Raw genomic sequence first — 72089 nt, forward strand, 5'->3', positions numbered from 1 at the left:
TTTGACTGACCCATGCCCAGCTCGCCCTACCTCCTGGACCACCACCGGTGCGGCAGTCGCCATGGCCGCGCCACCTAGCCGCGGCTGCCGCACCTCAATTCTCTTTTTTTTGATATTTAATTTAAAACAAAACACTTTTATTAAAATTAAAATTAATGTGGTCCACCCAATTTTAAAATTAAATCATATTCAATTTTAAAATTAGGGTTCTTCATGAATTTAATCCCAATTCAATTTAACTTTTAAATTAAATAGGTTGATCATGAAAAATTCATAATTTATCATGAAATCAATTAGATTAAATTATTTAAACTTAAAATTTCGAATTAAATCAAAATACAAAAACACAAATTTCAGAAATTAGGGTTAATGATTTCGAAAATTTCGAAATTATTAAGGGGGGGGGGGGGGGTTCGAATTTTCGAATATTTTAGGGCTATTTTCGGATCATATGGGGCTAATATGGAGCAAATTAAACAACTTTAATGATTCTATGTTGTTAAATCATATTTATTATAATAATTGACCTATAATTAAATTATTCTCCCTCCTAATTGAATTAAAATTGTGGATCAACAAAGGTTTAATACTCAATATATGTAATTGCAAGAGGCTAACTGATACCACTGTAGGGGATTATAGGTACTACGCAGCGGAAATAATTATGAATCATATTCATATAGCACCTAACCAAGGATCTTATGCATAACACATAAAGAGTAAGAATTATACCTTTGAAGCGTGATTCCACTAGGAATCGAGCAAGAACAAGGGAGACAAAGAACCTCAAACGTGATTCCTATACTTGGTCCACAGGCACAGGTTAAGACCTCCACTAATGCTAGTTAGTCGCGATCGAACTCTTCAATTGACCTTCTACGGAGAGGTATGAGCAACGAACTAGTCACAAACCACCACGAACCACCGTGAACACCACCAGGGGTGGTCGGCCGCAAGTCCAAGGGGGGAGAGGGGTGCCGTGAGAGAGAGAGAGGGAGGTGAGGGTATTGGGATTTGGTTGCCTTGATTCACAATTCACTATAAGTTGATTGTGACTCTATTTATATTACAACCCTAGGCATAGATCTTATTTATAGATCATATCCATAAATAAGAGTCCATGACCAAGCCCAATTCCTAATCCCAATCAAACTACACTAGCCTAATCCTATTCATGATCAGTTAAATACTCATAAGGCCCAATAATGGGCCTCTTACTTGCTTAACCCAATACCTTTGTGTGTGACCTCATAGGATCCATTCTAGCGGGCTTTGGGATATTTTACTATCCCAAAGATCATCTCTCATACTCTAGCAACAGATGATGACGCCCCAAGAGAACGAACTTATTATCTCCATAATAGTGATCCTTGATATATCTAGTAATTGCACTTATCGAAGACATAACTCCTTCACCTTCCACCTTTCAAAGATGCATGACCTCTATTTTCTCTGAGATGCCTGAAAAAGAAATTGAAGTTTTCATGATTAATTTTTATGATTGGTGGGTCTTCTTTTGACACTTGTCTTTTTAACCTTGAAAAAGTTTTGAAAAGGTGTCAAGAGACGATTTTGGTCTTGAATTGGGAAAAATGCCACTTCATGGTCGAGGAGGGCATTGTCCTCGACCATAAGGTTTCAAAAAATGGCATTGAGGTTGATTTGGCAAAAGTTTCGGTGATTGAAAAGTTGCCCCCTCCTACTTCCATCACGGGGATACGAGCTTTTCTTGGGCATGCCAGTTTTTACCGGAGGTTTATCAAAGATTTTTCATCAATCGCCAAACCTTTGACCGATTTACTCAAAAAGGATGTTGTTTTTAGCTTCAATGAGGCTTTCCTTGAGGCATTTCGTAAGCTCAAGGAAGCTCCCATTTCTTCTCCCGTTGTGCAAGCTTCGGATTCGAGCTTGCCTTTTGAGCTAATGTGCGATGCTAGTGACTTTGCAGTAGGTAAAGTTCTTGGTCAAAAGAAATAAGGAAAATCATGTGTCATCTACTATGCCAGTAGGACTCTCGATGAGGCTCAAAACAATTATACAACAACGAAGAAAGAGATGCTAGCGGTAGTGTTTGCATTTGATAAGTTTCGGTCCTATCTTATATGCTCAAAAGTTATTGTGTACACGGATCACATCGCGGTGCGATATCTCATGACCAAGAAAGAAGCAAAGCCTCGCTTAATCCGTTGGGTTCTCTCTCTCCAAGACTTTCACATGGAAATAAGGGACAAAAAGGGAGCGTAGAACTATGTAGCAGATCATTTGTCTAGGTTACCTTTCGAGAACAAGGAGGATGTACCGATTAATGATGAGATAGGATTCAAGACTCTCATGGCTATGGTGTCAACTTCTACCCCTTGGTATGTGGATATAGCCAACTATCTTGCTTGTGGAGTCGTTCCCCTGGAGTTTTCTTCTCAACAAAAGAAAAGGTTTTTGAAGGAAGTGAGGAGGTACTTTTGGAATGACCAATACCTATTAAAGCAATGTGGAGATGGCCTTTTTCGAAAGTGTATTCCAGATCATGAAATTGAAGGAGTTCTTAAGCATTTCCACTCACTACCATATGGAGGACATGGTGGTGTTGACAAAACAGTGGCAAAAATCTCTCAATCTTTATTGTGGTGGCCGATAATGCATAGAGACGCCCACAAATTTGTTGAGCAATGTGGTAGATGTCAAAGGAGCGGAGGCATTACCAAGAGGGACGAAATGCCCCAACAAAGTATTTTAGAAGTTGAACCCTTAGAAGTTAGGGGGGTGGATTATGTGACGAAATGGATTGAAGCCATACCCTCACCTATCAATGATCACAAGGTTGTGCTTAAGCTTCTAAAGAAGATCATTTTTCCTAGGTTTGGGGTTCCAAGGGTGCTAATTAGTGATGAAGGCTCCCATTTCAACAAAAAGCAATTTGAAGCTCTTCTCAAGAGGTATGGAATTTATTCACAAGGTTGGATTACCTTACCACTCTCAAACACAAGGACAAGTGGAGGTCTCGAACCGTGAAATCAAAAATCTTCTTGAAAGGATGGTGAACAAATCAAGGAAATTGGTCTCTCAAACTTGATGACACACTATTGGCTCATAGGACGGCGTATAAGGCTCCAATCGGCACGACCTCCTATAGGTTGGTCTATAGAAAGGCTTGTCACTTGCCGGTTTAGTTAGAATATAAGGCTTGGTGGGCCATCAAAGAGCTTAATATGGATTTATCGTTGGCCGGTGAGAAGAGATTGCTTAAGCTCAATAAACTTGAAGAGCTTAGATATGATGCTTATGAGAGATCAAGGTTATATAAGGAGAAGACCAAAAAGTGGCATGACCAACATATTCGAAATAAGAGCTTTAAGGTTGGAGACAAGGTTTTGCTTTTCAACTCAAGGCTTCGTTTGTTTTTGGGTAAACTCAAATCAAAGTTTTCGGTTCCTTTTGTGATATCAAAGACTACTCCGTATGGCTCCGTTGAGTTAGATGCGGATGGTAACAAGTTTATGGTTAATGGTCATCGTTTAAAGAATTACTTTTGCAATGAAGAAGTTGGTGTCATAAAATGTATAATGCTTGACCCTTTGGATCCCAAGCCTCCCACTTGAAGAATTTTCCTCATGGTCAAGCTAGTGACCTCATAAAGAAGCACTTGTCGGGAGGCAACCCGAGTTTCTAACTCTTTTCTATATTTTTTTATACATTCCGATTTCACTTTGTTTTTTGAATTTGAATTTTATTTTTTCCTTTTTGGTTGATAGGTGTTTGGATGATGAAGGAGTAAAGGTTTATCTATATCGAAGATGAGAGGAGGAAGAAATTGAAGTTTGCTCTGCGCGACCCTGTGCGCGAATCCTATGCGGGCGCGCAATGTAAAGTGTGCGGGTGCGCAGCCTTGTCAGAACCCGCACACTTTTATTCGAAATTGGAGATTTGAGACAGAAGGTTTGCGTGACCTAGTGTGCGACCTCTGTGTGGGCGCGCAGGGAAGGGTGTGCGGGCGCGCAAGTATTGTCCGAACCCGCACACTTTTTCTCAAAATCGGAGATTTGAGGCAGTGAGTCTGCGCGACCCCTGTGCGGGCGCGCAGAGCTGGGAAAATTGGGTTTTAACCTCTTCTTCCCCATTTTGCCCTTATATTTTCGCAAGCCATATTTCATGCTCTTTTCTCTCTCCTCGCAAACTCAAACCCTAACCCTTCAATTTCACCCATTTCTCAAAAATTGCATTGATTTTCCTTCAAATCCGTCAAAAATTTTCACTCTACTCACAAATTTACCCACTTTCTCTCTCCAAAATACCCAAAAATCCTCCATTTTTATGGTGTACAAGCTTAGTTGAAGGTGGTGTTCTTAGGAGTTCTTAGTGGTGTTCAAGCTTTTACTAAGTGGTATAACTTTAAATTTTGCTATATTATTGCTTAGTTTCACTTGTTTATGCAAAATTTTTAGTTATTAAGCATGGTTTAGCTTGAGTGAGTTTCATGTGATTTTAATTTTCTTTGCTAAGTGTTTGTTGGTTGTTAGTGTGATATTTAGTGATTTTGGGACATTGTTGTTAACATTATGGATTTGGAAGCTATTTTCATGGAATTAAGTTGACCAATTTTGTGTTAGTATTGATGATAATGCAACTATTTTCATGAAAATTGCTTATTATCATAATGTATTATGTTTGAGTGCTTTGTTGTTGATTCTAGTTGTTTTTGGAGCTATATTTGTGTGGTTAGTTTTTGGTACTAACCCTTTTCAGATTGTTAAGTCTTGGGTTGTTGTTGTTGTGTTTCAATTATTAGTTGAGTTCAAAGAGAGTTCTCTTTTGGTTTTGTTGTTTGTATTGCTTGAGGCCACAATAAACAAAAGGAAGAGTAGAAAAGAGCCCCGATTAATGGTTAAGGAACCGAGTACTCAAACTCAAGCTCAAGGAACAAATGTTCCCCCTCGATTGAAATTCTTGAACAAGGTCCGTGCTACTTTCTTTAATGACCTTCAAGGACGAAAGCTAAATCCCACGAGACACTATGATCAACGCTCCATGAGAGCTTTGGGGATTGACGATGACATAAGGTCGCTCCTTGACAACTTAGGGATGAATAAGTTCATCAAGCAGCAATTTCGAACATATAAAGAGCCCACCTTCAAATTCTTGGCCTCATTTGAAAAAGAGCCTTATGGGAACAACGATTCCAAATTTCCTTCCAACTATTCAACAACCAGTACACTATGACTCTTAATGATCTTAATACAATGTTGGATTTGAACCCCGAGGCGAACCTCCTTGCCCCTTCATTGAGTCTATTCCCAGAGTATGATGCATTTCGATGGTGGCAAACGATTACCGATTTTAAAGGGTTCAACACTAGATATTCGGTGGCCAACCAAATTATCCACCCTGTTCTCCGTATCGTTCACCGCATTCTGGGGTATGCGGTGTTTAGCAAGCAAGACTTGAGTAAGCTCTCGCATGAAGAGCTCTTTACTTTGTGGTTGCTACTAGGGAGGAGTTGAGAGGGCGGCTCAACATGGGGTACTGGTTCGTCATGTGCTGCGAGACAATCAAGTCGGGTCACAAGACGGCTCAACTATGAATGCTTCTTCCCCTCATGCCCTCAAATTGGGGCCGACAAGGATTTATTCATTGACATACAACAAATGAGAAGGTCGGGGTTCCTCCAAGGAACTTCAGATGCCATTAATTTTCATGCTTGGATTTTTCAGCGCGAGCACCATTGTATCTTGCCTTACCCCAGCCGTACATCCTTGGAGATGAACGCTAGGAATGTATGGAAAATTTCGCGAGACAATGGTGTGTTACCCACTGCTTTGGGTGGCGCAAGGAATATGGTAGTCGAACACCACCACCAACAACAACAACAACAAAAACAACAACAACAACAACAACAACAACAACAACAATATCAGCAACAACAACAACAACAACAAATGATGAGTAGCCTTGAACAACATCAAGGCATGAGTATCCTTGAACAACAAATGATGAGCATGGAACTTGGCATGCAAAGCCTAATGGAGAACCAGCAGGGTATGTTTATGCAAACCCAAGCTCTCTATGGTGCGGCCGTGGACAGAGATGAGGTCACGCCCTCGGTTAATTTCCCTTATTGGCCACCCCAACAAGGCCCGGTCCCTCAGTGGCAGGGATCGCAACCTACTTGGACCTATTGGCAAAGGCCCTCCTCCCAAGATGTTTCCCGGGTAGACTACCCGACAAAAACTGGGTACGATTATCGTGCCCCGGGGGGAGCGATTTTAGGGGTGACCCCAACTATCCATATGTCGACCCTACCCACCCTTCCCCTCTTCAACTTCCCACCCCTTTCGACCCGTTGCCCCAATGGCAACAAGACCTCTTTCGAGGTCACTATGGTTGGCCTCCGGGTTTCACTGGTGGTTAGGACCCACACGGCATCCCTCCAGACGGTTTCTCTTACGACATCGAGGATGATGGAGATGATGACGAAGCCGGCCCTAGTGGCCACTAGCCCCCCTTGTTCTTTATTTCTCCCCTTTGCCCCCTCCCAATGTTTTAATTTTGCGCACCGCAGACGGTGCATTGTTTTAGTGTGGGGCTGTGTGTAAGAAGCAAAGGGATGTTTTTTGGATAAAGTGGGGGAAGGCTTATCATCATGATAGTGTGAGGGGGAATTCATTGTAGGTGGTAGAGCTTACATGGTTCGGTTGGCTTTATCATGTTTTGATGTTGATTTATCTTTTTGATTGTGATTATGATGTCTTTGGGTGATTTTGATGAGCTGTTCCTAATGAATTTTCAAGTGTTTGTGTAGGTGATGGCGTTCCCATGAAGAAAAATCCAAACTCCCGATAATCCAAATTTCCCTTAATACATTTTTTTTAGATTGTTTTATTTTATTTCCATTTCTTCATTTTGTTTAAAGTTTTAGTTTCCTTCTTTGATTTTTAACTTTTTTATTTATTTTTGTTTTATCCCAGTCGTTCTTTCGTTTCGGCTCACTTTTCAAGCTTGGAAATGGAGATGATGGAAGTTAAGGGGCAAATCGAGCCCCCTCGGTGAGGTTGCATAATTTATCTTGTCTTCATTTCAAGTGGCGTTTGGTGAGACCTTTCCTCTCTTTTATTTTCTTTTTCTTTGGGTGTTTAGCTTAGGTTTAGCTTAGGAAGAAGTTGAATGGTTCCAGGATGTTTGCTTTTGGTTCGATGGAACCTGGGATCGTTGATGTTGTTATCGAACGATCACTTGTATGACGATCGAGATTTAATTGGATTATATGCCTCGTATGTGAACCTTTTTGATTTCTTCCTCTTTTTTCTATTTTGTTTCCCCCTTTTTGTGTTACAAGCATAATTATGACAATTTGAAATGATTTTTGATTTGTAATTTGCTCACTCTTTTGGATTGGTTTGCCTCTCTTGACGATGTGTCTTTGAATGCTTATCGTCCTAGTTGTTGAGGGTTTACACGGTTTGAGAATGCTTTGGGTTGAATTAGACACATTGTAAGCTAAGGTAGCCCGGTTTTGAACTTTTGAGGACGTTTGAACCCCTAGTTCACGGGAAAGTGGTAAGATGGTGTTGCTCTCTATGGTGGATAGGATTCCCTTGGTTGGTATTTTCTATATTTCTTATCCCGTGTTAGCGTCATTTGTTCTAGACATCATCATTCTTGTGAGTGGCATTTAGGATCCTTAACTATGCATATCTTAATCTTGGTGTTGGCGTCTAGCTCCCAAGATCGTGACTATATAACTCTACAGGAGGAAGATGGCATTTCTTCTCATTTTTTTTGTTTTATTTGTGTTTTATTACAAATTTGGTTTTCATTTTTACATTCACCCACTTGCCAACCAATTTTAGCCTTATTTCCCCTTTCTTGACTTAGCCATATTACAAACATATCAGCCTACGTTCTACCAACCCTTGTAGTTAGTGAAGCATTGGTTTGTGAGGTTCGAGTTTTATAATGTTGAAATTGAGCAAGAAAGTTGTGTAATTTGGGTGAAGTAAGGTTTTGAAAGATTATTCATGAAAAGAGTATGCAAAAAGGTTTGGAAAGAAAGTTGAAACTCTTGAAAACCCAAAAAAAAAAAAAAAAATTTGAAAATATGAAAAGGATTGAAGTAATGTGGTGTGGTTTGTTTTGAAAGGTTGTAAGTTTTAGAATAGGTTCAATTCTTAGGATGTTCTTGAGATATGGCCACTCTCATGCTTCACATAGGAATTGCCAGCAAAATTTTCAAATTGTTTCCCAACCTTAACCCCTAGCCATGTCATTACAACCCTACTTAAGACCCTTGGATTTTAGAGGGGCGTGGTCAAAGAACGTGGAGGGATATAGATTTCAACCCTATGGAGAGAGTATGCATAGTTGAGATGTTGGGATGACCTTATGATTCCACATAAAAATTTCTTTTTCCGGTTTCATCGAGGAATCATGAGGAGCTAGCTAGGGGATGAATTGAAGCTAGTGGAGAGAACGCGGACCGTCTTGGTTGGGGCTAGGGCGGAGAATGTAATCATTAGTTCTCTATGCTTAGCTTAGGTTTGTCTTTTTCAACCTTGAGCATCTTGGAACGTGTTTTCCCTCTTTGATTTGAGAAAGATAAGTATTCTTTGGTGCATGTATTTGCGTGTGAGTCCAAATGGAGAATTTCATTACCTTGAGGCTTGATTGGTTTTGCTAAAACCTTGTCATGTTATGTTTGTTATGTTTGTCTTTTTGTTCCAGTTTTCCTTGCTTGAGGACAAGCAAGTGGCAAGTGTGGGGGATTTTGATGAGTGGCATTTATGCCACTCTTTTATCCTTTTTCTCTAAGGATTCTCCCCTCATTTCCTTTTTCTCTAAGGATTTTCCCCTCATTTGAACTTGTTTGGCCCTTTTTCTAAGCATTTTTACCTAGTTTTGTATCCTCCTTTCGTTTCTCCTTTATCTTCCCTTTTCGTAGTCTTCTCGCCTTCTCTTTATTTTGATCTCTATGCTTTTGTTTTGTAGGTATTTTGTGCCGAAAGAAAGAGGATTTCAAGGTGCCAAGCAAACTGTTCTACGCGGGATGTTGTGCGGCTATTGCACGGGCGCGCACCCTTGCTTTTGCGGCGCGCAACCCTGTCAGAACCCGCGCAACCAGGATGATGAAACAGAGCCAAACTAGAGAGTTTGCGCGACCTATTGTGCGGCCTCTGCGCGGGCACGCAAGTTTACTGTGCGGGCGCGCTTGATATCCCCGTACCCTCAAAGTTGCGGCCGCGCACTATGCTTAAAGGGCGCACACTTCTACTGCACGGGCGCGCATATTTCGTGTGCGGGCGGGCACTGCTAGGTTTCTGATTTCTTTGCGCCTTGTTGCCCAAGTTTCTTTCTTTTTGGGGAGCCACATATATATAGACGGGACTCTTTGTAATAAAGGACACTTAGTACTAATTGCATATAATATTAACCTAATCTAGAGAAAGAAAGTAGATTGTTATTCAAGCATCCTTTATTATACTCAACTTTGCTCAAGTTTTAATCTTCAATCAATCAAGAAAGAATCCAAGTTTTCAAATTTCATTAATCCTTTCTTTAGTAATCTCTTCTCCTTTCCTTTAGTATTATTTATTTGTTTTATTGTTGCGTATTCTTGTTAATCTTATTAGTTCATCTAGTTGTTATTGATTTCATTGATTTTAATCATGTTTTGTTTTGAGTTTCTTGAGTTTATTTCTAGTTTTAATATTATGTTTAATATCCCTTCTCTAGGCTAAAATTTTAGCTAGGGGAAGGGGGTGGAAGATATGAGTTGATATTGGATGAATGATGGTGGTTGGATTGAACTTATGCCATAAATTGATGAAAGACATGATTTTTAATAGCTTAAGATTATTGTTGCACTCTATTTGATGTTTTCTAGTTTAAATGCATGAAAGTGATTTGAACTAGATTAAGATCATCTCTATTTTAATGATTGCATGAGAATGAGTTATTAAAGTGGAGTTTTTATGGATTGTGCTTCTTTATTCTCTTGATTTGATTGTAACTAATAGGATGCATGAGAATGATCCTTATTAGTGTAGACCTCTTTCATTGATTTGCCTAGACTATTGCATGAGAATGAATTGTTTAGGTAGAATCTTGTGTTCTTTGGCATGTGTTTCATGATAATCACCATTATTCCCCTCTTTCTACTCATATTGGACACCCCCGTATCCCTAGCGTCATTTTCCCTTGATTTTAATCATCATTTTCTTGCTTATTTGTATTTTTGGTGTTCTTACTCAACAAAACCAACAAAAACAATCCCCTTTTTACTCTTGCATTAGTGATTATTGATGTTGAGTTAGTGTGCTTCCCTAGTGGTTCGACCCTTTACTCGCCACTAACTAGTTTAGTGTAGGTTTAGGTATTATAAATGATTTAATTTCATTAGGGTAGTAGCTTAACGACCTGTCTAACCCTTGATAACTTAGCCCAAACCCTAACTCTAATATAACTATGCTAGCCCAATCCAATAATTCATGATTAGTTACTTGCTCATGAGGCCCATAAATGGTCCTCTAACTTGCTTAACCCAATACCCTTGTGTGTGACCTCATAGGATCCATTCTAGTGGGCTTTGCACAATTTAACTAGCCCAAAGATCATTGATCATAGTCTAGCAACAGATAATGACGACCCAAAAGAAAGAACTTATTATCTCCATAATTGTGATCCTTGATATATCTAGTATTGCACTTATCGAAGACAGAACTCCTTCAATCTCCCACTTATCTGAGATAAGTTCACAATTTTCAAATTCCTTAAGTCAATGTGTGTCGATTTGATAATATGATTGCATCTCATGTCGTGATCATATTAATCTACAAATCTTTTCTTGAAAAATTGTATTAGAATTACAAAACAAATGATTACTATGAAATCCAGTTGAGCACGGCCATGCATTTTCTGAATTCTACCTCTTCAAGGGGAAAAGGCACATTCCTAACTAAATAGGTAGACTCAATCCAATCTTGTGGCAACCAAGGCTCCCACTCAAATCATGAGGTAACCAGGAATCACCCTTTATGATCTATAGTTACGGGAAGACTTTTGAATGTACAATGTTACATCAATCATTGAATGAAATCAATGTTTCACTCATGTCAAAGGAATCCACTAATATATCCGAAAGCTCTATACTTGAGCTTCAAAGTAGACTTATAGTTCGATCATGCATCAGTCATGCATATCCATGTGATAGAACGAGCTTCACTACGCTCCTATAGCCCATAAAATTGCGCTATCCAATCAATCTTACATGCTAGTTCAATTTAAGAAATCATTTATGTCAACTTTAATGATTCCAAACTAGGAACTTGAATAATACATGGATTTTGCTCACCCGTGGGGTTTCATTCATCAAGTCATCAACCTAATGAGCCCATCAATCTATAATTATTTTGGACATTTTATTTAATATCAAAAAATTATAATTAAATAAGATTGAAACACTGTTTCAATTAATAAACATAATTATGCAAGTTGATGTATTACTTATTTAATATGCTTTCTCAAAACACATACAACTTAAATTACATAACTTGGTTCAATCCAAGAACCTTAATATGATTCTCATACCTTGGTTATGGAAGGGGTTTAGTAAGTAGAGTTTATGAGACATTTTCATAAACATGAATTTTGCAACTTCTAAATTTTATAATAATATTCATATCCATACACTAAGAATTCTTCATCGTCCTTTGCAAGGAACTTAGAAATTTCTAATTTGTATTCCTACGTTACATTGGATTTCGATTTGAAATCTATCATCACTTGACATTAAAACACGTGAATCAAATAGACGATTATAGTCCAGGATATGCATGATGCATCCTTTGCAAACTGTATAAGGAGCATCACTCAAAATATTAATTTCTTCAACCTTTCTTAACGCATTGAATCTTTAATCAATGTGTCATGTTACATGGTATTGAAACTTCTTTCAATATAATGTTGAACCTCATAAGAATCTTATCAATATAAGTTTCTTAACTAAGCATAAACATACTTCAAAACCTATCTCTATAGATCTTGAATCCCAACTATACTCATCTTCCTCTTCCAGGTTTTCATGCAAAATACATTACCCACCACTTGACTCTTTAAGCAAAGAATAATGGCTCCTTATACTAGACCAAGAAGACTATATAGCTCCTACTAAACATCTTGTATAAACAAGACCTTTTCTTCATTTTATGAGAACATCAAAAAATTTGATTAACTCACAAAATTAAGAACATTAACTCCATGATGCTAACTTCAATCCATTAAAGGTTTTTTTTTTTTTTTTTTAATATGCATCCTTAGGATTATTGGATTTTCAAAATCATTCTGATTGTATAATATACAAATCTTCTTTCATGAACCATTTCAAGAAGAGCTTTGAAATCCATTTACCAAATCTCATAAGGTAGAAATCACTAAAATACCTTTAATAGATCTTTGCAACATGACTAATGTAAAGGTTTCATCGTAGTCATAGGCATACTACGAATTAGTTGAATCCTTTAACAAGTCTTTGCTTAGTTAGAAAACATTTTTCTTTCTTGTCTATTTTGCTTATAATGGGTCTCACCCAATTAGGCAAATTAATCAAGTGTCATACAATTGCTTACAGACTAAGAATTATTTCAGATTTCCTGGTTTTTAAACCATTTGGAGTTAACACTTGTCAAATCATCTTTATTACTTGCATAATCATCATGTTCCAAAAAAAAATTATTTTAGAATTCTTTGTCAATATAGTATCATATTTCTTTGGCTAAGTTTTACATATGCTAGTCATCATTGTGGGTTTTTATGCAATAATTGAAACTTAAACAACAACTTTGTTTAGTTTCAATGAGAAATGATAACAAAGGATGTGCACTTGGAATGTACTACCTTTGACACATGGTTATTATTCCCATTTCACTTAATGAGACCACGCGTTTTCATTTGTAACATGAGGTGAGTTATGCTCATATTGTTGCTTTGATTCGATTAATTCTCAAATTTCTTCTAGATTTTCGAAATCACTTTTCTTGAACTCTTTCAAGGCTCTCAAACTTTTTGAGATTCTTATAATCCCACTTGCCTTTTTAAGAGGCATATTTATCATAGGGTGAACCAATCATGGTTTGAACCACGTTTGTTTGTTGCTTTTCTCAAACTCTTTTGAGATTTATACTACCCCCACTTGACCTTTTGGAACAATTTCAATAAGGGAACCTGCTTGAACAACAAATATTTTGTGCTAAGTATGATTTGTGTAGTAGTACCCCGTGCTCTGTATAGGATTTGATCTTGCATTAAATGATTTAATACAACTTTTATTCCTTTCTTTTTAGAAAGACTTTATAAGAACTGTTCTTGTCCATATCACATATGGAGTCTTTTCTAAATTTTATTTGACATATATAGTTTGTTTAGTTTTTTTTAACTTATCTTAAAAGTATATCTCTTGAACAATGGTTGGAAGATAGGTAATTTTCATCCATTATAAAAATATCTCATATAGATTGATAGCTCCCTTTATAAACACTTCACAAGGTTTTCTTTGGGAGTTTGTCGTAAAACGATTTCACAACTCTTTGATGTTCATCAAGGTCTTGGCTTAATTCTCACTATTACGATCATATCGCAATATTTTGAATGTGTTTCCAAGTAAATGTCTTGACTTAAACTTTCATCATTAAAATCTTATTGCAGTGTATTTATTATCTTGTCAAGTTGATTCTGAACTTCATACTAGATGTATTGAACTTTTCAAAACTTTCACAGTTATGCTTCAACTAAGCACAAGTGATCATATCACAAATGAAGTTTCATTGTCCGTCTCTATCCTTTAAACCTTTGGTTTTCTTACATCAATATTTATTTGACCTTGAGTTTGCATCATGATTTCCCTAAATGATGACTTTATCAAAATCAAATTAGAATGATAATTACATATATCAATGGATTCATAACCTAATGATATTGAAAGTCCATCCCTTTGGATCTTCCGCATGCAATGTCCATTTTTCATTCAAATTAATTAACTGATTATAGACAATTTAAATATATAAATGGTTTTATAATTTCTATCATATAGAATTTTAAACCTATTTAGCAATTCAAAACATATTATGACTCAATGAAGCATTGAATAACATTTAGTCCATGTTTTTTAATCTTCAATGCTTAGTCATTACTAACATTGAAGGGTATGTTTTGATATTGACAAGAATGAATAACATTTATTTAATTCTAGTCAATAACGAGGTAAGGTGAAATATATGTTATACTTGTAAAGTTACAACTTTTGCTTCTAAACTTGTATATTCTACTTGTGAAGTAGCAACATTTGCTTCAAAACTTGTAGATTTATTTCTCTCTTTACCGTAACTTCTTCCTTTACTTCAACCACATTTTGTAATGAGTGAACTAAACAAGACATCGTATGTCTAAGAAGTAGCAATATGCTAAATTAATTTCTATAATATACTTCTTAAATTGGAACATTTCCATTATTTTACCTTCCAACTATATGAGTTTGACGCAGGTGCGTGGAACTTAGTGGAAGAACTAGGAGACTTGCCACATGTCGTGACACAAAGTTGGGCTTATCTCCTTAGAGGTCACCTTTCAGGACTAACCATCATCGTACTTGAAGACAAGAAGAATTGAAGAGGTTCGGCCGAACCTAGGAAGTCTGACCGAACAATTTTGTTAGTTTCAAACCAGGTTTTGTCAGTTTTGCAACAGTGGTCGAACTCCAAAGGTTCGACAGAACCAGGAGCAAGATAGTTTGACGGAACCATCACTAAGTTCGGCCAAAGCTACCCCCAAGTTCAACCGAACTTACCCTGAGTCCCGCCGAACCTTTTCCGGTTTTTTCTGTCAGTTTGTGCGAACTATTTAAGTTGTTTTAAGCCGATTTTGCATTTTAATTAATGTTGAACTTTGCTTGATTTTGTAATCAAAGAGACTTTTTCTCTTTACCATAATCTTTGTGATTATTTTGCTTTCTTTGTGATTTCTACCTTGTAATCTTTGTGGTCACACCTTAATCCTAGCTTTACTTGGTGTTGGCTTTGATTAAGACCCCTATTTTCATTATCTTGGTGATTTTGAGATAGGTTTGCCTTATTTTGTTGGTTTGAACTTGTTGTTACTTGATTTCTCCTCCCTTTTTCTTGGGTTTATTTGGTTATTTCATATCATTTGGTATCAAGAGCCTAGGTTATTATCCTAGAATGATCCTACCTTTTGAATTTCTCTTTCCCCCTCTCAAAAGATCTCATCTTTTCCTACAAAATTTGAAATTTTCTCTCAATGATACCAGCTTTCTATCTAGAAACATGGGTGATAGGTACTATTATGAAGATGATGAAAGTTACAATGAACACTCTAGATTGGATGCTCTAGAAAGGAAGTTTGATAGAATTCTTGAGGTGTGTGAGAAAAGAAGAAGTTATAGAAGATGACCTTGAAGAAGAAGAAGCCCAAGTAGAGAAGATGATTCTCACTCTCTTCACTGGAGAAGAGAACACCGCCAACGACACCATGAGGATAATCGTGACCGAGATATCAAGTTGGAATTTCTGGACTTTGAAGGTAATCTTGATCCGAATGAATTTCATGATTGGTTTAGAAGTATGGAGAATGTGTTTGAATATAAAGGTTAAAATGATGAAAAACGTTTCATATTGGCCATCCTTAAACTCAAATTACATGCTTCTTTGTGGTATGAGAACTTAAATAATCGTAGGAGGAAAGATGGAATATAAAAAATCACTTCTTAGGTTAAATTTAAAAAACATATGAACAAGGCCTTTGTGCCTAAAGATTATTTGCAAGATGCTTATCTTAAATTGAACTCTCTTAAGCAAGGAACTATATCGGTAGAGAAGTATACTAGGGAGTTTGAGAAACTTTCTATCATGAGTTGAATTGAAGAAGCACCGAAGCATAAGATTTCTAGGTATATTGTTGTTTTCAAAAGAAAGCTTGGGCAAAGGTTGATGTGCATACCCATGGAAGTTTTGATCAAGTGGTGCAAAAGGCTTTAAAGTTTGAGAAGTATGACAAGGTGAGTAGTGCTAGTGGGAATACTAAGCCTACCTTCAAGAGTTCTTTTGCTCCAAAGGCTAAGACAAGGAAGCCCATTGCCAAGGATGACAAAGGAAAGGCTCCCATGCACTCTTCTAGCAAAGATGATCACAACAAGATGAGCAATCGAAATACTTGCTACAAGTATAGAGGTTATGGACATTTTGCTAATGAGTGTCCAAATAGTAGAGCTATGATGATTCGTGAAATGGATGATGATGAGTACGATGATGAGAAGAGGGATTTTGGAGACCCTATATATGATGAAGAGGTTGAGATTTAGTTGAAGCCGATGAGGGTCAAATCCTTGTTATGAGGAGGGCACTTCACTCCATTTCTACCCCTTCGGCAGAAGAGCAAAACTTTATCTTTTAAAATAAAAGATCATATTTTCAAAATATTTTAACTTATCCAAAATAAAACTGATTTTATCCCAAAACAATTCACAATTATCTTGAAATAATTTTTAAAATAAGATAATAAATTTTTTTTTTTGAAAAACCCGTTGTTTAGGGTAATTTTACCCTGCCACGTGGCCCAATCAGAAGGTGACACGTGTCAGCCCCAGATTGGTCTAAAATGGACCAATCCCTGCTCGACACGTGTCATTCCCGAAATCAAGGGAAAAGGCGGCCTTCAGGCCCAAATCCCGAGAATGCCGCCAAACGGCGCAGCCCACCTATGATTAGGGTTCAGTAACCTAATCAGGAGCACAATTCCCAAAGACCCTATAAATAGGGAGATGTCCCTCATTTTGAGTGGACGTTTTTTGATAATTTATTGCACACTTACTCTTTGATAGAGACATCCTTAGCTTGGAATCCGAGCAGATCCCTACCTAAATTTCCGCACCTTTTTTCTCCCTTCAAGTTTCTAACTTGTGCGTCGGAGGCGGAGCACCACCCAACTGGTGTCTTCGTTTGTTTTGCAGGTACAGCTCACCCCGGATCAGCCTTCGTGTTGTAACTCTCCCGAGGGACAAAAACACCCAAAACATTTGGCGCCGTCTGTGGGGAGAGTACCTCGAAGATGGTTCGAGAGTTTGTACCCCCTAACTGTCTGGGCGAAGACCCAGAAGTCTTTACAGACCATGAGGAGGATGAGGATCCTCAGGTCGAAACCTCCACAGCCGAAGACAGCTCTCTCAGAGTCAAGCGAATCCGGCCCAGAGATACTCTGGAGCGGGGCGCCTCCCAGGCGGGTCCGAGCAGACCCATTGGGCAGCCGGAAGGGGCAACCCAAACGGCAGCTGGATCAGCCCCTGTCACCTGAGACGAACTCATGAGGTTCATGACGAGTTTCAAGGGTGAAATTATAGAGCTGATCACCAAAAGCATGGCTGGCCCAAGTAAAGGTCAGTCGGCGAAGAAGACTCCTCCAGAGAAGGGGAAGTCAGTCAGAAACCAGCAGCCCACTCCCCATCCAAAGGACAAGGTAGCCGGGACCATTGATTGGTCAAAAATTCTCCTTCCTAGGGGGAACACCAATAACACTCGCCGGCCTCAGCAGCTGGTGAGAAGTAAAAAATCAACTCTTGATGCCCGGGAGATTATTAACCGGAAGAGAAACCAATCGCTGTCTGAGTCGGCTTCAACGTCAAACTTTCCAGACAGCTTCAACAACACCTCTGCCGGGAATGCATCTTCCTTGCATGAGAGCCAAACAGGCGGTAATACCGTCCATTCTGTCCCTCACATGATTGGAGTTGTACCGTATGTGCCTACCCAGGCTTATGGACAATATCCTCCTCACTTTATGCAGTCGGCCTTCTTTGGAGGTTAGGCGGCATACCCAAATGTCCAGCCATTGGACTGGCAACTCCGTCTACTGCGCCTGGGTGAACAGCCTTCTGCGTTCACCCGGGAGATAACCGAGGCGGCACAGCCGGCCAAGGTTAAGAATGTGTTAGTTGGTACCTATGATGGTACCACCAACCCGCAAGACCACCTTATGGCTTACACCAACCTCATGTATCTGCAGGGGGTGGATGATGCCACTTGGTGTCGGTGCTTCCTGGCTACATTGAAGGGCATTGCCCAACAATGGTTTGGCAATTTGCCGACCGGGTCCATCGATAGCTTCAGAAAGCTCGCCTTCCTGTTTGCTTCTAACTTCCCTCAATCAACATCCCTGCTAAGAAAACAAGTCTTGATTTGAGCATTGTTAAGCAGGGAGAGAGAGAAGGGCTACGCTCATATGTCAGGCGGTTCAACCTGATCAGAATTCAGATTTAGGGGCTATCTGATGAGGTAGCTTTTACATACTTTTTCAAAGGTCTGAGAGACGGGTCGACCTTTAAGTTCGACCTAATCAGAAAAGGGGCTTTCACCCTGAAGGCGGCCCTGAGGGAGGCGGAAAGCTGCATTCAAGCTACCAATCTCTGCTCGCCTGGTAGCCAGTCGGACTCCAAGAAGTCTGACAAACAGAAAGTCAGCCGGTCAGCTCAGCCGGCCAAAAACAAAGAAGAGAGAAAGAAAAGAAAAGAAGTCTGGGCGGTTGCTGACTCTGACCAGCCGTCCCAGAAGAAAAAGGAAGAATTTAAACCGTACGTCCCCAAGTACGAGTTTAATAAATACTGCAACTCCATCCTCATGGAGGTAAAGGACCGGCTGTCCATTAAGAAGCCGAATCCTATGAAGAGTTCTGTCCAGACACGGAACAAGAATAAATTATGTCAGTTCCATGAGGAGGTCGGCCATGACACCAACGACTGCTTCAGTCTTCAGCGTGCGTTGGATCGTCTGGCTAACAAAGGGCTGTTGAAGTCCTACATTTCTAATTCCCCAGCTGGGGCAAAAAAGAAAAACAAGGGTCAGTCCTCCAAGACTACCCCCAGCCTGCTAGTAGTTCGGATACCGACAAGGAGCCGGTCTACACTATAACAGGCGGGTTCTCGTGTGGTGGCCCTACCATCCGGGGAACCAAGAGCCATCTTCGTAAGATGGAAAAAGATGATGATGAGCAGGCATCTGCCAGCTCTTCCTTCCCAGACGTCTTGAGCACTGAGAAGGATAGGGGCAGCGTCCGCCGCCCTCATGATGACCCGGTGGTCATTGAATGTAAGGTTGCCAACAAGTTGGTTGGACGAATCCTTATAGACACCGGTAGCTCATCAGACATCATCAGCCTCCGCTGCCTGCAAAAGCTGAAATACAATGTCAGCAGCATGCATCCGGTCACCCACCCCTTGGTTGGTTTTAGGGGTCGGATGGTCTACCTAGCCGGAAGGATTGACTTACCCATCCGGCTGGGAGAGAAGGGCTAGGGACGAAATATTGTCGTCAGATTCTTGGTTGTTTAGGAGTTGACCGCCTATAACATCATTCTTGGCAGGCCAACCCTCAACGTAGCCAAGGCAGTAATCATCCCGTCCCTCATGCTCATCAAGTATGAGAGGGATGACAGCTCTATTGGATCCTTGAATGGGGATCAGAAGACGGCCCGAGAGTGCTATCTCATAGCCGTCCGAGATACCGTGGCCCTAGGCAGTCAGGAACCAATAGACCTTGACAACGTCAAGGATGCCGACCCAGCTCCTGCCCCATCAGCAGCCGGAAAGAAAAGAAAGGCTCCTCTGCTGGTCGAGGTGAAAAAAGAGAAAAAATAGCAATCACTGACCAGTGAACGGTCAGATGAGCTCCGTCCCCAACCAGATGGCGAAAGCATTGATCTCATTCTGGATGACAACCGCCCAGAACGTACTGTTAAGGTTGGGACGGTAGCTCATGCTACCTTGGGTGCAAGCTTGTACCTTCTGCTGAAGGAATTCAAAGACATTTTTGACTTTGAAGTGGAGTAGATGCCAGGCGTCAGCCCGGATCTTGCTGTCCACATACTTGCCGTGGACCCCAAAAAGAAGCCCATCCGGCAAAAGAAAAGAAATCACGGCAAGGAAAGAAGTCAGGCGGCAGCTGCCGAAGTCAAAAAGCTGCTAGATGCTAGGTTCATTCGGCCTTGTAATTTTCCCGACTGGGTGGCCAATGTGGTCCTTGTTAAGAAACCGAATGGGACCTGGCGCATGTGTGTTGATTACATAGACCTCAACAAGGCGTGTCCAAAGGACAGTTACCCGCTTCCAAAGATCGACAGTCTGGTCGATTCTATAGCCGGTCACGCCTTGATGAGCTTTATGGATGCCTACTCCGGCTTCCATCAGATACCCCTGTGGAAGAAAGATCAAGAGAAGACGGCCTTTGTCACTGATCAGGGGTTATTCTGTTATACTGTGATGTCGTTTGGCTTGAAAAATGCGCCTTCCACTTTCCAACGGATGATTAATACGGTCTTCATTAATCAGATTGGGAGGAATGTGGAGGCGTACATTGATGACATGATAGTCAAACCCAAGCTACAGACGGATCACCTGGCTGATCTCCGAGAAACATTCACCACCCTCAGGCGGCATAAGGTTATGTTAAATCCTAAGAAATGCGTCTTTGGTGTTGAGTCTGGGAAGTTTCTCGGATTCCTGATTGATCAAAGGGGGATAGAGGCTAACCCCGAAAAGATACAGGCGGTGATTGACATGAAGTCACCCCGTTCGGTCAAGGAAGTTCAGAGACTGACCGATTGTCTGGCCGCCCTGGGGAGGTTCCTCAGCCGGTCAGGCGACAAATGCCTCTACTTCTTCCAAGCAATCAGGAAGAAGACCAGATTTGAATGGGGGGATGATGCTGAGGCGGCATTCCAGAGGTTGAAAGAGCATTTACATTCTCTACCTAGGTTGGTCAGTCCTTTGCCTAGGGAGACGTTGTACATGTATTTAGCCATCTCAGACCATGCTCTCAGTGTCGTTCTCCTTGCTGAGCGAGACGGCGTGCAGCTCCCGGTTTACTTCATTAGCCATGTTCTTAAAAATGTTGAACTCCGGTACCCCATGGTTGAAAAATTTGGCCTTGCTTTGTATATGGCATTAAAAAAATTGAAGCCTTACTTTTTGGCACATCTGGTGGTGATCTACACGGACCAGCCACTCAAGAGGCCAATGTCTACCTTGGACTCATCCGGGAGAATGTTAAAATGGGCTATTGAAATGCAGAGCCTTGAAATCACTTACGAACCAAGAAAGGCAGTGAAAGGTCAGGCGTTTGCCGACTTCATTGTTGAAATAACTCGTCTGGTGGCTCCGGATAACCTTGACCAGGTTTGGAAAGTGTACGTAGACGGGAGCTCCACAAAGAACGGCTGTGGTGCAGGCGTAATTTATGAGTCTCCTGATGGAGACAGATTTGAGTATGCACTACGCTTCAAGTTTCAGGCCTCTAACAATGAGGCGGAATATGAAGCCCTGTTAGCCCGCATACGGATGTGTAAGGCGGCAAGGGCCATGAAAATTGACGCCTACTCTGATTCTCAATTGGTAGTTAGCTAATATGAGGGAAGTTATGAGGCTACCCATCCGGCTATGATTAAATATCTTCAGGCAGTCAAAGAAGAGACCAAGGCACTTGAGGAATTCCGGCTGAATCAGGTGCCTAGGTCGGAAAACAACCAGGCGGATGCATTGTCAAAGCTGGCATCCTCCGCCTGCCATGATACGCCTCGGTCAGTCTTCTGGGAAGTTCTTGAAAAGAGGAGCATCTATGAGGATCACGTTGGAATTCTGGACTACCAGGACGGATGGTATCCGGGCCTATCTCTCAGACGGCACACTTCCTGATTCGCCACATGAAGCAGCCGTCCTTAAAAAGCGAGCTGCAAGATTCGAGTTGAAAAATGGAGAACTCTTCAAGGCGGGGTTTTTGAAGCCTTTGTTGAAGTGTGTCACCCCTGAAAAGGGGAGAGAAGTTCTTGAAGACTTGCACTCGGGATTCTGCGCCTCTCACATAGGCGGCAGATCCCTAGCCGTCAGAGCCAGACGGCATTACTTTTGGCCCACTCTTGAGGCAGATGCCAAGGAGTTGGTGAAGAAATGTGACAAGTGCCAAAAATTTGGAAAACTCATTCACCGTCCGGTTACTGATCTGACGGCCATCCACAACCCAATCCCGTTTGCAAAATGGGGCATGGACATTCTAGGTCCTTACACGCCTGCTCTAAGCAGAAAGCGCTACATCTTGGTGGCTGTGAATTACTTCACCAAGTGGGTGGAGGCTGAGGCGGTTAAAAACATCAAGACCTCAGACGTAATTTCCTTCATCTGGAAGAATGTTATCACCCGGTACGGGGTACCCATGTCTATGGTGTTTGATAATCGTCCTCAGTTTAAGACGCCTCAGCTAAAAACTTGGTTGGGAGATCAGGGGATCTCAAGCTATTTTGCATCTGTTGGCCGGCCCCAAGCAAACGGCCAAGTTGAAGCCTTCAACAAACTCATCTCAGACGACATTAAAAAGAAAATAGAAAAATCCGGTGGCTTATGGGCAGAAGATTTAATCCATGTCCTATGGGCCATCCGGACAACGGCGAAATGGGCAACCGGTGAAACCCCATTTCTCATGGTTTACGGTGCTGAAGCCGTCTTGCCCATAGAACATTACGAGCCGACTCTCAGAGTCATGCTATATGATGAAGAGGCAAACTGGGAAGCAATGCGCCTGGCATTGGATTCACTCCCGGAGCGCAGGGGCAATGCCGCCTTGTGTCATGAGATTTACCGTCTGAGAATGACGAGAGCCTACAACAAAAAAGTACACAAGCGTCCTTTGAAAGTTGACGACTTGGTGTTACGAAAAATGGAGGAAACCGGTAGGGCCAATGAGCTGGGAAAGCTAACCCCAAATTGGGAAGGCCCCTACCAGATCTATGAGGAAGTAAGGGACGGCACCTACCGCCTGGAAACTCTAGAAGGCAGGCGCATGCCTAGAACTTGGAATGTAGACAATCTAAAAAAGTACTACTTCTGAGAATGTAACTTTTAGTAAACAATGAGTCAATTAATGAAGATCCAGTCTTTGTTTGCAAAATTGAGTTATCGTTTGATTATCCATCCGGGTAATATCCAGGCGGATTCCCCATCTACCTAACTAAGTTCGATACTTAGTGAAGGTTACATTTGTTTATCCGCCTGGGTAATACTCGGATCCCTTTGTTTGTTTAGGTTTGATACTTTGTTTATTAAACCGCCTGATTATCAGCCTGGGTAATACCCAGACTGATCCGTTTAACTAAAAAACTAAGTTCGATACTTGGTGTAAATTCGACACTGATTAAGAAACTAAGCACAAAAACGTTTAGTGGCTACACAACCGGTCTCAAACAAGACCAGAGGCTAAAATGGCCGGATGGTTGCTCATTCTATAAAATGGCCTGTCCCAATATGGACAAAGGCGTCCGGCGACACCCCTCCGGGTGCAATCGTTGCAGAGAACAAACTATTTGTTTGTTCTACGTATCCATGCAGACGACAAAAATTGAACGACCAAATTGGTCAACTCATTGCCGTCTGACCAAAATAACCTACGAAGAACGAATAAGTTCCTAGATACTGGATGCCCATAGGCATCAGTCGGTCACCGGCTGAAGTTCTCACTTAGGTTATTTACTCCAAAAATTGCACCTCACCCCAATTGGGGCAAGAGTTCAATGGCTATGAAATCTCTACCAAGACGGACATACGCCGTCTGTGTAGTGACCGAATCTCCTGTTGGTGTACGGCTGTGCACTTGGTTTAGGGCAATCACTACTATGATTGATTGACTTACAAACATATCATGCTCTTTGCAGCATCAGACGTTTTCAATCAACCAGCTCCAATTGAAACCAATCACACAACCGTCCAGGGGCAAGGACAGTCGGACTACTGACTAGTTAGGCAAGAAATCGCCGCATGCTTTTGATAAGTTAGGCAAAAATTAAAATTTGCAAAAAACAAAAATTTAAATGCAAAATGATCAAAACCGACTTAGTCGGTGCAATTCATGAAAGTCCATCCAATCAAACGGTTGTAATGGATCAAAAGTTAACCGGGCCCCGTCCGGGAGAAAGAAATTGTTAATTAACCCGACCCCATAGCCGGTAAAAACACAAATACTCGGCACGCAGGCCGGAAAAAGCAAGTTTTGGCATATAGCCGCTAAATAAAAAGAAAATTAAAAAAGCAAAGACTGGCATACTGCCGCTGAGGGGTCACTTCTGGCCTGCAGACGGAGCCTCCTTGTTCTCCCCCTTCTCCTCATCATCTGAGGGATTTTGGTGCGCTTCACCGGGACCAGGAAGCTCAGGCGCGGTCGGCTCATTGTTGCTGAGCCAGGCTTTAAAGGAGGCAGGCTCTGGCTCGCCTTGCTCTCTCAAGTACACCACGTACTCGGCATAGCTGTGTGCCATTGCCCAGATGCCATAATCAGCGTCTAGGTACAAGGCAGCCCAAGCAATCTTCATAGTGTGTCGTTGTCAGCATCACTCTCAGCAACAAGGCGGTTTTGCTCCGCCTCTAGGGTTGCTGCAAAGATTTTTTGAGCTTGAGCAGCATCCTTCTCCAGCCTCTCAACCTTGGTTTTCAGTTTGCCAAGGTCCGCCTGGGCCTTCTTGAGCGCCTCATCAGCCTGTTTGGCGCTCTCATCTTCCTTCTTCTGGGCCTCCTCCGCCCCCTTCTTGGCCGTCTCAGCATCCGTTGCCCGCTGGTCGGCCGCCTTCAGATCTAGCTCCAGCTGCTGGATTTTAGACGCCTGTGTCATAATTATTGCTTTAGTTTCAAGTTCATTTACGATAGTCGAGTGGAAAGCAATATTATCAGCGTCTATGGCGGACTTCTTGGCCCTTTTTACCTCTTCCCGTTTGCGGGAATAAAGACGTTTGAGCCCGTCTACCCGCAGCATGGCCAGCAAAAAAGCAGGCGGTATAAGAATTCCAGCATGGCCTTGGCATGCTTCTGGACGTCTGGCCAGCGGGGAGATTGATCTGCACCACAATCAATACGTGATGAGTACGAAACTAAGGCAGCACCTATTTGTTGCCGACCGTCTGAGGATGATGTCTGTTGGGAGTGGGATTTCACCCGTAAAGGCCGCCCCAGCTCAAGTAGGGATTCAAAAGGGTTCTTACCTTCAGAGCCGGCCAAGCAGGAACCGCTTGCAGGCGTGGTGAACCCCGCGGCTGCTGATAAAGGATTGGCAAGATCAAGGCACATGCTGCCGCCTACCTTCTCGAGTCGCCCCGATACCCGTATCGTCTTAGCCCCGGCTGAGGCGCCGGGAGTTGACGCAGAGGCGGAATTTTTTATTTTATTGAGAACGGCTTGGGCCTCCTCTCTAGCCCGTTTCAGATTCTTCTCTCCCCTGCGAAAATACCTTGGCCCTGAGCTAGGCCGCAGCTTTCTCCGCAAGATCTTTGCGGATGGTCGCAGAAGACCGCTTGGGAGTTTTCTCCAACTGCAACATGTTTAGTGCTTCTTCTGCAAAAAGAGAGAAATTGGTCAATATCATAAATCAATTTCGATAGAAAAATACTACAGACGGTATAAACTCAGGCGCATACGTTTGGTAAACATGTGCCCTAGCCCGCAGGCGGCCAGGAAACATTCATCCCTGAACCAAGCGCTCTTGGGAATCCAATTCTTAGGGACTTTTATTGTTTCCCTGGTTGCAGAGTTGCGTCTGTAAGGCCGAAAAAGAGCGCACTTCCTGCCCAACAAGTCAGGCTTCTTATTGTACAGACGGAATTCATAATTTTCCCGTCTGGTTGGGGCTGACATCAGGTAGAACCTGTGCTTCCAGCCATTAACTTTTGAGACCTTGTCCAAGGTCATCATGTATTGCGGCTGTGTGGTTAGAGTATACCACGCCCTCCAGCCGCCCGGGCTTCTGCTGAGGTAATGCATGCTTGCAAAAGCCTCCCAGCCGGGGTTAAGCCCTTGGAACTCGCAGGCGGCAACTTACCCCAGAATGTTGGTCCAGGAGTTGGGGGTAATTTGCCCGACCCCAAGGCCGTAGCCTCTCAAAATTGCCTTCACCGCCTGGTGAAGAGGGAAGCGAAGGCCGGCTTTGAACGCCGCCTCATAACAGCCAAAATAGTTGTTGGCGTTCTCTTGATCATCCGCCCAGGCGATGGTGCCCAGCTCAGGCGGCACCCGGATCTTATACCAGTCTCCTAACGGGTGCATTTTCTTAAAATTCTCTAAGTTCTCCCCCATCTGGATTCGGTCCTTGGAGGAGACGTGGATGCTTAAGGGATCGTCCTTCTCACTCCACTTTTTCCTTTCTTCCTCCTCGCTATCCGGAAAAGGGGGCAAGTCATCGCTGCTCTCGGAGGTAGAGGCGGAGCTGTCACTCTCTGTCTCCCCTTCGCTTTGGTCCATGGGGCAGAGGCAGCCTCGTCGCCGCCTTGGTCACACTATTCCAAAAAAGAGTCCGCAGGGGTTGAAGGGGCGCGCGGAGGGGATCTCTCCAGAGCCGTCTGGTTTCCCTGACCAGACGTTTCTCCCTCAGGCGTTTGGCCGCCTGAGCCTTCGCTCTTGTCCGTGGCCGTCTGCATTGTCCGAGCCATGGTGTCCTGCACAGACACATAACTAGTCGGAATCCATGGCAAATGGTGGTCCCAACACCCCGAGCCGGCACTCCCAGTCCTAGACTCAGCCGACCCTGGTGACCGGCTGGACTCTAACCTAGGTTGTGCCGTGTGTGTTGCTGATGCATCCATTTATTGCAAGAAATATGTACAAGCGGTGAAAAAAGAAAAGAGATGAGAGAGACAGAGACGGTACCTTTTGATTTGGTGTCTGAACGTAGACAGGACCGGCTGTATTGCTGAAGAACAAACTTTCTTGCTCGTGTCTGCCTCAAACAAGTGACTTCTGCTCTCTCAGAGTTTTTCTCTCTAGGAAATTTTTGTAAACGTACAAAATTATGAGGGTAAAACGGCTATATATAGAGGGTAAATTTGGGGGCATTTCCGTAATTTACCCGGAAGGTGAACGGTTACTCTGTAACGGTAAAATTACCGCCAACCGGAGCGTGACATGTGCCACAGATGCCACGTGGCGTGCCACGTCACATCTGTGAGGGGCAAATGTTAAGGGTAATTTTACCCTGCCACGTGGCCCAATCAGAAGGTGACACGTGTCAGCCCCAGATTGGTCTAAAATGGACCAATCCCTGCTCGACACGTGTCATTCCCGAAATCAAGGGAAAAGGCGGCCTTCAGGCCCAAATCCCGAGAATGCCGCCAAACGGCGCATCCCACCAATGATTAGGGTTCAGTAACCTAATCAGGAGCACAATTCCCAAAGACCCTATAAATAGGGAGATGTCCCTCATTTTGAGGGGACGTTTTTTGATAATTTATTGCACACTTACTCTTTGATAGAGACATCCTGAGCTTGGAATCCGAGCAGATCCCTACCTAAATTTCCGCACCTTTTTTTCTCCCTTCAAGTTTCTAACTTGTGCGTCGGAGGTGGAGCACCACCCAACTGGTGTCTCCGTTTGTTTTGCAGGTACAGCTCACCCCGGATCAGTCTTCGTGTTGTAACTCTCCCGAGGGACAAAAACACCCAAAACACCCGTGACTGCACGGTTGCTGGCCACTGTGGTTAGCTAGCCGGGGCTAGCCACGGTTGCTGGCTGCTTTGCAACAGCCACTGCCGTAAGGCAGCAACAACCAGCAGCAGAGGCAGCCACGGCAGCAGCGTGCAACGCTTGCACAGCTGCTGCCTCAGCCACCAAGACCGCCGCCCTCCCCTTCCCCTCCCTCTTGGAACCTGGTCGGCAGCCAACCACAGTGGCCAACAACCACATTCAATCTTAAAATTAGGGTTCTTCATAAAATTCGAATTTAATTAAAATAACATTTATCATAATTAAATTAAATTAGTCCAAAAGATAAAAATTAAATCACATTCAATCTTAAAATTAGGGTTCTTCATAAAATTAATCCCAATTTAATTCTAACTTTTAAAAATAAATTGATGATCATACACAAAACACTTTTATGCACAAATCAATCCGATTAAAATTATGAATCATAAAATAAATCGAATTAAATCAAAATCAAGCACAAAATTCATATTTTAGGGCTAGGATTTTCGAAAAATTCGAAATTTAGGGTGAGGGGGTTCGAAAATTTCGAACCTATTAGGGCTAAAATTCGGTCTCTTCATGGCTATTTTGAGCATAATTAAATCACATTTAATCGATTCCAAAAGTTTAATCACATTAAATAAAATAATTGAACCATAATTAAATTAATTTCTCCCTCTTAATTGATTATAAAATTAACGTGGATATCAAATAATCGTATTATTATGATCTAGCGCGCTCATGCAAGAGGCTAACTGATACCACTGTAGGAGTTTATAGGTACTACACAGCAGAAAAACATGAATCGTATTCAATCAAGTACCAATCCCAAGATCACATGCATAACACACAAGACACATAATCATACCTTTGACGCGTGAATTCACGAAGCTATTCGACAGGAAAATCAGGCAGAGAATAGAGCCCCAAGCGTTTCTCCTCTACTTAGTCCACGAGATTCGAACGAGCCGTCCACCAATACTAGATTGGTCGAGTGATTGAGGAGAACCGCGATCACCACCTTTACGGACAACCAACCACCGCACGAACCACCACCACCATGAGACACCACAGACGCCAATGGAGGAGGAGAGAGCCGTGTGAGAGAAAGGACTTTGAGAGGGTTGGGTTTCGTGTTTGCTAATTAGGGTTTGATCACACAGGTCAGTTAATTGCTTACTTACTGCAAACCTAGGCACCTAGTCTATTTATAATCTCATTATAATTAGACTAGGGCACGAAGCCCAAAACTCCCTTGTCCACTCCATATGGCCGGCCACCTAGAGCGATGAGGCCCATGATGGGCCTCGTCCTCTAATGCTCTATCTAGCCCCTTTGTGTGACCTTATAGGATCCGTCCAATTGGGCTTTGGGCTATTTTACTAGTCCAAAGATCGTTAGTACCTCTAGCGCAAAACGACGACCCAAATGTACGAACTTAATTATCTCCATAATTTGATCCAATTATATATCTAGTAATTGCACACGACGAAGACATAACTCCTTCATACTTATCATTTATTTTGAAGTTGTATGCATAGAGCACATGGTCATTCACTAGTGCCATTTTATCTGGAGATTGAGAGGACTATTTCTTGATTAAGAGTTGCTATGTTGGGGTTTGGTATGTCCAACTTACCGCGGAAACAACCCTGTCCTAAAGAACCACTCGCAATTAATAAAACCATAAAGCATAACAAATAAACATAAAAGGATAAAATCGGAATTTACCTTTAACGCGTGATTCGCCCTCAAAGTCGGACTCTTACTTGAAAGCTTTAAGCTCCGAAAATACACGAGCCTCCAACGAAAGTCCACCCGCAAAAACTTCTAGCACTTTTAGGTCCGTTACCTCGAGGTTAGAGAGGTCCGACCAAAACCCGAATATTATGTGAGTTTAAGAGTTTTTGCTAATGCAATGCTCTATTGAACTCCTACTCAAGATGGGTATTTATAGGCAAGAGGGAGAGTGGGAATTTCTATCCCATCAATGTGGGAGTCATGAAATTCCACAATTTATTTTAAAGCTAAATCAAAATAAATAAGCAAACTAATAATAAATCTACAAGTGTCACTAGTATATGTAAAGGGAAGTGAGGACCACTTGGAGAGTAGGGGACCATACTTGCTCCCCACTCCATTCTCTCCTTGTGACACATGTCCCTCACCTTTTTCCCCTCCCTTTATTTTCTTCCCCTATTGCACTCGGCCCACCACCCGCACCAAGGTGATGGGGCTACTGCTGCTCGCAGCTAGCAACCCGCGCACGCTGGTCAGGCTGTTGCTGCTTGCGGCTAGCAAGCCACGCACACCTTGTGCGGGCTGCTGTTGCACTTGCGGCCGTGGCTGCCTAGCGTTGGTGCGCTAGCATTCCCCAGCCACGCTTTGGCTTGTTGCGCATGCTAGCTGATTAGGGGATTTTTATCCACCAATCACCGTCTGACAAGTGGACCAACCAGGTTCCGCCACGTGTCCTTCACGTAGGCCAATAGGAGCCTGCCACGTGTCAATCACAGATACGTCCTCTACGGACCAATTGAGACACGCCACGTGTCCACCCATGCCAAATGGGAAAACCGGCCAACAAGGCCCAATCCTGTTTAGAGGCCCGGTCAGCCCTAGGTTTACCCTAAACCTAGAGAGTGGCACGCTTCTCAAGACTATAAATACTTAATTAATCCTCATTAAAGGGGATGAAGCAATTAATGACTCTCACCTAGAGAAGTCTAAACACATTGATCACTCCTCCCCTAGAGGAACCAGATCTTCCCCCTTTAATTTCCGCACTTATTACTCCTTAATCAAGTACTAACTTGACCGTTGGAGGCGGAGCTCCCAGGAGTCTCCGTTATTTTGCAGGTACAGGCGTCCGGTTCCAGTCTCGGAATTGTAACTCTCCCGCAGGACATCAGAAAACCCCGAAACATTTGGCGCCGTCTGTGGGGAGAGTACTTCAGAGATGGCATCCAAGTCTGTACCGACTCCTGAAGAGAGGCGTCCCGTAGACGACCCTCAAGTTCAGTCGGACCATGACACCGAAAGTGAATTTGAAGTTGAAACTCATACAGCTTCAGACGGGACCCTAAGGGCCCGACGTACCCGTCATACCGAAAGGAGGGAACGGGAGCATCTTCAAACAGGAAGCGAGCCAGCAGGCGCACCGCCTGCTCGGCAACAGCCGACTGATGGGTCTGCTCCCATCACAAGGAACGAACTCATGACCTTCATGAGGGACTTCAAGGGAGAGATTCAAGAGTTGATCAACAAGAAGCCGCCTGCTTCAGTCAAGGAGCAGTCGGCCAAGAAATCCTCCACTTCACTGAAGAGGAAGCCAGTTCAAGGGCGAGAGGCGACTCCTCATCCTAAATCTAGGAAGCGGGAGCCACCTGCCCTTGATTTCACAAAATTCCGTTATCCTACAGGAAATAGGAAACCGGTTCGTCATATTCAGGCGGACGGGTCAAAGCAAACATTCACAGATGCTCGGCTACTGCTAGAGAAGAAGAAGAGTGACCGATTGTCAGAGTCGGCTTCTACTTCAAACTTTCAAGACAGTTTGCGAAATGCCTCGATGAGGCATACTCAGTCGTACCATGAGAGTCAGTCAGGCGGCACCTCCCGTCAGTCCGGCTTTCATATTGCCCAGGCGGTACCAAACTTACCATTTGTGCCGCAACAGTATTTTATGCAGCCACCTCCATTTGGTGGACCTACAACAAAAAACGTCCAACCTATGGACTGGCAGCTACGGTTTCTTAGACTTGGTGAATAGCCGTCGGCCTTCTCCAAGGAAATTACTGAAGCCGCTCAGTCGGCCAAAGTGAAAAATGTATTGGTAGGCGCCTATGACGGCACTACTAACCCAGAAGACCATCTGATGGCATTCACCAACCTGATGTACCTTCAAGGGTTGGATGATCCCACTTGGTGCAAGTGTTTCCCAGCGACTCTCAAAGGAATCGCACAGCAATGGTTCGGCAACCTGCCGACTGGTTGTGTAAATAGCTTCAGGACGCTTGCTTACTTATTTGCCTCCAACTTCGCCATGAACATCCCTGCGAAGAAAACGACCCTTGATTTGGGAACAATTCAGCAGGGCGAGAAGGAGGGGCTTCGTTCTTACATCAGGCGGTTTAACCTGATGAGAATACAGATTCAAGGGTTACCGGATGAGGTAGCTTATACCGACTTTTTTAGAGGTCTCAAAGACGGGTCTACCTTCAAATTTGATTTGGTTCGAAAAAGGGTGGCGACTCTTCAAGAGGCCTTGATTGAAGCAGAAGCCTATATACAGGCGACTGATCTTTGTACGATAAAACAGTCGGACGGGAAAAGGTTCGACAAAAGAGAAGGACGACAGAAACAGTCGTCAAACAAAGATGAGAAAAGAAAAGAGGTCTGGGCGGCTGATTCCTCTAAACAGCCGGCCCAGAAAAAGAAAAAAGAATTCAAACCATACTCCCCAAAGTATGCGTTTAACAAGGATAACCAGTTTATCCTAAAAGAAATCAAGGGACAGATCTCAATTGAGAAGCCGGTCCCCATGAAGGGTTCTGCAAACAACCGGAACCAAGATAAAATCTGTGCTTATCATGATGACGTTGGTCATCACACCAATGACTGCATCAGTCTTATGCGGTACCTAGACCGCCTGGCTGAGCAAGGTGATCTTGACACTTATGTCAAGAAATCTACGGGGAACACTTCCTCAAAAAAGCTGTCGGCCAAAAAGAATCAACAGGCCGAGAGCTCCGATACAGATGATGCAGTCGTCTACACCATTGCAGGCGGCTTCTCAGGAGGCGGCCCCACTATTAGGGGCAACAAAGATAATATAAGGCGGTTAGATGTAAATTCCGTTCACCAAGAACGGCCGTCCAAATATACATTTCCTGAGATTGTCATCACTGAAGAGGATCTAGGAGGGGTAAGGGGGCCGCATGACGACCCTCTCGTTATTGAATGTAAAGTGGCCAACCAGAGAGTTGGCCGAATCCTCATAGATACCGGGAGCTCCTCAGATCTCATCAGCAGCAAATGTCTGTCGAAACTGAAATATCAGACTGACTGCATACATCCGGCCTCCCACCCTTTAATAGGGTTTGGAGGAGGAGTCGTCCACCCACTGGGACGAGTAGATTTACCCATTCGCCTGGGCGAAAAAGGGGAAGGACGACACATGGTAGTCCGGTTCCTTGTAGTAGAGGAACTCTCGGCCTACAACATGATTCTGGGTCGACCAACCCTGAATAATTCCAAGGCTGTTATAATCCCGTCTCTTATGTTGCTCAAGTTTGAGAGGGATAATGGAACAGTCGGCTCCCTAAGGGGAGATCAGAGGATGGCTCGAGAGTGCTATCTCTCGGATGTCAAGCCCACTGTTATGGCCACTGGGTCAAGTGGTGAAAAAACAGACCTTGACAATGTCAAGGAGAGTGCGCCTGTTCAAGAAGCAGGCGGCAAAAAGAGAAAGGCGTCCCTGACAGAGTCCGCAAGAAAAGCTAGAAAATAGCAATCATTGGCAGAGGAGCGACCGGATGAGTTCCGCCCTCAGCCGGCTGGTGAGCATGCGGACCTGATCTTAGACGACTCACGTCCTGACCGAACAGTCAAAGTTGGGACGACTGCTCTGAGAAACCTTGGTGACGACTTTCACAACCTATTGAAAGAATACAAGGACATCTTTGCATTTGAAGTCCATGAAATGTCAGGCATTAGTCCTGATCTGGCGGTACATAAACTCGCCGTGGATCCAAAAAAGAAGCCGGTACGACAAAAGAAGCGGAACCATGGCAAAGAAAGAAGTCAGGCGGCAGCCGCCGAAGTTAAAAAATTACTTGATGCAGGGTTCATTCGGCAATGTTACTTCCCAGACTGGGTTGCAAATGTGGTGCTTGTTAAAAAGTCGAATGGCACCTGGCGAATGTGTGTAGACTACACAGACTTAAACAAGGCGTGCCCCAAAGACAGTTACCCTCTGCCTAAAATTGATAACCTGGTCGACTCAACAGCCGGCCATGCCTTGATGAGTTTCATGGACGCCTATTCTGGTTTCCATCAAATTCCCTTATGGAAGAAAGATCAGGAGAAGACGGCCTTCGTCACTGATCAGGGGTTATACTGTTACACGGTCATGCCGTTTGGTCTTAAGAATGCCCCGGCTACCTTCCAACGAATGATAAACACAGTGTTCTTTGATCAGATTGGGAGAAACGTCGAGGCATATATTGATGATATGATTGTCAAGACTAAACTTCAGAAAGATCATCTGTCGGACCTCCGAGAAACTTTCGCCACACTCAGGCGGCACCATGTCATGCTCAATCCCAAGAAATGTGTATTTGGAGTTGAGTCTGGGAAATTTCTCGGATTCCTTATCAATCAGAGAGGAATAGAAGCGAACCCTGAGAAGGTGCAGGCGGTCATTGACATGCAGTCACCTCGTACCATCCGAGAGGTTCAGAAGTTAACAGGTTGTCTGGCGGCCTTGGGAAGATTTCTAAGCCGATCAGGCAACAAATGCCTATACTTTTTCCAGGCAATTAAGAAAAAGGAAAGGTTTGAATGGGGGCCGGATGCTGAGGCCGCCTTCCAGAAATTAAAAATTCACTTGCATTCCTTGCCGAGGCTGGTCAGCCCTTTGCCCAAAGAGGTTCTCTACATGTACCTGGCCGTCTCTGATCATGCGTTAAGCGCTGTTCTCCTTGCTGAAAGGGACGGCTGTCAGCTCCCGGTCTACTTTGTCAGTCACGTACTGAAAAATGCCGAGTTGAGGTATCCCCTAGTGGAGAAATTTGGTCTTGCACTCTTCATGGCTGTTAAAAAATTGAAGCCCTACTTTTTGGCACATACAGTCGTCGTGTATACAGACCAACCTATCAAGCGGCCGCTGACCATCATGGAGTCGTCAGGCCGAATGATCAAATGGGCCATAGAAATACAGAGCCTCGAAGTTACTTTCGAGCCTAGAAAAGCAGTGAAGGGGCAAGCCTTTGCTGACTTTATTGTAGAGATGACTCGTCCTCCTGACTCTCAAGTTCCAGACCAAGTATGGAAGGTATATGTGGACGGAAGCTTTACTGCAAATGGTTGTGGAGCAGGCGTCATATGTCAGTCGCCAGAGGGCGACAGGTTCGAGTATGCTCTACGCTTCAGTTTTCAGGCTTCAAACAATGAGGCAGAATCTGAAGCTTTACTAGCCGGGATCCGCATGTGCAAGGCGGCAGGGGCAAGAAAAATAGACGCCTGTTCCGATTCACAATTGATAGTGAGTCAGTACAATGGCGAATACGAAGCAACCCATCCGGCCATGATCAAGTATTTACAGGCGGTCCGACAAGCAGTCGGCTCCCTTGAGGATTTCAATCTGATCCAAGTGCCGAGATCAGAAAACAACCAGGCGGATGCACTGTCAAAATTAGCATCATCCGCCTCCTCTGATACTCCTCGAACTGTTTTTTGGGAAGTAATGGAGAAGAGAAGCATCAAGGAAAACCCTATTGGAATCCTAGACAGAAGCTCAACCTGGATGGATTCAATCAGGGCATATCTGACAAACGGTACACTGTCGGATGATCACCAACAGGCGGCAGCACTGAAAAAGCGAGCCACCTGTTTTGAAATGATTAAGGGAGAACTTCACAAGAGGGGGTACCTTCAACCCTTCTTAAAGTGTGTTACTCCAGAAAAGGGACGAGAGATACTAGATGATCTTCACTCTGGTTACTGTGCTTCTCATATAGGTGGTAGGATGCTTGCTCAAAGGGCAAGGCGGCAGGGCTACTTTTGGCCTACTTTGGAAGCGGATGCAATGGAGATGGTGAAAAAATGTGACAAGTGCCAAAGGTTTGGCAAACTAATTCACCGTCCGGCTACTGACCTCACTACCATTCACAGCCCACTACCGTTTGCTAAGTGGGGCATGGACATTCTGGGTCCATATACGCCTGCTACAGGCGGCAGAAGGTACATACTTGTTACCGTTGACTACTTAACTAAATGGGTAGAGGCGGAGGCTGTAAAGGGAATCAAGACGAAAGATGTAATTTCATTCATTTGGAAAAATGTCATCACTCGGTTCGGGGTTCCCATGTCTATGGTTTTTGATAATGGTCCCCAATTTGAGACGCCTGTTCTCAAAAGCTGGTTGGGTGACCAAGGAATTGCAAACTACTTTGCATCTGTCGGCCGTCCACAAGCAAACGGCCAGGTGGAAGCCTTAAATAAAATCATCTCAGACGGTCTCAAGAAAAAGATTGAACGAGCAGGCGGCCTATGGGCGGATGAACTACCACATGTTCTCTGGGCCATTAGGACGACTGAAAAAGGGGCGACTGGAGAAACTCCATTCCTCCTAACTTACGGTGCGGAAGCTGTTCTTCCAATAGAACACTACGAGCCGACTCTTCGAGTAATGCTATATGACGAAGAGGCAAAGTGGGAAGCCATGCGCCTGGCATTAGACTCACTTCCTGAAAAGAGGGGCAATGCTGGCTTGCGCCATGAGATCTATCGCCTGAGAATGACTAGATCATACAACAAAAAAGTACACAGGCGTCCACTCAAAGTAGGGGACTTTGTACTTAGAAAAATGGAAGCAGTTGGTAGGGCTAATGAGTCTGGCAAACTAACTCCCAACTGGGAAGGACCCTACCGAATCTATGAGGAAGTCAGGGACGGTACCTACCGTCTGGAAACACCAGACAGACAACCGTTGCCTCGAACTTGGAATGTAGATAATCTTAAGAAATATTTCTTTTGAATGATGTAAAGTAAAGAGCTACTTAATAAAAGTTTGCACTTACTATTCAATTTTGTATTACGAGGGGCATGCCGTCTGTACCTTTACAGTCGGCTACTCTCCATTGAGTTTTACACTCTATCTTCAGAGGGGCATGCCGTCTGTACCTTTACAGTCGGCTACTCTCCATTGAGTATTTCACTCACAATAGGGGCATGTCGCCTGGGCATATAGTCGGCTACTCTCCATAAGAAGATGGCCGACTGGTTCCAAGCACATAGCCACCCCCCTAATACTTAGCTAAAAAGATTAGGGCCTGGCCGACCCTGTGCCTAACAGGCGGCTACCCTTCTTTTACTTAGCACCTACGTTCACCAAGAACTTACCAAGGCCACAGGCCGAATGATCAGACCAGGCGCCAAGCCAACTGATCAAATCTACAAAACTAATACGACCTGTCCCAACATCATAGCAGGCGTCCGACGGCATCCCTCCGGATGAAATTCGTCGCAGAGAGCAGCTCCCTTTTGGGTGGAACATTGTTCTATAAACTAATTACACGGCACCTATACGACTGTCCCCAAGGGCAACCACGTAGCCGTTTTTGAGACAAGGATAACTCTATCACTAACCAAACCAGTGGTAGCAGTTGACATCTGAGTCAGATGACCGCCTGTATTACTTGGGATAAATGCAGGGGGTACCTATTGAGTTAATAGCCAACATTGGCGAATCAAGGGGTCTAGCTGGCCTACGCCGCCTGGTACCTCTACTTCTCAAACAAAAGTGACGGCGACTGAGTAACTCCAACGTTAACTCATAGTCACTCCCTCAAATTTGGTATGGAACCTAAAAGGTTTGAGTCGTCCGCCTGTTTTTAACAAACAGGGGCACTCAAACCCCTATTTCCTACTAGGTAACCTATTGAGTTAATAGCCAACGAACGTTGGCAAATCAAGGGGATCAGATGGCCTCCGCCGCCTGGTACCTCTACTACTCAATCTAGATTGTGACGAAGACTAAGTAACTCCTATGTTAACTTAATAGTCACTCAAACTTAGTATGGAGCCTTAAAGGTATGAGTCGTCCGCCTGTTTTTAACAAACAGGGGCTCTCAACCACTACTCTTGCTAGGTTAACAAATTATGAGTTAAAAGCCAACAACATTGGCATAAAGGGAAACAGCCGGTACCCGCCGCTTGTTATCTCTACTACTCAATTCCTTGGCGACTAGGTAATACTCTATTTACTTGGTCAGACCACTTTCCTACTTGGTTAAAATTACAAAAAGACAGGCACGCCTGCCTAAAAAGGATCCAGACAAAATAGTTCGAATACCGATTGAATAAATGGCCGACTGATTGTCTATCCTGGAAACAGACAACCAGTCGTCCAGGGGCATAGGCGGCGTACTAATTATCCGTACCTGTCTGCAACGTTCGGCCATGTACAACAGTCGGTCTAGTAAACAATTGGATATTAGATATGGAATACTTGGAGAAATTTGAAGCAAAACAAAAACTCCTTAAAAATAAGCCGGTCATTAAAGACCAGCAAAATATTCAAAGCCCCGGCCCCCTGGCCGGGTAAATACAAAGCAAACGGCACGCAGGCCGTGGAAAGAATACATTAAGCTTAAAAAGGGGGCAGTTCAGTATTAGCAGCTGCCGCCTGGTCAGCACTCTTCTTGCTGGACTCGGCTTCAGCTGCATCCTTTTCTGATGCCTTACCCCCAAGTGGCACAAGCGCCACAACCGGCTCCTCCTCCTCCTCCAACGCTTCTCCCAACGCCTCTTCTTCAGCAGCCGCCAGGATCTCTTGATTATATGTTTCCGAACACTGGCGGTACGTTCTTTCCCAAGAGGCAAAGTCGGCATTGGGGAACAGGCGGCCCCAGGTCATGCGCTGGATTTGAGCGGAGTCTTCCATCATCTCCCGGACGAGCTCTTTCTTCTCTTGTTTGGCCTTTTCCGAAAGCTCTTGGGTAAGACTCTTCTCTTGGCTCACCAGGCGTTCTTTTACGCTTGCCAAGGATTTCTCCATGGCTTCGTAAGAGTACATTTTTAGGAGAAGAGGTTTCAGCTCGGCCTTAAGATTTGTGATGGTCGCCTCCAGCTCGTCATTCTTCTTCTGGGCCGCCTCTAACTGAGCCCGAACAACAGCGGTGGCCTGCGCCTGATAATAAAGAATATCAATGGTCAGTACTTCATTTTGGGCAATTTGAAACATTGCCTTATCACAGTCAGAGGCGGCCATAGCTTTTGCAGCCTTTACCTCTTTGTTCTTCCGATCAAGCGGCTTGCGAAGGCCGTTAACTCGGAGCAGGGCCTAAGTACAAAAAAAAAAACAGGCGTCAGTTTCCAAACAAAAAAGATAACAGGCGTCCTGGAATTCAAATACTCAAAAAGTATACCTCAGCAAGGACCCCTGCAATCCCATCAAGGTCAAGGGTGCCGACACCCCTGACCGCCTCCCTTTCAGATGGAGGAACTACTTTGATCATGGACTTGGCTACCTCTATCAAGTCAGGCCCCTGAGGGCCGGCTGCATCAAGCGTAAAAAAGCAAGTTAGACCTAGTCAAGAAGGAAGCAAGTGTAAAAGTTTTTACAAGTAATTGTCCATACTTCTAGGCGGCCCCGCCGGATTTTTAGAAGAAGTGGACGGCTGCTTCTCAGCCGCCACTGTTTTCCTGGAAGACCCAGGAGAGCTTGCAACAGTCGTCCTCCGGGCCTTGGGGTCCGGCTGTTGCGAGGAAGAAGCTCTTGGAGTGCCCGACTGAAAAAGAAAAAAAAAAAAAAAAAAAAAGAGTTAGTATATGCATAAGACAACTAAAAGAGGAAGAGTTTCGAAGCCTACCAAGGGTGCCCCCTTGTTGGGGGAGTCGGTACAAGACTGTTGCATGAGAGAGGCCCGCAACATGGCCGCCGCAGTCTTAGATGCTGTTATTTTACTCATGGCGTCAGCTGCAAAAAATAAACAGCGAACTTAGTAAAAATCCCAAGTAAACAAGGCGTGAAAAAACAGAGTATTTGTCAGGCCGGCTACCTCTAGAGCACCGACTGCTGAGGCCACAGGCGGCCAAAAAGTACTCGTCATAGAGCCACTTGAAGCTCGGGACGCAGTTTAGGGGTACTTGCTCTCGTACCCCTAAAGTAGAGTTCACCCTAGTCTCTACTTTGAAGAGTCCTTTGTCTAGGATCTCTTTTTTAGCCTTTGGGGGAACAGGCGGCATGCTTCGGCCGCCTGCGAGAAGAGGCGGATCCCTATTCCACTTGTTAAAGCGTTTGTTCAGCTCCGTGTCTGAACCCTCGATGATAAGGAAGGTGTTCCGCCAATCCTTCCATTTGTTCGCCTTACCTCTCGTCATGAGGTAGCCCCTATGGCTTGTTAATTGATACCAGCCGGTACCTCCCGACTTAGGGGTCCGGCTGAGATAGTTCATGTGGGCGAAAGCCTCAAAGCTTGGCTCCACCCCGTACATTTCGCACCCGGCCACATAGCCGAGTACGTTTACCCAAGAGTTGGGGGCTAACTGCCATAACCCCAAATCATACCCATCTAAAATCCGCTGAACAGCCGGATGTAATGGGAAGCGCAGTCCAGCTTTGATGGCCGCCACATAGCAGCCAAAGCAGTCGTCATCATAGCTGGTACTAGCCGGCCAGACGACAGTGTCTTCTGGATCCGGCACGAACAGTAAAAATCCGGGGCCCATTCTGTGGTTAGCTATAAAGCTCTCCACTTTGTCTTGCATGGCTGCGATCCGGCCCCGGGGTACCGTGCAGTAGTAGGGGGTGTTTTCCTCTCTGTAAGAGGCGGACGGCTCCGCCCAATTGCCCCCCTTCTCAACTGCATGAGAAAGCCTCGCCTCTTGTAGGCGGCTGTTTCTTTCTTCTGAGCCTGGAGAAGCGTGGCCAGAAGAGCTGGACTCGGACTCGTCCTCTGACGAGTCCGAAGAGGACGACTCCTCCCCTCTCCCAGAGGGGCCCGCCTCCTCTCCCTTAGAAGGAGCAGGAGGAAAATTAGACATATCAACGGTGAAATGGGAAGGGACCACCTTGACCCCTCCCTCAGAATTGTCGGCTTGGCAGCCGCCTCGTTTCACTTCTACATCTGGCGCCTGGTCAGATGTTTCACTAATGAGCACCCTTTGGGAGGAGCCGTCCGAGTTTGAGATCATAGCAGTCTTTTTTGTTCTGGCCATCACGTTCTGCATAGACACAGATACAGTCGGACTTTGTATAAAGGGCAAAGATGGGTCCAGAAAAGGGCAGGCGGCACTCCTAGTCCTAGATTCAGCCGTCCCCGGTGACCGGCTGATCACTAACTTAGGTCGTGTCGTGTGCTTCCGTGGTGCCATTTCAAAAAATAAAAAGAAAAATTAAGAGTAAGAGAACTGACAGTTACCTGAACGAGTGACGGTTGATGAAGTTCTGAAAATCCTGTGCAGTCGGCTTGTCAGAACAGGCGGTAGGCAGAAAAGGTCCGAAATGTCAGAGCAAGTTCAGGGGTCCGAATGTTCTCGCAAAGTTCTCAAATGTGAAAATGACCGAAGTCAGCACTTCCTTATATAGGCAAAGTGAGAAGGCGAAGGGTCGCTTCCAAATTCAAAATTTGGGCGGGAAAATCTCTCGGCCATTTGCAAGGTGACACCTGTAGCAGGCCGTCGCCTGTCACCGTGCGGCACCTGTCACAAGTGACACGTGACCAGTCACGTGCCACCTGTGAGGGGCAAATGATTAGGGGATTTTTATCCACCAATCACCGTCTGACAAGTGGACCAACCAGGTTCCGCCACGTGTCCTTCACGTAGGCCAATAGGAGCCTGCCACGTGTCAATCACAGATACGTCCTCTACGGACCAATTGAGACACGCCACGTGTCCACCCATGCCAAATGGGAAAACCGGCCAACAAGGCCCAATCCTGTTTAGAGGCCCGGTCAGCCCTAGGTTTACCCTAAACCTAGAGAGTGGCACGCTTCTCAAGACTATAAATACTTAATTAATCCTCATTAAAGGGGATGAAGCAATTAATGACTCTCACCTAGAGAAGTCTAAACACATTGATCACTCCTCCCCTAGAGGAACCAGATCTTCCCCCTTTAATTTCCGCACTTATTACTCCTTAATCAAGTACTAACTTGACCGTTGGAGGCGGAGCTCCCAGGAGTCTCCGTTATTTTGCAGGTATAGGCGTCCGGTTCCAGTCTCGGAATTGTAACTCTCCCGCAGGACATCAGAAAACCCCGAAACAAGAACCATAATAATCTAATTCCAAAATTTCTTTGAGTTTTCCATAATATTCGTGACCCTCTACTTCCACCATGATTCTTGAATTCTGAGTTACTCGAAATCGCTCACGATCCACAATATCAAATTTGTTACCATTGATAATAACACTTTTCATCCTTTTCCCATGGTTACTCAAGCCACCGACTAAGGCTTTTCTTAACTTTTCATCTACCGTGCTATCATCTAAATTATGGACCTATAATTCGAGAATAATAAAGTTAGAATTAGAAAGTTGTATAATATGAAAATAAAAAGACCCTAAATGTAAAAGCATATGACCTGGCTTTGCAACCAATCTGCAAATTCATCAATTATCCACTGATTTTCAATAGATTCATCAGCTTCACTTCCTCCAACGTCATTCACTAGCCTCTTTAGTTTTAGGAACTCACTATCGAGGTTGTAAATTTTATGTTAGTAACAAGTATATATTGGACGCTTTAACTAAACACATAATGCTACTTACTTGAGTATCGGGGTTGGTTCATCAGAATGAAGTAAAACATAGTGATGATGTTGCTTTAAACTTCTATAATCCAAACGGACATTTTCTTTCTTTCCAACAACACGACCACCAGAGTTATACAAATAGTTGTCAATGTTTGATACACCATCCTTATTCCTTCTAGGTCTATTAAACGTAGTCTCAACACTTTCAAAATATCTCGAACAAAATGCAATTGTCTCCCACAAAAGGTAACCTTTCGCTATAGATCCTTCTGGTTGCGCTTTATTGCTTACATGAGATTTCAAAAAGGCCAAGTACCTTGAATTATAGTAACGATTTTGTATGTGAATGTGAAAGAATAGAAAACATTATAATATAAAAATTAAATAATACAAATAAAAAGAATAATATTTAATAATAATAATAATAATAATAGTAATTATAATAATAAGTACCTTTCAAAAGGATACATCCATCTATAATGAACAGGTCCGCCTAGTCTGACCTCTTCCACTAAATGAATTAGTAGATGAACCATGATTGTAAAAAATGTTGGTAAAAATTCTTTTTCAAACTTGCAAAGAGTCAACACGAGCTTTGATTGAATGGTATATAATTCTCTTGTATCTATAGCAGTTGAACATATCTTTTTTAAAAAGTCAGACATTTCCTCAAGCAAGTCAATAACTCTTGTGGCACTCGACGCCCTTAAAGCAACCAGGAGGATATCTTGTATGAGAATATGATGGTCATGACTTTTCATATTAATAAGTTTCCTTTGCTTTTGATTCACACATCTTTGCAAATTAGATCTATATTCATCAGGAACTTTCATCTTTTTCAAGAATTTCAAAAATAGTTCTTTCTCCTCGTTAAACTTGGTGTATGCAGCCGGCGGGATGTAACCTTGAGGGTTGATCCATAGATGAGGTTTTATATTCAAATTCTTTAGGGCTTCTCTTCCACTCTCATCATCCCTACTATTATCCATATTTGAAAGAGTTCCTAATAAAATATCGGACACATTCTTTTTAATGTGCATTACATCTAAATTATGTCTAAGAGGATTATGCTCCCAATACTTTAATTCAAAAAATGTACTTTTCTTTTTCCAAAGAACATCATCACCATCGGGATCGCAATCATCATCAAGTTCATTGGTAGCTTTTTTCCCTCTTTTTTTAGGAACTTTTTTTGTCTTCTCATATACATACTTTACCCCTTCTTTCTTGTTGCTTCAAAACTTCCCGCTGGTACAAATCGGATCAATACCATATTCTTCTTTCCCATCAAACAAATTAGCTTGTGAATAAACAACCATTTTTGATACCCAAGGTAGATAATTTTGCCACCAAATCTCTCTGAATAAGTAGAATGAGTGCAAGAAGGACAAGCTTTGTAGCCTTTTGTACTCCAACCTGACAGCATAGCATAAACTGGAAAGTCATTAATAGTAGAGTGTAGGGCTGCTCGCAGTTTGAAGTTGCTTCCACTATAAGAATCAAAAGCATCAACACCTTCCCACAATAATTTCAATTCATGCATTAGTGGTTGCAAGTACACATCAATATCCATACCGGGACCAAATTTACTAAGAATAATAATAGAAAGAATAAAGGATGATTGTTTCATGTAAAGCCATGGTGGTAAATTATAAGGAATGAGGACCACCGGCTATGTATTATAACTTGTGTTCATAAGACGATATGGATTAAAACCATAACTCGCTAGGCCTAATCTAACACTGCGAGTATCAGCGGCAAACTCTGTATATATTTTTCATCAAATTTTTTCCAAGCCTAGCAATCAGCAGGGTGTCGTAGAATCTTATCATCCTTATGATTAAAGTGCCATCTCATGTCCTCTGCTGTTTTAGATGACATGTAAAGCCTCTTTAATCTATGGATAAGGGGAAAGTACCGCATTACTTTAGCTGCCTCGCCTTTCTTACATGCTTCTTTTCCTTTTTCATTTACATCACCCTCCTTTCCTTTCACATTTTTCCAACTTGATGTATGGCATATATGACACTCACTTTTATTTGCGAATTCGCCCCAATATAACATGCAATCATTTGGACATGCATGGATTTTCTCATATCCTAACCCTAAATCATTTATTATCTTCATGCCTTCATAATAGGACGATGGAAACTCCTTAATAATGGGAAATGCATCAATTAGAAGTTCAAGTAATTTATTAAATGACTATGCAGACCAATAGAACATATACTTTAGGTGAAACAAATGCAACAAAAATGAAAGTTTCGAAAAAGTAGTACACCCCTCGTACAGGCCTTTTTCAGAAGCTTCCATGAGATTTTTATACTTTGCCTATTCTTCATTTGAGATAGTTGATTGATACTCATCATCTACCTCGCGATAAATGGTAAACCCCTCATCCATGTCATATGAATTGTCATCTTCAATACTTTGTTCATTAAATGATGGATATTGAGTTTTGTCGGTTTGTCGTGTATTAACTCTATAAGTTGCTCTTAGTAACCCGTCCATATCATCTCGACTTACTGAATTTACTTGATCATCACTTAGATCATAGGTCTTACTCCCTTCATCTTTACAATGAAATATCCAATTTCTATAGTTTTTATAATAACCATAAAATAAAATATGGCCTCCAACTTTTTCTACAGAATTCGTTTTATTTAACTTACACTTATTACATGGGCATTTAGTTTCCCATGTATTTGGTAAAAGAGTCTCTTTAGAAAGTTTCAATGCAACCATTAAAATAACCAGGATCACCTCTTGGAAAATCAATCCAACTAGTATCCATGTCTACAAAGAAGTATATAATTAATTGCTAATTAAAAACAATGACATTTAAAAAAAATCCCGTCACAAGGATCCTTAAACCAATATATAATAGGGACATCACTTTCAAGTAAATAGACATCCATCAAACTTATAATATCAAGAAGTTTATCCACTTAAAAATAATGTAAGTAATTCAAGCCTACATACTTGCTGAGGGGTGAAAGAAGAAAATTAGAAAGAAACATGCAACAACAAATAAAAAGTTAAACAAATAGAGTCCAGAGTGAGTTTCTATCCTAGAATGATCCTATTTCCATGTCCGTCTCTTGCTGGGTCATGCTGGCACATGACTTCCTTCATTAGGATTGTGATACATTAAAGATTTCAATTTCAGGTTCTCTAATTCACTAAAATATGAGCTTTTATGACACGAAACTCCCTTGTTTATCACCATTATATTCATAACCACCAGCTTTAATAGAATATACAACATTAAACCATTAATATACATAGATTTTAAGTTTATATGATGATATTCAATTACACAATTGATTTATTTTAGTTCAAACAATATATTCTATAATGAACCAGCCACCTGTGGTCCTCACGTATTGGGCAAGGCACTAATACAGCTACAGGTCGTGAGTATTGTGTAAGGGAATGAGTGAGAGCACATAGGAAGACAAAATGCAACAATTCTGAAATTACTTAATACATTTGGCAGTTACTCAATCATAACAAAATCAGACAGGATTATGAATATATCGATGTTTGATGCAATGAAAATCAGGCACAAAGGTATATGCAACTATTTCTTTCAGCGTAGAAAGGCTTGAAAGAGATTCAAAACTCTGAGGCAAGCTGCCAGATAGTTTGTTGAATGAAAGATCCCTGCATCAGTCAGCAATTTGAGCAATGATCACCACAGTGACCAAATTAAGCAAAAAACAGGCAGCATCCATCTGATAACAATGCATTATAAACAAGTCTCTACATAACCTAAGAAAGATGCAAATATGACATTTTATCCTTCATCGATCAAACCATGCTTCGTCTAAAAAAGCTATAACTTCAAATATACATTATTTGGGTGGTATATAAATCCTTCAAATTTAGTTATTAGTTCAGATTAGATATTTTCTAAATTAGAATGGAGTTCTAGGCTCAACTTTTTCAAATTGTCGAATTAAAGTTTGATAGCTTGAATTTGAACTAATATCTTCTAAAAGATTGTATTTGGGATTTTGGGACTGCAAATTCATAAGAATAATTAGCTCAGAGCCAAAATCTATAATGGTTCAATTGTAGATCAATTTATGAGTTATCAAACAAGAGCATACAGTCTTCATATATAGCAAGGTTGTTGTCTAATGATTTATAAGAGCATACATCAGTCTTCATATATAACAATAGTTCTAGGCTAAACAATAAGACTTGATTCATCAGCAGCAGGCCGTGAGTATTGGGGTTGTTGTCTAATAATTTATAAGGGAATGAGTATTGCTTCTAAGAGCAGAGCATGTGAAGACATAATGTAATCATCAGCCACCAAATCACCATAGGAAAACCAGAAAATTTATACCAAAAACCCATAAAATTCATATCAAAAACCCATAAAATTCAAAGCCTATAAAATTCATATCAAATACCAAAAAATTCAAAGCCTATAATATTCATAGTCGAAAAATCCTAAACTAAAACCCTAGAAAACGCCGTCAAATTCATCACAAAAACCCATAAAAAACTTTTTTTTATAAAAATACAACAACAAGAAGGAAATCTGAAATTTGAAAAAAAAAATTCACGAAAAAAAAACAGAAAAAGAGTTTAAATTATCTAATTAAGAGCAAAAAATTACCTTGCAATAAGATCGATTCTTGTTCTACTCCAAATGTAAATCGAACGCATGCAAAGAATAATTCCCAAATTTAACAAAATTTAACTAATTCTGAACAATTAGTGTACCAAAAATTGTGAAGCAAATTGTGAATAATTACCTGAAATTTCTGAAAGTGAAAAGAAAAATCCCCTAAATTCGTTGAAGAATTAGCAAGAAACCCAGAATTTAACACAAAAAAAACGATGAATGTTGTAGCTTTGATTATGAGTAGAGATGCAGAGTGCAGTAGTGTTCGAGCAAATTTATCAGTCGTATTTCAATAGTGGGTGGTTTAAATTGGTTTGGGAGTATTTCCTTTTTTTTTAGTAAATAATTGGGAGTGATACAACCCGCTTTTTTTTCACAAAATTTTAAAATCGCGGGCGGTAGGATGTGAGGGAGTCACGTGTTAGACTCGTGATTTTCTCGACGCTTTTATGTGTCGAAACAAACCTTCGACACCTAAAAGTGTCGAGAAAAAGCGGAAATAAAATTGTGGTTGACGCCACATCCAAAGCGTCAAAAATATGCGGGTTTTATACTAGTGGGAAAAGAATCACATAAAAATATTTTTGAATTTTCTCATTTTCAATTTTTTTTTTTTGCAAAAAGTCAAAACAATTGTCCTTGCCTTTTTTCTACTTTGGACGACTTTTACAACTTCGTATTTATTATGTCCTTGCCTATTCTAACTTTGGATTGCTTTTTCATTCATACATTTGCCATTATTCACAAAATATACACAAATTACAAGCTTGCTTACAAATAGAACCAAAACCCAACCTTATAAACCACAAACTCCAAAAACATGACCATTGGAAGCTTCATAAAAACCAAAATTAGAACAAAAAGAAACAAAAGTCTCAAAATTCTAAAGATGTGGCTTGAAAAGAAAGGAAAAGGCTTAAATGGTTAGCAAGAGGGCAAATGTAAACCCAAGGAACTAAAATTAAAAGATTAAACCTAGAAAAAGAAAAATTACCACCCCGAAAAGATGCCTTTATCCTCCCTAGATGGTTCGATCTCGTGTTTGAGAATTATGAGTCAAGATTCAAGATTAGGTTCGCAATAGTCAAGGATCCATGCCACTCATACAAGATATGTAGAAGGCTTGAAAAATGAAGAACCTCACATCGATGTAGCAAAAACTTATTATAGGTTTCAAATCGACCATTGGAAGCAACTACCAACATGCCACAAACAAGTAGAATATGGTTTCACGATCCTACTAGTTCTAGAACATGCTACCTTATCTTACACCTATCCTAGAGTTAACCAAGCATATTCTCAAACCGTGCATACCCATACCATTTAGGAAGATATTCATTCAAAAGCAAAAATCGGTTGTATATAGTCCAATTCAAAAATAAAAACAAAATGGTGACAAATAAAGCCTCAAAAACATACCAGACTCCAAAAACAAAAAGAAAGAAAAATAAAAGAAAAGAAAAGAGAAAAGGAAAAACATAGTTAAAGGAAAAGAAGGATAATAAAGAATGGAACGAATATGCAAGTAGAACATGTAATACCCAGTCGACATACAAGTGATCAAATGACAACATCGTCAACGATCCCAACCACTCTAGGTGTTAAAAGTATCCATCTTCGAACCATTCAACTTTCCCTAAAACTAATCCTAAACTATGCATCCAAGAAAATAAAAGAGAATAAAGGGAAATAAGAAATATCTCACCAGCTTCCAAGAAATGCTAAAAAAGTAGGGTGAAGAATCAACCACCTCATGAACCTCCAAAAATCAAAGCATCATCATCAAAGCCGTGTGAGAACAAAAATGGAAAAGAAAACTATAGACAAAGAAAACGGTTAATAACTTCAAAACAATAGAAAAGAAAAGAAAACGAAAAGGAAAGAAAATAAAAAGCAAAAATAAGAAAACTAAACTATCAAGAAAACAGAAATAAGAAAATAAGAACGAAACAACTAACTAAACATCTAACTAAACAACAAAATGCTAAACTACAAAATTTGGAATCAAAGGGGTTTGGATTCATGGGATTTGGATTTTGGGGGGTTTAGATTCAAGGGAGCAAACACACATCATCATCACAACAACAACAAAATAAAAAATGAGCAAACATCATAAAAGTAGGATAAAGAATGAGACCATCATGCAAAGAAACAAGATAAGTAAGTTAGTTTCAACAACAATTGGCCACCGAGACAAGACCCCTAAGAAAAGGAAAAGTTCCCCCAAGCTAAATAAAGATACATCTCAACATCTTGACAATACAAATAAAACACACATAAGATAAGGGATAGAGGCACATAGCACAAAAATGAGGGGAACTAGCAACCACTACCACTCGGCCCGGAGCCATCATTGTTATCCCCATCATAGGAAAACCCGAATGGGGGACCATGAGGATCCCATCCCCCGGTGTAACCGGGTGGCAAATCATAATGCCCCCGAAAGTTATCTTGTTTCTAAGGGGTAAGGGGAGTAAATTGCTGGGGCAAAGCGAGTGGTAGTGGATGATCGGGGTGTACATAGGGATAGTTAGGATCACCCCTATAATCGCTCCCACCGTGAACACGGTAACCGTAGTTACCGTGCTCATCGGGGAATGAGCGAGTCTCGGTGTTGGACCCCCGGGGTCCTTGCCAATATGGGTACGTAGGTACCCCATCACCCCCAAAAGATGGTAGAGAACCATATTGGGGTGGAAAGTAAGGGTAGTTAACCGGGGGACTGTTTTCTCCCCGGTTAACACCCGCATCATATAAGTGTTGTTGTTGGAGAAACATACCTTGTTGCATCTCCGAAATCCCTCTCATATGAGTATAAAGGGCCTCAAATTCTTGATCGTACATGCCCTCCAACCGGATTTACATGCCCTTCATTTGAGCACTACGGGCATCCAAGTCGGAGCTAGCATAGTTGTTTCGGGGTTTTCTGATGTCCTGCGGGAGAGTTACAATTCCGAGACTGGAACCGGACACCTGTACCTGCAAAATAACGGAGACTCCTGGTGGTGGGAGCTCCGCCTCCAACGGTCAAGTTAGTACTTGATTAAGGAGTAATTAATGCGGAAATTAAAGTGATTGGGTCTCTCTAGGTGAGAGTGTTTAATGTAGGTAATCTGCTTTGTTAGCGAGATCAGCCGGTTATTACTGTGTGTAATTAATGTGTTTTTTCGTAATCCCCCTTAATGAGGATTAAGGGAGGTATTTATAACCTTGGGAAACGTGCCCATCCTAGGTTTAGGTTAACCTAGGGCTGATTGGGCTTCCCTCGGAAGTTGGGCCTGGGTGGCCGGTTTCTCCATTAGGCATGGAGTATACCACATGTCATGACATAATAGGTCCAAGGTGGACGAATAAGCGCGTGCCACGTGGCAAGCCCTGACAGTTCCAACTGGGGGACACTTGGCAGGACCTGATTGGCCCACGTGGCGCATTCCGATTGGTGGGAGCAAAATCCCCTAATCATTTGCCCCTCACAGGTGGCACGTGACTGGTCACGTGTTACCTGTGACAGGTGTCGCATTGTAATAGGCGACGACCTTCTACAGGTGTCAGTCAGCGAAAGGACGAGAGATTTTCCCGCCCAAATTTTGAATTCTGAAAGTGACCCTTCGCCTTCTCACTTCGCCTATATAAGGGAGGATTGTCTTGAGTCATTTTCACACTTGAGAACTTTGAGAGAGAACATTCGGACCCCTGAACTTGCTCTGACATTTTGGACCTTTTCTGCCTACCGCCTGTTCTGACAAGCCGACTGCACAGGATTTTCAGCACTTCATCAATCGTCACTCGTTCAGGTAACTGTCGGTTCTCTTACTCTTAATTTTCTTTTTATTTTTTGAAATGGCACCACGGAAGCACACGACACAACCTAGGTTAGTGATCAGCCGGTCACCGGGGACGGCTGAATCTAGGACTAGGAGTGCCGCCTGCCCTTTTCCGGACCCATCTTTGCCCTTTATACAAAGTCCGACTGTATCTGAGTCTATGCAGAGCAGGATGGCCAGAACGAAAAAGACTGCTAGGATCTCAAATTCAGACGGCTCCTCCCACAGGGTGCCGCTTAGTGAAACATCTGACCAGGCGCCAGATGTGGAAGTGAAACAAGGCGGCCTGAAAGACGGCAATTCTGTGGGAGGAGTCATAGTGACCCCTTCCCATTTAACAGCTAACAATTCTGCTCCTTTTCAAAGAGAGGAGGCGGGCCCCTCCGGGAGAGGGGAGGAGTCGTCCTCTTCGGACTCGTCAGAGGACGATTCCGAGTCAAGCTCTTCTGGCCATGCTTCTTTGGACACAGAAGAGAAAAACAGCCGCCTGCAAGAGGCGAGACTTTCTCACGCAGTTGAGAAGGGGGACAATTGGGCGGAGCCATCCGCCTTTTACCGAGAGCTAAATACCCCCTATTACTGCACGGTACCTCGGAGCCGGATCACATCCATGCAAGAGAAAGTGGAGAGCTTTATTGCAAACCACACCATGGGCCCCGACTTTCTAGTGTTTGTGCCGGATCCAGAAGACACAGTCGTCTGGCCGGCTGGTACCAGTTATGATAGCGCCTGCTTTGGCTGCTACGAGGCGGCCATCAAGGCAGGGCTGCGCTTCCCATTACATCCGGCTATTCAGCGGATCTTGGATGGGTATGAGTTGGGGTTATGGCAGTTAGCCCCAAACTCCTGGGTCAACGTACTCGGCTATGTGGCCGGGTGCGAACTGCACGGGGTGGAGCCGAGCTTTGAGGCTTTCGCCCATATGAACTATCTCAGCCGGACCCCTAAGGCAGGCGGTACCGGCTGGTATCAATTGACAAGCCACAGGGGCTACCTCATGACGAGAGGTAAAGCAAACAAGTGGAAGGACTGGCGGAGCACCTTCCTCATCATTGAGAGTTCAGACACTGAGCTGAACAAGCGCTTCAATAGGTGGAACAGGAATCCGCGCCTTCTTGCAGGCGGCCGTAGCATGCCGCTTGTTCCCCCCAAGGCTAAGAAAGAGATCCTTGATAAAGGACTCTTTAAAGTAGAGTCGAGGGTCGACTCTACTTTAGGGGTACGAGAGCAAGTACCCCTGCACTGCGTCCCGAGCTTCAAATGGCTCTACGACGAGTACTTTTTGGCCGCCTGTGGCCTCAGCAGTCGGTGCTCAAGAGGTAGTCGGCCTGTCGAATACTCTGTTGTTCCATACATTTCTTGTTATGACTTTTATTAACTTTGCTGTTTGTTTTTGCAGCTGACGCCATGAGCAAAATCACCGCCTCCAAGACTGCGGCGACCATGTTGTGGGCCTCCATCATGCAACAAGCTTCAACCGACTCCCCCAAGAAGGGGGCACCCTTGGTGAGCTCCGAACCTTTCACCCTCTTTTTGGAGTTGTGTTTATGCATATACTGATTTTTTTTTTTTAGACGGGTGCTCCAAGAGCTTCATCTTCCCAACAGCCGGACCCCAAGGCCCGGAGGACGACTGTTGCGAGCTCTCCTGGTTCTGCCAGGAAACATGTGGCGGCTGAGAAACAGCCGGCCACTTCTTCTAAAACTCCAACTGGGCCGCCTAGAAGTATGAAGTTGTACTTGTAAATTTTAGACTCGCTCCCTTTTTACTAGGTCTAATCCGTTTGTTTATACTTGATGCAGCCGGCCCTCAGGAGCCTGACTTGGTAGAGATGGCCAAGTCTATGATCAGGGCAGTTCCTCCAGCTGAAAGGGAGGCGGTCAGGGGTGTAGGCACCCTTGACCTAGAAGGGATTGCAGGGGTCCTTGCTGAGGTATACTTAGCATATTTTTGAGTATTTGAATTTCTGGACGCCTGTTTTCTTTTTTTTTTGGAAACTGATGCCTGTTTCTTCTTACTTAGGCCCTGCTCCGAGTGAACGGCCTTCACAAGCCGCTTGACCGGAAGAACAAAGAGGTAAAGGCAGCAAAAGCTATGGCCGCCTCCAACTGTGATAAGGCAATGTTTCAAATTGCCCAAAATGAAGTTCTGACCATTGATATTCTTTATTATCAGGCGCAGGCTACCGCCGCTGTTCGGGCTCAGTTAGAGGCGGCCCAGAAGAGGAATGGCGAGCTGGAGGCGACCATCACCAATCTCAAGGCCGAGCTGAAACCTCTTCGCCTAAAGATGTACTCATACGAAGCCTTGGAGAAATCCATGGCCAACGTAAAGGAATGCCTGGTGACCCAAGAGAAGAGTCTTACCCAAGAGCTCTCGGAAAAGGCCGAGCAAGAGAAGAAAGAGCTGGTCCGGGAGATGATGGAAGACTCCGCTCAAATCCAACGCATGACTTGGGGCCGCCTCTTCCCTAATGCCGACTTTGCCTCATGGGAAAAAACGTACCGCCAGTGTTCTGATACATATAATCAAGAGATCCTGGCGACTGCTGAGGAAGAGGCGTTGGAGGAAGCGTTGGAGGAGGAGCAGCCGGTAGTGGCGCTTGTGCCGCTTGGGGGTAATGCATCAAAAAAGGATGCAGCTGAAGCCGAGTCCAGCAAGAAGAGTGCTGACCAGGCGGCGTTGCTAATATTGAAGATCTGCCCCCTTCTTAAGCTTTATTTATTCTTTCCACGGCCTGCGTGCCGTTTGTTTTGTTTTTACCCGGCCAGGGGGTCGGGGCTTTGAATATTTTGCCGGTCTTTAATGACCGGCTTCTTTTTAATGAATTTTTGTTTCAAATTTGTCTAAGTATTCCATATTCTAATATCCAATTGTTCACTAGACCGACTGTTTTACATGGCCGATAGTTGCAGACAGGTACGGATAGTTAGTCACGCCGCCTATGCCCCTGGACGACTGGTTGTCTGTTTCCAGGATAGACGATCAGTCGGCCATTTATCCAATCGGTATTCGAACTATTTTAAGGTCTGGATCCTTTTTAGGCAGGCGGTCCTGTCATTTGTAAATTTAACCAAGTAGGAAAGTGGTCTGACCAAGTAAACATGAGTGTTACCTAGTCGCCAAGGAACTGAGTAGTAGAGATAACAAGCGACGGGTACCGGTTGTTTCCCTTTATTCGCCAATGTTTGTTGGCTTTTAACTCATAATTTGTTAACCTAGCAGGAGTAGTGGTTGAGAGCCCCTGTTTGCTAAAAGCAGGCGGACGACTCATACCTTTTAGGCTCCATACTAAGTTTGAGGGAGTGACTATAAGTTAACATAGGAGTTACTTAGTCTCCGTCACACTCTAGATTGAGTAGTAGAGGTACCAGGCGGCGGAGGCCGGCTGATCCCCTTGATTCGCCAATGTTTGTTGGCTATTAACTCAATAGGTTACCAAGTAGGAATAGGGGTTTGAGTGCCCCTGTTTGCCAAAAAACAGGCGGTCTACCCAAACCTTTTAGGTTCCATACCAAATTTGAGGGAGTGACTATGAGTTAACGTTGGAGTTACTTAGTCGCCGTCACTCTTGCTTGAGAAGTAGAGGTACCAGGCGGCGGAGGCCGGCTAGACCCCTTGATTCGCCAATGTTTGTTGGCTATTAACTCAAGAGGTACCCCCTGCATTTATCCCAAGTAATACAGGCGGTCATCTGACTCAGATGTCAACTGCTACCACTGGTTTGGTTAGTGATAGAGTTATCCTTGTCTCAAAAACGGCTACGTGGTTGCCCTTGGGGACAGTCGTATAGGTGCCGTGTAATTAGTTTATAGAGCAATGTTCCACCCAAAAGGGAGCTGCTCTCTGCGACGAATTTCATCCGGAGGGATGCCGCCGGACGCCTGCTATGATGTTGGGACAGGTCGTATTAGTCTTGAAGATTTGATCAGTTGGCTTGGCGCCTGGTCTGATCATTCGGCCTGTGGCCTGGTTAGTTCTTGGTGAACGTAGGTGCTAAGTAAGAGGAGGGTAGCCGCCTGTTAGGAACAGGGTCGGCCAGGCCCTAATCTTTTTTAGCTAAGTATAAGGGGGTTGGCTGTGTGTTTGGAACCAGTCGGCCCTCTTCTATGGAGAGTAGCCGACTATATGTCCAGACGGCATGCCCATATGGTGAGAAAATGGAGAGTAGCCGTTTGTAAAGGTACAGACGGCATGCCCCTCTAAAGATAGAGTGAAAAACTCAATGGAGAGTAGCCGACTGTAAAGGTACAGACGGCATGCCCCTCTGAAGAGAGTAAAAATACTCAATGGAGAGTAGCCGACTGTAAATGTACAGACGGCATGCCCCTCTGAAGAGAGTAAAAATACTCAATGGAGAGTAGCCGACTGTAAATGTACAGACGGCATGCCCCTCTGAAAATTGAGTAAAATACTCAATGGAGAGTAGCCGACTATTTGTTAGTAGGCGTGCCCCTCTTAGTACAAAATTGAATAGTAAGTATGCAAACTTTTATTAAGTAGCTCTTGACTATTTACATTATTCAAAAGAAATATTTCTTAAGATTATCTACATTCCAAGTTCGAGGCAACGGTTGTCCGTCTGGTGTTTCCAGACGGTAGGTACCGTCCCTGACTTCCTCACAGATTCGGTAGGGTCCTTCCCAGTTGGGAGTTAGTTTGCCAGACTCATTAACCCTACCAACTGCTTCCATTTTTCTAAGTACAAAGTCCCCTACTTTGAGTGGACGCCTGTGTACTTTTTTGTTGTATGATCTAGTCATTCTCAGGCGATAGATTTCATGGCGCAAGACAGCATTGCCCCTCTTTTCAGGAAGTGAGTCTAATGCCAGGCGCATGGCTTCCCAGTTTGCCTCTTCGTCATATAGCATTACTCGAAGAGTCGGCTCGTAGTGTTCTATTGGAAGAACAGCTTCCGCACCGTAAGTTAGGAGGAATGGAGTTTCTCCAGTCGCCCCTTTTTCAGTCGTCCTAATGGCCCAGAGAACATGTGGTAGTTCATCCGCCCATAGGCCACCTGCTCGTTCATTCTTTTTCTTGAGACCGTCCGAGATGATTTTATTAAAGGCTTCTACCTGGCCGTTTGCTTGTGGACGGCCGACAGATGCAAAGTAGTTTGCAATTCCTTGGTCACCCAACCAGCTTTTGAGAACAGGCGTCTCAAACTGGGGACCATTATCAAAAACCATAGACATGGGAACCCCGAACCGAGTGATGACATTTTTCCAAATGAATGAAATTACATCTTTCGTCTTGATTCCCTTTACAGCCTCCGCCTCTACCCATTTAGTAAAGTAGTCAACGGCAACAAGTATGTACCTCCTTCCGCCTGTAGCAGACGTATATGGACCCAGAATGTCCATGCCCCACTTAGCAAACGGTAGTGGGCTATGAATGGTAGTGAGGTCAGTAGCCGGATGGTGAATTAGTTTGCCAAACCTTTGGCACTTGTCACATTTTTTCACCATCTCCATTGCATCTGCTTCCAAAGTAGGCCAAAAGTAGCCCTGCCGCCTTGCCCTTTGAGCAAGCGTCCTACCGCCTATATGAGAAGCACAGTAACCAGAGTGAAGATCGTCTAGTATAATAAGGGTTGAAGGTACCCCCTTTTGTAAAGTTCTCCCTTTATCATTTCAAAACAGGTGGCTCGTTTCTTCAGTGCTGCCGCCTGTTGAGGATCATCCGGCAGTGTACCGTTTGTCAGATATGCCCTGATTGAATCCATCCAGGTTGAGCTTCCGTCTAGGATTCCAATAGGGTTTTCCTCGATGCTTCTCTTCTCCATTACTTCCCAAAAAACAGTTCAAGGAGTATCAGAGGAGGCGGATGATGCTAATTTTGACAGTGCATCCGCCTGGTTGTTTTCTGATCTCGGCACTTGGATCAGATGGAAATCCTCAAGGGAGCCGACTGCTTGTCGGACCGCCTGTAAATACTTGATCATGGCCGGATGGGTTGCTTCGTATTCGCCATTATACTGACTCACTATCAATTGTGAATCGGAACAAGCGTCTATTTTTCTTGCCCCTGCCGCCTTGCACATGCGGATCCCGGCTAGTAAAGCTTCATATTCTGCCTCATTGTTTGAAGCCTGAAAACTGAAGCGTAGAGCATACTCGTACCTGTCGCCCTATGGCGACTGACATATGACGCCTGCTCCACAACCATTTGAAGTAGAGCTTCCGTCCACATATACCTTCCATACTTGGTCTGGAACTTGAGAGTCAGGAGGACGAGTCATCTCTACAATAAAGTCAGCAAAGGCTTGCCCCTTCACTGCTTTTCTAGGCTCGAAAGTAACTTCGAGGCTCTGTATTTCTATGGCCCATTTGATCATTCGGCCTGACGACTCCATGATGGTAAGTGGCCGCTTGATAGGTTGGTCTGTATACACAACGACTGCATGTGCCAAAAAGTAGGGCTTCAATTTTTTAACAGCCATGAAGAGTGCAAGACCAAATTTCTCCACTAGGGGATACCTCAACTCGGCATTTTTCAGTACGTGACTGACAAAGTAGACCGGGAGCTGACAACCGTCTCTTTCAGCAAGGAGAACAACGCTTAACGCATGATAAGAGACGGCTAGGTACATGTAGAGTACTTCTTTGGGCAAAGGGCTGACCAGCCTCGGCAAGGAATGCAAGTGAACTTTCAATTTCTGGAAAGCGGCCTCAGCATCCGGCCCCCATTCAAACCTTGCCTTTTTCTTAATTGCCTGGAAAAAGTATAGGCATTTGTCGCCTGATCGGCTTAGAAATCTTCCCAAGGCCGCCAGACAACCTGTTAACTTCTGAACCTCTCGGATGGTACGAGGCGACTGCATGTCAATGACCGCCTGCACCTTCTCAGGGTTCGCCTATATTCCTCTCTGATTGATAAGGAATCCGAGAAATTTCCCAGACTCAACTCCAAATACACATTTCTTGGGATTGAGCATGACATGGTGCCGCCTGAGTGTGGCGAAAGTTTCTCGGAGGTCCGACAGATGATCTTTCTGAAGTTTAGTCTTGACAATCATATCATCAATGTATGCCTCGACGTTTCTCCCAATCTGATCAAAGAACACAGTGTTTATCATTCGCTGGAAGGTAGCCGGGGCATTCTTAAGACCAAACGGCATGACCGTGTAACAGTATAACCCCTGATCAGTGATGAAGGCCGTCTTCTCCTGATCTTTCTTCCATAAAGGAATTTGATGGAAACCAGAATAGGCGTCCATAAAGCTCATCAAAGCATGGCCGGCTGTTGAGTCGACCAGGTTATCAATTTTAGGCAGAGGGTAACTGTCTTTGGGGCACGCCTTGTTTAAGTCTGTGTAGTCTACACACATCCGCCAGGTGCCATTCGGCTTTTTAACAAGCACCACATTTGCAACCCAGTCTGGGAAGTAACATTGCCGAATGAACCCTGCATCAAGTAATTTTTTAACTTCGGCGGCTGCCGTCTGACTTCTTTCTTCGCCATGGTTCCGCTTCTTTTGCCGTACCGGCTTCTTTTTCGGATCCACGGCCAGTTTATGTACCGCCAGATCAGGACTAATGCCTGGCATTTCATGGACTTCGAATGAAAAGATGTCCTTGTATTCTTTCAATAGTTTGTGAAAGTCGTCACCAAGGTCTCTCAAAGCAGTCGTCCCAACTTTGACTGTTCGGTCAGGACGTGAGTCGTCTAAGATCAGGTCCGCATGCTCACCAGCCGGCTGAGGGCGGAACTCATCCGACCGCTCCTCTGCCAATGATTGCTATTTTCTTTCTTTTCTTGCGGCCCCTGTCTGGGATGCCTTTCTCTTCTTGTCGCCTGCTTCTTGAACAGGCGCACTCTCCTTGACATTGTCAAGGTCTGTTTTTTTCACCGCTTGACCCAGTGGCCATAACAGTGGGCTTGACATCCGAGAGATAACACTCTCGGGCCATCCTCTGATCTCCCCTTAGGGAGCCGACTGTTCCATTATCCCTCTCAAACTTGAGCAACATAAGAGATGGGATTATAACAGCCTTGGAATTATTCAGGGTTGGTCGACCCAGAATCATGTTGTAGGCCGAGAGTTCTTCTACTACCAGGAACCGGACTACCATGTGTCGTCCTTCCCCTTTTTCGCCCAAGCGGATGGGTAAATCCACTCGTCCCAGTGGGTGGACGACTCCTCCTCCAAACCCTACTAAAGGGTGGGAGGCCGGATGTATGCAATCAGTCTGATATTTTAGTTTCGACAGACATTTGCTACTGATGAGATCTGAGGAGCTTCCGGTATCTATGAGGATTCGGCCAACTCTCTGGTTGGCCACTTTACATTCGATAACGATAGGGTCGTCATGCGGCCCTCTTACCCCTCCTAGATCTTCTTCAGTGATGACAATCTCAGGAAATGAATATTTGGACGGCCGTTCTTGGTGAACGGAATTTACATCTAACCGCCTGATATTGTCTTTGTTGCCCCTAATAGTGGGGCCGCCTCCTGAGAAGCCGCCTGCAATGGTGTAGACGACTGCATCATCTGTATCGGAGCTGTCGGCCTGTTGTTTCTTTTTGGCCGACTGCTTTTTTGAGGAAGTGTTCCCCGTAGATTTCTTGACATAAGTGTCAAGATCACCTTGCTCAGCCAGGCGGTCCAGATACCGCATGAGACTGATGCAGTCATTGGTGTGATGACCAACATCATCATGATAAGCACAGAATTTATCTTGGTTCCGGTTGTTTGCAGAACCCTTCATGGGGACCGGCTTCTCAATTGAGATCCGTCCCTTGATTTCTTTTAGGATAAACTGGTTATCTTTGTTAAACGCATACTTTGGGGAGTATGGTTTGAATTCTTTTTTCTTTTTCTGGGCCGGCTGTTTAGAGGAATCAGCCGCCCAGACCTCTTTTCTCTTCTCATCTTTGTTTGACGACTTTTTCTGTCGTCCTTCTCTTTTGTCGAACCTTTTCCCGTCCGACAGTTTTACCGTACAAAGATCAGTCGCCTGTATATAGGCTTCTGCTTCAATCAAGGCCTCTTGAAGAGTCGCCACCCTCTTTCGAACCAAATCAAATTTGAAGGTAGACCCGTCTTTGAGACCTCTGAAAAAGTCAGTATAGGATACCTCATCCGGTAACCCTTGAATCTGTATTCTCATCAGGTTAAACCGCCTGATGTAAGAACGAAGCCCCTCCTTCTCGCCCTGCTGAATTGTTCCTAAATCAAGGGTCGTTTTCTTCGCAGGGATGTTCATGGCGAAGTTGGAGGTGAATAAGTAAGCAAGCGTCCTGAAGCTATTTACACAACCAGTCGGCAGGTTGCCGAACCGTTGTTGTGCGATTCCTTTGAGAGTCGCTGGGAAACACTTGAACCAAGTGGGATCATCCAACCCTTGAAGGTACATCAGGTTGGTGAATGCCATCAGATGGTCTTCTGGGTTAGTAGTGCCGTCATAGGCGCCTACCAATACATTTTTCACTTTGGCCGACTGAGCGGCTTCAGTAATTTCCTTGGAGAAGGCCGACGGCTGTTCACCAAGCCTAAGAAACCGTAGCTGCCAGTCCATAGGTTGGACGTTTTTTGCTGCAGGTCCACCAAACGGAGGTGGCTTCAAAAAATACTGTTGTTGCGGCAAAAATGGTAAGTTTGGTACCGCCTGGTCGCTATGAAAGCCGGATTGACGGGAGGTGCCGCCTGACTGACTCTCATGATACGACAGAGTATGCCTCATCGAGGCATTTCGCAGACTGTCTTGAAAGTTTGAAGTAGAGGCCGACTCTGACAATCGGTCACTCTTCTTCTACTCTAGCAGTAGTCGAGCGTCTGTGAATGTTTGCTTCGACCCGTCCGCCTGAATATGACGAACAGGTTTCCTATTTCCTGTAGGAAAACGGAATTTTGTGAAATCAAGGGCAGGTGGCTCCCGCTTCCTAGATTTAGGATGAGGAGTCGCCTCTGGCCCTTGAACTGGCTTCCTTTTCAGTGAAGTGGATGGTTTCTTAGCCGACTGCTCCTTGACTGGAGCAAGCGGCTTCTTGTTGATCAACTCTTGAATCTCTCCCTTGAAGTTCCTCATGAAGGTCATGAGTTCGTTCCTTGTGATGGGAGCAGACCCATCAGTCGGCTGTTGCCGAACAGGCGGTGCGCCTGCTGGCTCACTTCCTGTTTGAAGATGTTCCCGTTCCCTCCTTTCGGTGAGTCGGTACAGACTTGGATGCCATCTCAGAAGTACTCTCCCCACAGACTGCGCCAAATGTTTCGGGGTTTTCTGATGTCCTGCGGGAGAGTTACAATTCCGAGACTGGAACCGGACGCCTGTACCTGCAAAATAACGGAGACTCCTGGTGGTGGGAGCTCCGCCTCCAACGGTCAAGTTAGTACTTGATTAAGGAGTAATTAATGCGGAAATTAAAGTGATTGGGTCTCTCTAGGTGAGAGTGTTTAATGTAGGTAATCTGCTTTGTTAGCGAGATCAGCCGGTTATTACTGTGTGTAATTAATGTGTTTTTTCGTAATCCCCCTTAATGAGGATTAAGGGAGGTATTTATAACCTTGGGAAACGTGCCCATCCTAGGTTTAGGTTAACCTAGGGCTGATTGGGCTTCCCTCGGAAGTTGGGCCTGGGTGGCCGGTTTCTCCATTAGGCATGGAGTATGCCACATGTCATGACATAATAGGTCCAAGGTGGACGAATAAGCGCGTGCCACGTGGCAAGCCCTGACAGTTCCAACTGGGGGACACTTGGCAGGACCTGATTGGCCCACGTGGCGCATTCCGATTGGTGGGAGCAAAATCCCCTAATCAATAGTGATGACGTTGCTCTAGATGTTGATGTTGTTGTTGTTGTTGTTGTTGTTGTTGTTGTTGTTGTTGTTGTTGTTGTTGTTGTTGTTGTTGTTGTGACTCTTCTTCTTCTTCTTCTTCTTCAACCATTTCTTCATCATCATCATAGTAGGGCGGGCGGTGACTAATGGGGACATGCCAAATGTTTGCAACATTCTCTCAGAGGAGAGAGGTCAAGGAAGGGTTAGGAAGGTAGCACCAATGCTAATTGTCCCTTAGCCACTCAAATACCTCGTCATCATCATTCTTCGCCAAGAAATGGATTTGATTCAATTGCTTGACGCCGAGGTAAAGAGAATCAACTTCCCCTACCGGAGTGCAAGATGGAAAATAATGCTCTAGCTCAAGGTTGGTCACTAGCCTAGAGACCATGCTCCCACAAGGGATCTCGCCGGATTCCTTACCTTGCAACCCTTCGCAATATCTTGCAAAGGTGTACCCAAACTTTAGGTGACCCTAGTGCTCCGCTCGAGTAGCCACCCATAAAATCCGAAGTTCCAATTGGCTCATCTTTCCCAATTCTTGCTTCGAGAACACTGAATATCCCAATATCCTATGGAGAACCGGGAGACATGGTTGGTATACCTTACTAATCTTGGCATACTGGGTCACAAAGTCACCGCAACCAGAAATATCGTCCCACCACGAATTCTGATCATACTCATTGTTGAAGAAGTGCTCGGGATCGAAAATATCAGAATTTAGATCAAAGTCAAGAGCCACATTAAACTCTTCCAATAATGGATTAAATGGAATGTTGAAGAGTTGAAATTGGACACGTTAGGTATCACCCTCGACCACCACAACATCAAACGTGGCCAAGAACTCCAAAGTTGGTTGAACATATGTACGGAAGCTCCGGCTCACAAAAGACCCCATGCGAAGGTTGTTGATCAACTCCCTCATGTCTTCATCAATCCCCAATTAAATCATATCCGGTTAAAAATAGTGACGGAAAGGCTTGAGGGAACAGTTTTCTTTGAGCTTGGAGTGTCTAGCTTTTTGAACTGGGTCGGTAATTCTAAGCTTAGGTATAGGGGTAGTTGTCGTTGTCGTGAGGTAGATGGAGAAGGAGCGGGTTCTTCATTGGCTTTTCGTTTCATGAAAAGGCTTTTAATGTGTTTAGACATGATGATTTTCAAATGTAGCAACTCAACACACCACAATCACCCCTAGAAACTCCAACCAAAAAACTTGAATGCTTCAATCGAACTCCTTAACCAAAACTTACAAGCAACAATTCACTACCAAAGATGAGCAATCCCAAATACACGTAATTACCACCAATTCAAGCCACCAAATGCTTTCAAATCATATATCAAGCACAAAGAAATCAAGAACCAAGGCTCAACATTATCAATGAAGCACCACTACTAAAAATTCGATCACAAAAATTCTCAACAATAACAATTAATTTTGCTACATAAACAACAAACAACACAATATAAGCATCAAACAATCATTATACAACACAAATAACCAACCAAAATCCAATTTCAAACATCAAAACCATCAAAATACATACTACTACTATTCATGCCCATGAATTAACCAAAACTTGCAATTATATGGTATAAAAAAAGCAATTAAGAGTAAGAGTAGATGATTATACCATACAAGAAACAAATTAGAGCAATCCTTAGCCACCAATTTCCACTCACAAGTAAAACCCTAATTAAGCCTCAACAATGGAGGAGATAGAATGGTGGTTGTTATGGGTGAAATGTAGTATCAATTTGTTAAAATCGGAAGAATAAAAAAAGGATTTGACGAATTGTGATGAAAATTTGGTTGAATTTGAGTGAAAATTTGATGAATGAGTGTAGAGTGAGGGTGCGGTTTTGGTGAGGGTGAAGGAGGTTTTAGCTCGTGAGAAAGAGGGTGAAGGGGAAATGAGGGAAAAGAAAGAAGAATGAAGAAAGAAAAAAGCACGACAGGGGGGGTGTGCGGCCGCGCGCCCGCGCCAGCGTCGTGCGCGACCGCGCAGGGGCTAGGCGCGCCTGCACCACCTGTTGTTCTTCTTGCCTCTCTCCTTGGTGCATTCATGCGTGGGTACATCGATAACTATCATTCCGAGATTTTTAACCCCAGTATAACGATCAGTTTCTAAATGTGAAAAATGTGGGCTCAACACCCCAAATTATGGTAGCACCACGATGAACTCACCAAGTTTCAATTTCTTCAAACTTAAGCACAAATTTCCTAACTTACCTTCGTTACAATTATTATCTCTTTTACAAAAAAAATTTAATAAAATTGAACATAAAGCACATTAATAACCGCAAAACACCATTCCATTGCTCGTTTCACTTGATGCAATCCAACTCTAAGAATTCAACCTATAAATCCAAAGTAAAAACAAGTGAAAGAAAATAAAAGAAACTAAAATAAAGAAAATTAAGAAAAATTGAATTCAGAAGATAAAGTTAGAAATCTCCGGGTTGCCTCCCGGGAAGCGCTTTCTTAATTAAGGTCCTTAGCTTGACCCTTCCTCCAAATCACGGAGGGTCAAAGAACACCACCTTGTATAAGGTGACGGGAGGAGCAAATTTCTCTTCAATTTCCAACAACTTCTCGTTGTTTCTTGATGAGACTTCATTCGATAACTCCTTAAAAGCAAGCTTCTCTTCCATAACCTCATTCTCTTTCTCTTTTTCCTTGAAGCTCGTGCTTTTTTCTTTGCCCTGTTCCTTTTTGTAGATGGTTTCACACCATCAACACTCTTAGGATCATCGTCCTCCTCTTGAGGGTGAAGCTCAAACCAATGAGGAATGTCAATCTCCTCCTCGTCTTTGAGCTTGGGAAACTCCTTTTTCTCTTCACTAACCTTCTTGCAAACAAAACTCAAAAGCACATCATCACAATTCTCAAGAATATCGTTAGTTGAAGTATCAATCATTCATACATTATCAATAGAGCGAGGGGAATTAACACACATGATTCCTTTCACAAAAGACAAAGACTCATGCATCGGTTTTAGCTCGAAACTTTCCTCATTGTTACCAACTCTCAAAGTAATACGACATCCCTTAACATCAATCAAAGCTCCTGAGGTGGCTAAGAAGGGTCTCCCTAAGATGATAGGAATGTGGTCATCTTCCACAATCTCTAGCACAATGAAATCAACAGGAATTGTGAATTCTCCTATCTTATGGGGAACATCCTCAACTCTTCACTTTGGGAACTTGATGGATCTATAGGCTAATTGAAGGGTCATATTGGATGGAAGGAGCTCACCTATCTTAAGTCTCTTGAAGACGGAATAAGGCATGATACTCACGCTAGCACCGAGATCACAAAGGGCATTTTGGAACAATTTTCCTTTGATTTTGCAATGGATGGAGAAATTCTCAGGGTCTTTCAACTTTTGGGGTAAGTCATATTGGATAAAGGCACTACAACACTTCCCCAAATACACCGGTTCCACCATATTGCAATCTCTTTTACCGCTCAAAATTTCCTTAAGATACCTAGCATAGTTTGGCATTTGTTCCAAGACTTCGGTGAAAGGAATAGAAAGATGAATTTTCTTTAGCATCTCAATAAATTGTTAAAATTGCTCATCCAATTTGTACCTATTGAACTTTTAGGGGTATGGAAGTTTAGGCTTGTAGATCTCATCTTTCTTCCTCTCTTTCTCCTTTGGCTCTTTATTAGATTTCTTACTCATCTTGATAGACTCTTCATGCTTATTCTCTTTGCTCGAATCAACCCCCTCTTCACTACTCTTCCTAGGAACACTCTCTTCAAGGACATTACCACTCCCAGTGGTGATAGAACAAACCGGTTCCTTTGGATCAATTTCTTACGAGGGTAAAAAAGATTGGCCAACACAATCTCAAAGCTCTCTCCCCTGTCTTCTAGAAAGGATAAGTCTACTCCATATGCTTTCTTATTTTTGTAGTAAATCCAGTGAAAACAAGCAGTTCAGGGATTAACCTTATTAGATCCTCTACTCTAGTAGTCACTAGACTCACTATACTAGTCCGTCCGGCTGCTCATGTTGAAATCATTACTCTTCATTCTCCCGTGCTCTAGCAATTGCGCTCTATAGACCACTACCATGTAGTTAGGTAGGGACAATCAATCACGTAGTCGGGCGCCGGCGGCTGACTCAAGTGCCCCCCGAACTGCCTAGGGTGAGGGTACCTGCTGGTCCCGTTGCCCTTACCTACTCCAATCCCGAAACAAAACGAGTAGCTCCCGTTCCATATTCGTCCTGGTCCCTGTGAAAGGTCCTATTTGAAAGCAGCTTTTTTTTACCCAATGTTGCTCCCCGATGGAAGTGAGCAGACTAAAGGCCAAGAAGAGTAGAGGAAGGTAACAACGCTTACCGCAAAGAACTTTTTCATTTCTATGAGTTTCCCTACCTATATCGACACCTAGAAAGCAAGCTACGTTAGGGTTAGTTCACTTGGTTAAATTCAAAGTGGATTTGTTGTGCGAAGAGTGCGTTATGACTCGTGGCCGCCTGCCCGGTGGGGGCGGCTCCTCCGTTGTGGGTAAACGGGAAACCCGACTCTACGAACCCGAGGAAAGGCTGCACAGAGATTTCAGTCTTCTTACGATCTCTCATAGAAGAAGAAACTTAGAGAGTAACCCGACGCCTCTTCTTCTTCTAATTAGACTTCATACCTCTTAGCAGATCGGTCAGTCTCATCGACTAGCATTATTCTCTCTTTAAACCACCTTCTCTTGATGTAGAAAATCATTTTTGTCGCGCTCATGTCTTGCCCTCCTCTAGTATAGTGACCGCTTTCATGTTTTCCCCGAATTTCATCACTTCCAGGCTCAAGGGATGAGATTTGAGGCCGATTTTCAATTCTTTTCTCTCTCTCTGGAGTTGCCGGCACAATCACCCGCCACCTGTTGGATAGAATGAATTAGGAGGAGGTTGGATCCGATCAATCGACTGGGAAGAGGGCATGATCAATAGAACCTGGCTGGATCCGGGCTGCTCTCGCTCCGCTCGTTCCCACCTATCTTCCTCCAACCATGCATTAGTTAACCAACAAGCAACGGCGAAAGCGGTAGCTCTCTTTGATCCCCCGAGGAAGGACTCCCATGGAGCAGTTTTTTTTTTTTTTTTTTTAGGGGGGGGGGGGGAGGAGCCCGACAGGGCCCCCACTGACTTGGCTCGGGCCTCGTAAGATCATCTTACCCTGTGGTCGACATTCTATTCTTCTTAGTCGTATGTGCTCACCTTATGGCGGCAATGGTATTCCCGGCATTGATTCAGGTCAGAAGCACACCCATTAACTGAGCATAAAACGGTATTTTTGGCTCTGCTGTTGCGCGGCCTCCCCCTCTCCGACACACAAGGAAAGACGCGGTTGGGAAAAAAGTAGCCCTAGCCTCTGTACGGCCGATCATTCCGCTGGCATCTCGCATTCACGCTCTTGTTTGACTGCCGCTCGGGGATGTAGTTGTAGATATGTAAGTCTTAGTGGGTCGTTGGCTCCACCTCATATCTCCTTCTACGGGAGCCGACAGCTATTATTCAACTTTCATCTTTCAAAACAAATGAAGTCAGGCAGGTCCTTCTCCACATTCATTTCCACTTCAAAACAAAACGCTATTTACCAATAAGAATAGGAAAAAGACACTACTTTTTATAATTGAAGAAGCCGAAGGGGGCGTTAACGAGCCGTAAGAAAGATGAGCAGAGCACTCTTTCCGCCGGCCTTTTAAAGAGTAGGAGAGCGGGGATCGTGATACTTGGGCTTATGAATTGAAGGAATTTGTTAATGTCTTTTCACCAAATACAACAGTTGATTGGTTTTAACTAACAATCAGATATTACTATATATTTAGTAGGGCTATACGGACTCGAACCGTAGACCTTCTCGGTAAAACCGATCAAACTTTTTCGCAACCCAGCGTCGGTAGGGACTTAGAGAGCTACCTTCGCTTTTGGCCTTCCTTCGTAGATTTGCGGATTTCACCCCTAGTCCCTCTAAAGGCAGCTGCTCTCGCTTCGTGGCTTGCAGGGCCTGAATCGAATGCTCGAATGTCCCGGACCGCATGCATACATCCGTATGTAACTTAGTGCAACATGGAAAATTTCATTGAGAGGAATCAGCAAAGAAAATAAAAAAAGGTCCGACCGATGCCTTACCTGCACAGGTACCTACGTAGTGTAGTGTCGGTCGCACATTCAACATAGCGTTCGAACTCATTTGCCTTTTTGAACCAGGGATCTTTGAGCCTGCTGCGTACGATTAGCCAACCCGCAGAGTTGAACACAATACTAACTTCGCCCAGATTTTTTCCCTAGGGAAAATCAAGAAAGGAAAGAAAGACCCGTAAGCTGCTTCTTGGTATCTCACGCGCAGGCTGGTCGAAGTAGTTCAACATATTGTTGTACGTAGAACAGATTGTGGCACCATTTATTTTTTGGAGGATAGCAGAAGTTTTCTAGCTTGATGCGGGTCTCAGGACTTCCCAAGTCTTTGATAACGCTGTAAACCTCAGGTAACACCAACTCAAAGTCTACTTTCGTTGCTACTGGGCTAGAGAATACCAATAGAATAGCACAATAGAAAAAAGCACTACTTCCTTGTATTGTAGACAAGCAGCAAATGTCACTAGGGGCTACCCAGGAAGCAATCAAGATGACAATCCCCTGCGCATCTACTCTGCTTGACAAAGGATTAGCTAGTTGAATGATGTGGTTCTCAAGCATTTTTCCATGAGTTAATAGGCTATGAAAAATTTTGTCACTAGAGGATATGTGATCGTCCAACTTCTTGGCTTGATCTACTATGAAATTCGCTAGCTTACTCATAAATTGAGATTGTTGATCATAGGAATCATCAGGCATTGAGTTATTTGAGTACATTTGGGTGAGGAACCCATTTGAGCATCATTTTGAAAATTTCCTCTACTTTGGTTACTCCAATTACCCTTACTAAAATTTTGGCCGGAATTTTGACTATGATTACCATAACTTTGGTTATGATCCCCATATTCTTGGCCGTAGCTTTGTTCATTACAACCAACGTTGTTATGGTTATCACGAAACCCTTGGGTTACTTGGTTCTCATAACCACTATTTTGGTTATAATTATCGTAGCTCCCATGGTTGTGATAGTTCCTATTTCAAACATTCTTTTGAGTATTAACTCTAGATCCAAAACCACTATTTTCAACATAATTTACATGCACATTTTCATTTTCATCGTATTCATCACATCCATCACAAGGAACATTTGGACAATTAGAAGCATTATGATCATTTCTTCCGCATAAATCACAAGCCAAACATTCTCTAATCATGCAACAAGAAGCGAAAAGAGGGTTAGAGTAAGAAGATGTACCTCTCCACTTAAATTGGGAGGGAAGATCTTGTGCTTGTGAAGATGAATTTTCAAGTTTAGCTTTGATAGAAGCCACCTCCTTCCCTAAGTCCAAAAGTAGAGTAGACAATTTGTTGATGGCATTGACTTGATCAACCAAGGCACACTCGTTTGTTGACTCTTCCTCAACATCTTGCCAACTCATGTATTTCCTCACTACATCATCTATCACATAAACAACCTCTTCCACCGTCTTGTTCATGATTGGGCCTCCGGCTCCGACATCTAAGCTCGACCTACCTTGAGTAATCAAACAACCATAGAAAATTTAAATTGTTTGGTAAGTTAGAATTCCATGGTGAGGGCACTCTCTTTGATACTCTTTGTACCTCTCCCATGCTTCATAGATATTTTCATTAAGTGTTTGCTAGAAATTTTGGATCAAAGACCTTGCCTCTACCGTTTTCTTTTGGGGGTAGAAACAGGATAAGAATCCTTTGGTAACATCGTCCCATGTTCTCTAACAATTCGGCTTGACCTCCTTGTCCAACCATTCCAAGGCTCGCCCTATGAAGGAAAAAGGAAACAATTGAGCCTTATAAACTCTTGTGCAACCCTATTCACCCTAATAGTGTTGCAATATATTTCTCAAATTCCTTAAGGTGGTTGAGAGGACTTTCATTCGATGCACCACTATATTGTCGCCTCTCAATCAAGGTAATCATTACCGGCTTAATTTTAAAATCACTATCTGGAATCAACAATGGAGCAATTCCTCTCTCATACTTGTAAGCACCTAGAGTACCCAACTCCTTCAATGTAACCCTTTGAGCTTCTCCCATGTTCTCTTGCACAGACAAACTCAAAGGAAAATATTAGTAGCACGGATACAAATGTAGCCTAAAGAAGAAATCTTTTTGTATTTTTGAAATTAAGTTGAAATAGACTAAAAAAGAATAGCAATCATCTACGCCATTCCCCGGCTACGACGCCATTTTTGACCAGAGGACGTGACTAGGTCGTTGAAAACTAATCTACCCTTGGTCAAAACAAAATTTATAATATCTCAACAAACCCCTTCATAAAGCATAGAGTAAGTCGAGGGTCGAACCACTGGGAATGGGAGGTGAATGCAAAAGTCAAAGCTAAGCTATTTCGAAGCAAATGAAGTGAAGTGTGTCTATTCTACCAATCAAACAATCGAAACGAAAATAAAACTTATCAAGTACAAAGGTATGGATCCACATAAACTCGTAATTAATTCAACTAATTGGGATTGGAGATGACTAAGTAAAGTGTTGCGAAGGAAAATCGATTAAGCAATCAAGAGAATATGGTAGGCTAATCTCTTAGAGGTAAAACTACCGCCAACTACGAGAAACTCTAGCTAGGAAACTTGCAAACCTACTCAATCGACAAATGCAAGTCATAAATCAATTTTCCGTATCAATATGAACCTACAATGCAATCTAGTATGAGGAACTTAGGTTGATCACTCCTAAATTGAACACATACATGCACTTAATCAATCAACCAATTTAATCAGAACATCAACTCCATCATTTTCCCCCAATTAGCACAAATCAATTACTCATTTATGCGACATCGTTTCCTTAGCAAGAAAACTACTCAATAATCATGGAAATCATCATCAAAACTAAACTAAGAAACAAATTCATCATCATCATATTAATCAAAAAATATACCAATTCAAAAATCAATCAACATGAACAATTAACAAAGAAATTGAGATAAAAAAAAAATTGCATTAAAGTAAAGAAATCCTTACAAACTTGCTTCAATTCAATGGAGAAAAACACTTAGAATCATCAATCTTCAATCTTCAATCAAGAACTTCTCTCTCTACAAACTAGAGTTTCTCTCTCTAAAAATCTAACCTAATTCTATTCTAATTTCTAAAAAAATTAAACTCTAATGATTCTCTCATTATTCTCTCTCTAAAAATAGAAAGAAAGTCTATACATGGTAAAACTAACTAAAAGAAGTTAGTTAGATCGTCCCCAAATAAACCCATACAGGCGCGACCAACAATAAGGGGAGCGCGGTCGCGCAAAACTTGGTACGGAACAGGGACCCAGACAGGTGCGCCCGCGCCACCTGGCCGCGCGGTAGCGCGCCCCCACGCTTGGGAGTAGTGGATCCCTCTTCCCTATCATTCCAATGCTCCTCATGCGTTCCACTTAATGCTCTTGATAAACACGGAACCTTGCAGTTTCTAAATTCCATGTTTGCGGGTTCAAGACAAGAATTCATGCCCCCACGGCTTGAATGCAAAGCTCAAGGTCTTTAGGAACTTGCACTTCTCCATGCTTGAGCTTCAAATGGAGACCACTAAGCATCCTAATCAATGCCAAACTCGAGGAGAGGCTCTAGAAACTTGGAAAACGATCTTAACCGTAAAAATAAAGGAAAACAAGCAAATAAAAGAGAAAATAACAAAATAAACCAAGAAACGCATAAAGAAAGAAATCAAATTAAGAAAATGCAAACTAAAATAAATAAAGAGTAAAATCAAGGAAATGCTAAGTAAATGAGCTATAGGATAGCATGAAATTCATCCTAAAAAGAACCAAATGAGTGCCATAAATGACACTCTTCATTTTTGTGGTGGAGGAGTTTGGATATTTGGTTTTTTTGAAAGCAAGTTTATGTTGTGATATTTGTGTGAATAATGGCAAATGAATAAAGAAAAATTCGTCCAAAATAAAAAAAAGGCTAGGACAATGCAAATGCAAAAAGTATAGAAGCCGTCCTAAGTTAAAGAGGCATGGACAATTGCTTTGAAAGAAATGAAAATACAAAAAAAAGTGAAACTAAGAAAAAAAAAACACAAAAATATTTTGATGTGATTCTTTTCCCCTTTTCAAGCAATGAGGACAATTCTTCCTTTAAGCTTGGGGGAGAAGCGTTTACGCTTTTTTATATATGATTGTGGTTATAGCTGTGAATAAGCTTGGGGGTGTTAGTTTGTTTTTGTTTGGTGACTTCTTGATTATGGTGTCGAGGATTGATCACCCTTTGCTTCACTAATTAGGAATACTGCCAAATTTCAAAATTTTAAGCTTACCCTCACCCTTTTTGCCCTTACGTTACAACCATTGGGAAAGACCTTTCGACCTAGAGGTTGAGTCATATATCGAGGGAGGGCATTATCAGTTAAAGCCAAAGGAAAGGGGATGCATTGTCAAGACGTCGAGTAAGCAAAAATTATCTCTTTTTCCGGTTCCTTCGTGGATTTTTTGAGATGCTCACTAGGGAAAGATATGAGACTAGTACGGAGAACAAGGTAAGACCGGTTGGGATGAAAGTGGATTGCATTTCACTAGCTCTTATGATTAGCATATTTATGTTTCAATCAACCTCGGGTATCTTGAAACGTGCACTCCCTTACTTGTTTAGAAAGATTTGCATTCATTTGTGCTGGTACATTTGGAAAAGTCCTCTCATGAACATTTGTTTGCTTTTCTTATATTTTGGTTTCTTTTTCATGCTTTGCCT

General features: G+C 43.1%; 1 protein-coding gene and 1 long non-coding RNA gene across 2 annotated transcripts; one reads left to right on the plus strand and one right to left on the minus strand.

Annotated features, from left to right (window-relative positions):
• The first annotated feature begins 2331 nt into the window (after positions 1-2331).
• On the plus strand, positions 2332-3009 carry LOC110716171 (protein NYNRIN-like). The gene has a single exon (XM_021894798.1). It carries the CDS (start codon positions 2332-2334, stop codon positions 3007-3009), a length of 678 nt encoding a protein of 225 aa, XP_021750490.1.
• A 41367-nt stretch (positions 3010-44376) lies between these two features.
• On the minus strand, positions 44377-47511 carry LOC110716199. The gene is made up of 3 exons (XR_002510419.1): positions 46781-47511; positions 46642-46665; positions 44377-45674 (listed from the first exon to the last, which is right to left on the minus strand). It is a non-coding gene; the product is annotated as an uncharacterized LOC110716199 (long non-coding RNA).
• Between the last annotated feature and the right edge of the window lie 24578 nt (positions 47512-72089).

This window comes from Chenopodium quinoa, unplaced genomic scaffold (assembly GCF_001683475.1).
Source record: "Chenopodium quinoa cultivar QQ74 unplaced genomic scaffold, ASM168347v1, whole genome shotgun sequence".
Taxonomy (NCBI): domain Eukaryota; kingdom Viridiplantae; phylum Streptophyta; class Magnoliopsida; order Caryophyllales; family Amaranthaceae; genus Chenopodium; species Chenopodium quinoa.

Coding starts and splice junctions, on each gene's coding strand:
- LOC110716171 (XM_021894798.1), top strand. CDS start 2,332: ATGGCTATGGTGTCAACTTCTACCCCTTGGTATGTGGATATAGCCAAC.